Raw genomic sequence first — 72089 nt, forward strand, 5'->3', positions numbered from 1 at the left:
TTTTCAGCACGAAATAAACGCGTTTTTTCAGACCGCTGAATCCCTATGTAACTGCAAGGCTCAGAAGAGCCCACACACTCAGCTCTTAACCCCAGTGTGCAGAAAGTGTCAAAACGTGTTTTTCAGCAGAAATAAACATGTTTCTGAAATTTGGTCACCCCCATGCAACTTATGGGGCAGTAACAGCACCCTTTTCAAAACGTGTTTTTCAGCCCGAAATAAACGCGTTTTTTCAGACCGCTGAAGAGCCCACACACTCAGTTCTTAACCCCAGTGTGCAGAAAGTATCAAAACGTGTTTTTCAGCAGAAATAAACATGTTTCTGAAAGTTTGGTCACCCCCATGCAACTTATGGGGCAGTAACAGGACACTTTTCAAAACGTGTTTTTCAGCCTGAAATAAACGCGTTTTTTCAGACCGCTGTATCCCTATGTAACTGCAAGGCTCAGAAGAGCCCACACACTCAGCTCTTAACCCCAGTGTGCAGAATGTGTCAAAACGTGTTTTTCAGCAGAAAAAAACATGTTTCTGCAAGTTTGGTCACCCCCATGCAACTTATGGGGCAGTAACAGCACTCTTTTCAAAACGTGTTTTTCAGCTCGAAATAAACGCGTATTTTCAGACCGCTGAATCCCAATGTAGCTGCAAGGCTCAGAAGAGCCCACACACTCAGCTCTTAACCCCAGTGTGCAGAAAGTGTCAAAACGTGTTTTTCAGCAGAAATAAACATGTTTCTGCAAGTTTGATCACCCCCATGCAACTTAAGGGGCAGTAACAGCACCCTTTTCAAAACGTGTTTTTCAGCACAAAATAAACGCGTTTTTTCAAAACGCTGAATCCCTATGTAGCTGCAAGGCTCAGAGGAGCCCACACACTCAGCTCTTAACCATAGTGTGCAGAAAGTGTCAAAACGTGTTTTTCAGCAGAAATAAACATGTTTCTGCAAGTTTGGTCACCCCCATGCAACTTATGGGGCAGTAACAGCACCCTTTTCAAAACGTGTTTTTCAGCCCGAAATAAACGCGTTTTTTCAGACCGCTGAATCCCTATGTAACTGCAAGGCTCAGAAGAGCCCACACACTCAGCTCTTAACCCCAGTGTGCAGAAAGTGTCAAAACGTGTTTTTCAGCAGAAATAAACATGTTTCTGCAAGTTTGATCACCCCCATGCAACTTATGGGGCAGTAACAGCACCGTTTTCAAAACGTGTTTTTCAGCCCGAAATAAACGCGTTTTTTCAGACCGCTGAAGAGCCCACACACTCAGTTCTTAACCCCAGTGTGCAGAAAGTGTCAAAACGTGTTTTTCAGCAGAAATAAACATGTTTCTGCAAGTTTGGTCACCCCCATGCAACTTATGGGGCAGTAACAGCACCCTTTTCAAAACGTGTTTTTCAGCCCGAAATAAACGCGTTTTTTCAGACCGCTGAATCCCTATGTAACTGCAAGGCTCAGAAGAGCCCACACACTCAGCTCTTAACCCCAGTGTGCAGAATGTGTCAAAACGTGTTTTTCAGCAGAAAAAAACATGTTTCTGCAAGTTTGGTAACCCCCATGCAACTTATGGGGCAGTAACAGCACTCTTTTCAAAACGTGTTTTTCAGCTCGAAATAAACGCGTATTTTCAGACCGCTGAATCCCAATGTAGCTGCAAGGCTCAGAAGAGCCCACACACTCAGCTCTTAACCCCAGTGTGCAGAAAGTGTCAAAACGTGTTTTTCAGCAGAAATAAACATGTTTCTGCAAGTTTGATCACCCCCATGCAACTTAAGGGGCAGTAACAGCACCCTTTTCAAAACGTGTTTTTCAGCACGAAATAAACGCGTTTTTTCAAACCGCTGAATCCCTATATAGCTGCAAGGCTCAGAGGAGCCCACACACTCAGCTCTTAACCATAGTGTGCAGAAAGTGTCAAAACGTGTTTTTCAGCAGAAATAAACATGTTTCTGCAAGTTTGGTCACCCCCATGCAACTTATGGGGCAGTAACAGCAGCCTTTTCAAAACGTGTTTTTCAGCCCTAAATAAACGCATTTTTTCAGACCGCTGAATCCCTATGTAACTGCAAGGCTCAGAAGAGCCCACACACTCAGCTCTTAACCCCAGTGTGCAGAAAGTGTCAAAACATATATTTCAGCAGAAATAAACGTTTCTGAAAGTTTTGTCACCCCCATGCAACTTATGGGGCAGTAACAGCACACTTTTCAAAACGTGTTTTTCAGCCCGAAATAAACGCGTTTTTTCAGACCGCTGAATCCCTATGTAACTGCAAGGCTCAGAAGAGCCCACACACTCAGCTCTTAACCCCAGTGTGCAGAAAGTGTCAAAACGTGTTTTTCAGCAGAAATAAACATGTTTCTGCAAGTTTGGTCACCCCCATGCAACTTATGGGGCAGTAACAGCACCCTTTTCAAAACGTGTTTTTCAGCCCGAAATAAACGCGTTTTTTCAGACCGCTGAAGAGCCCACACACTCAGCTCTTAACCCCAGTGTGCAGAAAGTGTCAAAACGTGTTTTTCAGCAGAAAAAAAACATGTTTCTGCAAGTTTGGTCACCCCCATGCAACTTATGGGGCAGTAACAGCACACTTTGCAAAACGTGTTGTTCAGCACGAAATAAACGCGTTTTTTCAGACCGCTGAATCCCTATGTAGCTGCAAGGCTCAGAAAAGCCCACACACTCAGCTCTTAACCCCAGTGTGCAGAAAGTGTCAAAACGTGTTTTTCAGCAGAAAAAAACATGTTTCTGCAAGTTTGGTGACACCCATGCAACTTATGGGGCAGCAACGGCACACTTTTCAAAACGTGTTTTTCAGCCCGAAATAAACGCGTTTTTTCAGACCGCTGAATCCCTATGTAACTGCAAGGCTCAGAAGAGCCCACACACTCAGCTCTTAACCCCAGTGTGCAGAAAGTGTCAAAACGTGTTTTTCAGCAGAAATAAACATGTTTCTGCAAGTTTGGTCACACCCCATGCAACTTATGGGGCAGTAACAGCACCCTTTTCAAAACGTGTTTTTCAGCCCGAAATAAACGCGTTTTTTCAGACCGCTGAATCCCTATGTAACTGCAAGGCTCAGAAGAGCCCACACACTCAGCTCTTAACCCCAGTGTGCAGAAAGTGTCAAAACGTGTTTTTCAGCAGAAATAAACATGTTTCTGCAAGTTTGATCACCCCCATGCAACTTAAGGGGCAGTAACAGCACCCTTTTCAAAACGTGTTTTTCAGCACGAAATAAACACGTTTTTTCAAACCGCTGAATCCCTATGTAGCTGCAAGGCTCAGAGGAGCCCACACACTCAGCTCTTAACCATAGTGTGCAGAAAGTGTCAAAACGTGTTTTTCAGCAGAAATAAACATGTTTCTGCAAGTTTGGTCACCCCCATGCAACTTATGGGGCAGTAACAGCAGCCTTTTCAAAACGTGTTTTTCAGCCCGAAATAAACGCATTTTTTCAGACCGCTGAATCCCTATGTAACTGCAAGGCTCAGAAGAGCCCACACACTCAGCTCTTAACCCCAGTGTGCAGAAAGTGTCAAAACATATATTTCAGCAGAAATAAACGTTTCTGAAAGTTTTGTCACCCCCATGCAACTTATGGGGCAGTAACAGCACACTTTTCAAAACGTGTTGTTCAGCACGAAATAAACGCGTTTTTTCAGACCGCTGAATCCCTATGTAGCTGCAAGGCTCAGAAGAGCCCACACACTCAGCTCTTAACCCCAGTGTGCAGAAAGTGTCAAAACGTGTTTTTCAGCAGAAAAAAACATGTTTCTGCAAGTTTGGTCACCCCCATGCAACTTATGGGGCAGTAAAAGCACCCTTTTCAAAACGTGTTTTTCAGCCCGAAATAAACGCGTTTTTTCAGACCGCTGAATCCCTATGTAACTGCAAGGCTCAGAAGAGCCCACACACTCAGCTCTTAACCCCAGTGTGCAGAAAGTGTCAAAACGTGTTTTTCAGCAGAAAAAACATGTTTCTGCAAGTTTGGTGACACCCATGCAACTTATGGGGCAGCAACGGCACACTTTTCAAAACGTGTTTTTCAGCCCGAAATAAACGCGTTTTTTCAGACCGCTGAATCCCTATGTAACTGCAAGGCTCAGAAGAGCCCACACACTCAGCTCTTAACCCCAGTGTGCAGAAAGTGTCAAAACGTGTTTTTCAGCAGAAATAAACATGTTTCTGCAAGTTTGGTCACCCCCATGCAACTTATGGGGCAGTAACAGCACCCTTTTCAAAACGTGTTTTTCAGCCCGAAATAAACGCGTTTTTTCAGACCGCTGAAGAGCCCACACACTCAGCTCTTAACCCCAGTGTGCAGAAAGTGTCAAAACGTGTTTTTCAGCAGAAATAAACATGTTTCTGCAAGTTTGGTCACCCCCATGCAACTTATGGGGCAGTAACAGCACCCTTTTCAAAACGTGTTTTTCAGCCCGAAATAAACGCGTTTTTTCAGACCGCTGAATCCCTATGTAACTGCAAGGCTCAGAAGAGCCCACACACTCAGCTCTTAACCCCAGTGTGCAGAAAGTGTCAAAACGTGTTTTTCAGCAGAAATAAACGTTTCTGCAAGTTTGGTCACCCCCATGCAACTTATGGGGCAGTAACAGCACCCTTTTCAAAACGTGTTTTTCAGCTCGAAATAAACGCGTTTTTTCAGACCGCTGAATCCCTATGTAACTGCAAGGCTCAGAAGAGCCCACACACTCAGATCTTAACCCCAGTGTGCAGAAAGTGTCAAAACATATATTTCAGCAGAAATAAACGTTTCTGAAAGTTTTGTCACCCCCATGCAACTTATGGGGCAGTAACAGCACACTTTTCAAAACGTGTTGTTCAGCACGAAATAAACGCGTTTTTTCAGTCCGCTGAATCCCTATGTAGCTGCAAGGCTCAGAAGAGCCCACACACTCAGCTCTTAACCCCAGTGTGCAGAAAGTGTCAAAACGTGTTTTTCAGCAGAAATAAACATGTTTCTGCAAGTTTGGTCACCCCCATGCAACTTATGGGGCAGTAACAGCACCCTTTTCAAAACGTGTTTTTCAGCACGAAATAAACGCGTTTTTTCAGACCGCTGAAGAGCCCACACACTCAGCTCTTAACCCCAGTGTGCAGAAAGTGTCAATACGTGTTTTTCAGCAGAAAAAAACATGTTTCTGCAAGTTTGGTCACCCCCATGCAACTTATGGGGCAGTAACAGCACTCTTTTCAAAACGTGTTTTTCAGCTCGAAATAAACGCGTATTTTCAGCCGCTGAATCCCAATGTAGCTGCAAGGCTCAGAAGAGCCCACACACTCAGCTCTTAACCCCAGTGTGCAGAAAGTGTCAAAACGTGTTTTTCAGCAGAAATAAACATGTTTCTGCAAGTTTGGTCACCCCCATGCAACTTATGGGGCAGTAACAGCACCCTTTTCAAAACGTGTTTTTCAGCCCGAAATAAACGCGTTTTTTCAGACCGCTGAATCCCTATGTAACTGAAAAGGCTCAGAAGAGCCCACACACTCAGCTCTTAACCCCAGTGTGCTGAAAGTGTCAAAACATATATTTCAGCAGAAATAAACGTTTCTGAAAGTTTTGTCACCCCCATGCAACTTATGGGGCAGTAACAGCACACTTTTCAAAACGTGTTGTTCAGCACGAAATAAACACGTTTTTTCAGACCGCTGAATCCCTATGTAGCTGCAAGGCTCAGAAAAGCCCACACACTCAGCTCTTAACCCCAGTGTGCAGAAAGTGTCAAAACGTGTTTTTCAGCAGAAAAAAACATGTTTCTGCAAGTTTGGTCACCCCCATGCAACTTATGGGGCAGTAAAAGCACCCTTTTCAAAACGTGTTTTTCAGCACGAAATAAACGCGTTTTTTCAGACCGCTGAATCCCTATGTAACTGCAAGGCTCAGAAGAGCCCACACACTCAGCTCTTAACCCCAGTGTGCAGAAAGTGTCAAAACGTGTTTTTCAGCAGAAATAAACATGTTTCTGATATTTGGTCACCCCCATGCAACTTATGGGGCAGTAACAGCACCCTTTTCAAAACGTGTTTTTCAGCCCGAAATAAACGCGTTTTTTCAGACCGCTGAAGAGCCCACACACTCAGTTCTTAACCCCAGTGTGCAGAAAGTATCAAAACGTGTTTTTCAGCAGAAATAAACATGTTTCTGAAAGTTTGGTCACCCCCATGCAACTTATGGGGCAGTAACAGGACACTTTTCAAAACGTGTTTTTCAGCCCGAAATAAACGCGTTTTTTCAGACCGCTGAATCCCTATGTAACTGCAAGGCTCAGAAGAGCCCACACACTCAGCTCTTAACCCCAGTGTGCAGAAAGTGTCAAAACGTGTTTTTCAGCAGAAATAAACATGTTTCTGCAAGTTTGGTCACCCCCATGCAACTTATGGGGCAGTAACAGCACCCTTTTCAAAACGTGTTTTTCAGCCCGAAATAAACGCGTTTTTTCAGACCGCTGAATCCCTATGTAACTGAAAAGGCTCAGAAGAGCCCACACACTCAGCTCTAAACCCCAGTGTGCAGAAAGTGTCAAAACATATATTTCAGCAGAAATAAACGTTTCTGAAAGTTTTGTCACCCCCATGCAACTTATGGGGCAGTAACAGCACACTTTTCAAAACGTGTTGTTCAGCACGAAATAAACACGTTTTTTCAGACCGCTGAATCCCTATGTAGCTGCAAGGCTCAGAAAAGCCCACACACTCAGCTCTTAACCCCAGTGTGCAGAAAGTGTCAAAACGTGTTTTTCAGCAGAAAAAAACATGTTTCTGCAAGTTTGGTCACCCCCATGCAACTTATGGGGCAGTAAAAGCACCCTTTTCAAAACGTGTTTTTCAGCACGAAATAAACGCGTTTTTTCAGACCGCTGAATCCCTATGTAACTGCAAGGCTCAGAAGAGCCCACACACTCAGCTCTTAACCCCAGTGTGCAGAAAGTGTCAAAACGTGTTTTTCAGCAGAAAAAAACATATTTCTGCAAGTTTGGTGACACCCATGCAACTTATGGGGCAGCAACGGCACACTTTTCAAAACGTGTTTTTCAGCCCGAAATAAACGCGTTTTTTCAGACCGCTGTATCCCTATGTAACTGCAAGGCTCAGAAGAGCCCACACACTCAGCTCTTAACCCCAGTGTGCAGAATGTGTCAAAACGTGTTTTTCAGCAGAAAAAAACGTTTCTGCAAGTTTGGTCACCCCCATGCAACTTATGGGGCAGTAACAGCACCCATTTCAAAACGTGTTTTTCAGCCCGAAATAAACGCGTTTTTTCAGACCGCTGAAGAGCCCACACACTCAGCTCTTAACCCCAGTGTGCAGAAAGTGTCAAAACGTGTTTTTCAGCAGAAAAAAACATGTTTCTGCAAGTTTGGTCACCCCCATGCAACTTATGGGGCAGTAACAGCACTCCTTTCAAAACGTGTTTTTCAGCTCGAAATAAACGCGTATTTTCAGACCGCTGAATCCCAATGTAGCTGCAAGGCTCAGAAGAGCCCACACACTCAGCTCTTAACCCCAGTGTGCAGAAAGTGTCAAAACGTGTTTTTCAGCAGAAATAAACATGTTTCTGCAAGTTTGGTCACCCCCATGCAACTTATGGGGCAGTAACAGCACCCTTTTCAAAACGTGTTTTTCAGCCCGAAATAAACGCGTTTTTTCAGACCGCTGAATCCCTATGTAACTGAAAAGGCTCAGAAGAGCCCACACACTCAGCTCTTAACCCCAGTGTGCAGAAAGTGTCAAAACATATATTTCAGCAGAAATAAACGTTTCTGAAAGTTTTGTCACCCCCATGCAACTTATGGGGCAGTAACAGCACACTTTTCAAAACGTGTTGTTCAGCACGAAATAAACACGTTTTTTCAGACCGCTGAATCCCTATGTAGCTGCAAGGCTCAGAAAAGCCCACACACTCAGCTCTTAACCCCAGTGTGCAGAAAGTGTCAAAACGTGTTTTTCAGCAGAAAAAAACATGTTTCTGCAAGTTTGGTCACCCCCATGCAACTTATGGGGCAGTAAAAGCACCCTTTTCAAAACGTGTTTTTCAGCACGAAATAAACGCGTTTTTTCAGACCGCTGAATCCCTATGTAACTGCAAGGCTCAGAAGAGCCCACACACTCAGCTCTTAACCCCAGTGTGCAGAAAGTGTCAAAACGTGTTTTTCAGCAGAAATAAACATGTTTCTGAAATTTGGTCACCCCCATGCAACTTATGGGGCAGTAACAGCACCCTTTTCAAAACGTGTTTTTCAGCCCGAAATAAACGCGTTTTTTCAGACCGCTGAAGAGCCAACACACTCAGTTCTTAACCCCAGTGTGCAGAAAGTATCAAAACGTGTTTTTCAGCAGAAATAAACATGTTTCTGAAAGTTTGGTCACCCCCATGCAACTTATGGGGCAGTAACAGGACACTTTTCAAAACGTGTTTTTCAGCCCGAAATAAACGCGTTTTTTCAGACCGCTGTATCCCTATGTAACTGCAAGGCTCAGAAGAGCCCACACACTCAGCTCTTAACCCCAGTGTGCAGAATGTGTCAAAACGTGTTTTTCAGCAGAAAAAAACATGTTTCTGCAAGTTTGGTCACCCCCATGCAACTTATGGGGCAGTAACAGCACTCTTTTCAAAACGTGTTTTTCAGCTCGAAATAAACGCGTATTTTCAGACCGCTGAATCCCAATGTAGCTGCAAGGCTCAGAAGAGCCCACACACTCAGCTCTTAACCCCAGTGTGCAGAAAGTGTCAAAACGTGTTTTTCAGCAGAAATAAACATGTTTCTGCAAGTTTGATCACCCCCATGCAACTTAAGGGGCAGTAACAGCACCCTTTTCAAAACGTGTTTTTCAGCACGAAATAAACGCGTTTTTTCAAACCGCTGAATCCCTATGTAGCTGCAAGGCTCAGAGGAGCCCACACACTCAGCTCTTAACCATAGTGTGCAGAAAGTGTCAAAACGTGTTTTTCAGCAGAAATAAACATGTTTCTGCAAGTTTGGTCACCCCCATGCAACTTATGGGGCAGTAACAGCACCCTTTTCAAAACGTGTTTTTCAGCCCGAAATAAACGCGTTTTTTCAGACCGCTGAATCCCTATGTAACTGCAAGGCTCAGAAGAGCCCACACACTCAGCTCTTAACCCCAGTGTGCAGAAAGTGTCAAAACGTGTTTTTCAGCAGAAATAAACATGTTTCTGCAAGTTTGATCACCCCCATGCAACTTATGGGGCAGTAACAGCACCGTTTTCAAAACGTGTTTTTCAGCCCGAAATAAACGCGTTTTTTCAGACCGCTGAAGAGCCCACACACTCAGTTCTTAACCCCAGTGTGCAGAAAGTGTCAAAACGTGTTTTTCAGCAGAAATAAACATGTTTCTGCAAGTTTGATCACCCCCATGCAACTTATGGGGCAGTAACAGCACCGTTTTCAAAACGTGTTTTTCAGCCCGAAATAAACGCGTTTTTTCAGACCGCTGAAGAGCCCACACACTCAGTTCTTAACCCCAGTGTGCAGAAAGTGTCAAAACGTGTTTTTCAGCAGAAATAAACATGTTTCTGCAAGTTTGGTCACCCCCATGCAACTTATGGGTCAGTAACAGCACCCTTTTCAAAACGTGTTTTTCAGCCCGAAATAAACGCGTTTTTTCAGACCGCTGAATCCCTATGTAACTGCAAGGCTCAGAAGAGCCCACACACTCAGCTCTTAACCCCAGTGTGCAGAAAGTGTCAAAACGTGTTTTTCAGCAGAAATAAACATGTTTCTGCAAGTTTGGTCACCCCCATGCAACTTATGGGGCAGTAACAGCACCCTTTTCAAAACGTGTTTTTCAGCCCGAAATAAACGCGTTTTTTCAGACCGCTGAAGAGCCCACACACTCAGCTCTTAACCCCAGTGTGCAGAAAGTGTCAAAACGTGTTTTTCAGCAGAAAAAAACATGTTTCTGCAAGTTTGGTCACCCCCATGCAACTTATGGGGCAGTAACAGCACTCTTTTCAAAACGTGTTTTTCAGCTCGAAATAAACGCGTATTTTCAGACCGCTGAATCCCAATGTAGCTGCAAGGCTCAGAAGAGCCCACACACTCAGCTCTTAACCCCAGTGTGCAGAAAGTGTCAAAACGTGTTTTTCAGCAGAAATAAACATGTTTCTGCAAGTTTGGTCACCCACATGCAACTTATGGGGCAGTAACAGTACCCTTTTCAAAACGTGTTTTTCAGCTCGAAATAAACGCGTTTTTTCATACCGCTGAATCCCTATGTAACTGCAAGGCTCAGAAGAGCCCACACACTCAGCTCTTAACCCCAGTGTGCAGAAAGTGTCAAAACGTGTTTTTCAGCAGAAATAAACATGTTTCTGCAAGTTTGATCACCCCCATGCAACTTATGGGGCAGTAACAGCACCCTTTTCAAGACATGTTTTTCAGCCTGAAATAAACGCGTTTTTTCAGACCGCTGAAGAGCCCACACACTCAGTTCTTAACCCCAGTGTGCAGAAAGTGTCAAAACGTGTTTTTCAGCAGAAATAAACATGTTTCTGCAAGTTTGGTCACCCCCATGCAACTTATGGGGCAGTAACAGCACACTTTGCAAAACGTGTTGTTCAGCACGAAATAAACGCGTTTTTTCAGACCGCTGAATCCCTATGTAGCTACAAGGCTCAGAAAAGCCCACACACTCAGCTCTTAACCCCAGTGTGCAGAAAGTGTCAAAACGTGTTTTTCAGCAGAAAAAAACATGTTTCTGCAAGTTTGGTCACACCCATGCAACTTATGGGGCAGCAACAGCACACTTTTCAAAACGTGTTTTTCAGCCCGAAATAAACGCGTTTTTTCAGACCGCTGAATCCCTATGTAACTGCAAGGCTCAGAAGAGCCCACACACTCAGCTCTTAACCCCAGTGTGCAGAAAGTGTCAAAACGTGTTTTTCAGCAGAAATAAACATGTTTCTGCAAGTTTGGTCACACCCCATGCAACTTATGGGGCAGTAACAGCACCCTTTTCAAAACGTGTTTTTCAGCACGAAATAAACGCGTTTTTTCAGTCCGCTGAATCCCTATGTAACTGCAAGGCTCAGAAGAGCCCACACACTCAGCTCTTAACCCCAGTGTGCAGAAAGTGTCAAAACGTGTTTTTCAGCAGAAATAAACATGTTTCTGCAAGTTTGGTCACACCCATGCAACTTATGGGGCAGTAACAGCAGCCTTTTCAAAACGTGTTTTTCAGCCCGAAATAAATGCGTTTTTTCAGACCGCTGAATCCCTATGTAACTGCAAGGCTCAGAAGAGCCCACACACTCAGCTCTTAACCCCAGTGTGCAGAAAGTGTCAAAACATATATTTCAGCAGAAATAAACGTTTCTGAAAGTTTTGTCACCCCCATGCAACTTATGGGGCAGTAACAGCACACTTTTCAAAACGTGTTGTTCAGCACGAAATAAACGCGTTTTTTCAGACCGCTGAATCCCTATGTAGCTGCAAGGCTCAGAAGAGCCCACACACTCAGCTCTTAACCCCAGTGTGCAGAAAGTGTCAAAACGTGTTTTTCAGCAGAAAAAAACATGTTTCTGCAAGTTTGGTCACCCCCATGCAACTTATGGGGCAGTAAAAGCACCCTTTTCAAAACGTGTTTTTCAGCCCGAAATAAACGCGTTTTTTCAGACCGCTGAATCCCTATGTAACTGCAAGGCTCAGAAGAGCCCACACACTCAGCTCTTAACCCCAGTGTGCAGAAAGTGTCAAAACGTGTTTTTCAGCAGAAATAAACATGTTTCTGCAAGTTTGGTCACCCCCATGCAACTTATGGGGCAGTAACAGCACCCTTTTCAAAACGTGTTTTTCAGCCCGAAATAAACGCGTTTTTTCAGACCGCTGAAGAGCCCACACACTCAGCTCTTAACCCCAGTGTGCAGAAAGTGTCAAAACGTGTTTTTCAGCAGAAAAAAACATGTTTCTGCAAGTTTGGTCACCCCCATGCAACTTATGGGGCAGTAACAGCACTCTTTTCAAAACGTGTTTTTCAGCTCGAAATAAACGCGTATTTTCAGACCGCTGAATCCCAATGTAGCTGCAAGGCTCAGAAGAGCCCACACACTCAGCTCTTAACCCCAGTGTGCAGAAAGTGTCAAAACGTGTTTTTCAGCAGAAATAAACATGTTTCTGCAAGTTTGGTCACCCCCATGCAACTTATGGGGCAGTAACAGCACCCTTTTCAAAACGTGTTTTTCAGCCCGAAATAAACGCGTTTTTTCAGACCGCTGAATCCCTATGTAACTGAAAAGGCTCAGAAGAGCCCACACACTCAGCTCTTAACCCCAGTGTGCAGAAAGTGTCAAAACATATATTTCAGCAGAAATAAACGTTTCTGAAAGTTTTGTCACCCCCATGCAACTTATGGGGCAGTAACAGCACACTTTTCAAAACGTGTTGTTCAGCACGAAATAAACACGTTTTTTCAGACCGCTGAATCCCTATGTAGCTGCAAGGCTCAGAAAAGCCCACACACTCAGCTCTTAACCCCAGTGTGCAGAAAGTGTCAAAACGTGTTTTTCAGCAGAAAAAAACATGTTTCTGCAAGTTTGGTCACCCCCATGCAACTTATGGGGCAGTAAAAGCACCCTTTTCAAAACGTGTTTTTCAGCACGAAATAAACGCGTTTTTTCAGACCGCTGAATCCCTATGTAACTGCAAGGCTCAGAAGAGCCCACACACTCAGCTCTTAACCCCAGTGTGCAGAAAGTGTCAAAACGTGTTTTTCAGCAGAAATAAACATGTTTCTGAAATTTGGTCACCCCCATGCAACTTATGGGGCAGTAACAGCACCCTTTTCAAAACGTGTTTTTCAGCCCGAAATAAACGCGTTTTTTCAGACCGCTGAAGAGCCAACACACTCAGTTCTTAACCCCAGTGTGCAGAAAGTATCAAAACGTGTTTTTCAGCAGAAATAAACATGTTTCTGAAAGTTTGGTCACCCCCATGCAACTTATGGGGCAGTAACAGGACACTTTTCAAAACGTGTTTTTCAGCCCGAAATAAACGCGTTTTTTCAGACCGCTGTATCCCTATGTAACTGCAAGGCTCAGAAGAGCCCACACACTCAGCTCTTAACCCCAGTGTGCAGAATGTGTCAAAACGTGTTTTTCAGCAGAAAAAAACATGTTTCTGCAAGTTTGGTCACCCCCATGCAACTTATGGGGCAGTAACAGCACTCTTTTCAAAACGTGTTTTTCAGCTCGAAATAAACGCGTATTTTCAGACCGCTGAATCCCAATGTAGCTGCAAGGCTCAGAAGAGCCCACACACTCAGCTCTTAACCCCAGTGTGCAGAAAGTGTCAAAACGTGTTTTTCAGCAGAAATAAACATGTTTCTGCAAGTTTGATCACCCCCATGCAACTTAAGGGGCAGTAACAGCACCCTTTTCAAAACGTGTTTTTCAGCACGAAATAAACGCGTTTTTTCAAACCGCTGAATCCCTATGTAGCTGCAAGGCTCAGAGGAGCCCACACACTCAGCTCTTAACCATAGTGTGCAGAAAGTGTCAAAACGTGTTTTTCAGCAGAAATAAACATGTTTCTGCAAGTTTGGTCACCCCCATGCAACTTATGGGGCAGTAACAGCACCCTTTTCAAAACGTGTTTTTCAGCCCGAAATAAACGCGTTTTTTCAGACCGCTGAATCCCTATGTAACTGCAAGGCTCAGAAGAGCCCACACACTCAGCTCTTAACCCCAGTGTGCAGAAAGTGTCAAAACGTGTTTTTCAGCAGAAATAAACATGTTTCTGCAAGTTTGATCACCCCCATGCAACTTATGGGGCAGTAACAGCACCGTTTTCAAAACGTGTTTTTCAGCCCGAAATAAACGCGTTTTTTCAGACCGCTGAAGAGCCCACACACTCAGTTCTTAACCCCAGTGTGCAGAAAGTGTCAAAACGTGTTTTTCAGCAGAAATAAACATGTTTCTGCAAGTTTGATCACCCCCATGCAACTTATGGGGCAGTAACAGCACCGTTTTCAAAACGTGTTTTTCAGCCCGAAATAAACGCGTTTTTTCAGACCGCTGAAGAGCCCACACACTCAGTTCTTAACCCCAGTGTGCAAAAAGTGTCAAAACGTGTTTTTCAGCAGAAATAAACATGTTTCTGCAAGTTTGGTCACCCCCATGCAACTTATGGGTCAGTAACAGCACCCTTTTCAAAACGTGTTTTTCAGCCCGAAATAAACGCGTTTTTTCAGACCGCTGTATCCCTATGTAACTGCAAGGCTCAGAAGAGCCCACACACTCAGCTCTTAACCCCAGTGTGCAGAAAGTGTCAAAACGTGTTTTTCAGCAGAAATAAACATGTTTCTGCAAGTTTGGTCACCCCCATGCAACTTATGGGGCAGTAACAGCACCCTTTTCAAAACGTGTTTTTCAGCCCGAAATAAACGCGTTTTTTCAGACCGCTGAAGAGCCCACACACTCAGCTCTTAACCCCAGTGTGCAGAAAGTGTCAAAACGTGTTTTTCAGCAGAAAAAAACATGTTTCTGCAAGTTTGGTCACCCCCATGTAACTTATGGGGCAGTAACAGCACTCTTTTCAAAACGTGTTTTTCAGCTCGAAATAAACGCGTATTTTCAGTCCGCTGAATCCCAATGTAGCTGCAAGGCTCAGAAGAGCCCACACACTCAGCTCTTAACCCCAGTGTGCAGAAAGTGTCAAAACGTGTTTTTCAGCAGAAATAAACATGTTTCTGCAAGTTTGGTCACCCACATGCAACTTATGGGGCAGTAACAGTACCCTTTTCAAAACGTGTTTTTCAGCTCGAAATAAACGCGTTTTTTCATACCGCTGAATCCCTATGTAACTGCAAGGCTCAGAAGAGCCCACACACTCAGCTCTTAACCCCAGTGTGCAGAAAGTGTCAAAACGTGTTTTTCAGCAGAAATAAACATGTTTCTGCAAGTTTGATCACCCCCATGCAACTTATGGGGCAGTAACAGCACCCTTTTCAAAACATGTTTTTCAGCCTGAAATAAACGCGTTTTTTCAGACCGCTGAAGAGCCCACACACTCAGTTCTTAACCCCAGTGTGCAGAAAGTGTCAAAACGTGTTTTTCAGCAGAAATAAACATGTTTCTGCAAGTTTGGTCACCCCCATGCAACTTATGGGGCAGTAACAGCACACTTTGCAAAACGTGTTGTTCAGCACGAAATAAACGCGTTTTTTCAGACCGCTGAATCCCTATGTAGCTACAAGGCTCAGAAAAGCCCACACACTCAGCTCTTAACCCCAGTGTGCAGAAAGTGTCAAAACGTGTTTTTCAGCAGAAAAAAACATGTTTCTGCAAGTTTGGTCACACCCATGCAACTTATGGGGCAGCAACAGCACACTTTTCAAAACGTGTTTTTCAGCCCGAAATAAACGCGTTTTTTCAGACCGCTGAATCCCTATGTAACTGCAAGGCTCAGAAGAGCCCACACACTCAGCTCTTAACCCCAGTGTGCAGAAAGTGTCAAAACGTGTTTTTCAGCAGAAATAAACATGTTTCTGCAAGTTTGGTCACACCCCATGCAACTTATGGGGCAGTAACAGCACCCTTTTCAAAACGTGTTTTTCAGCACGAAATAAACGCGTTTTTTCAGTCCGCTGAATCCCTATGTAACTGCAAGGCTCAGAAGAGCCCACACACTCAGCTCTTAACCCCAGTGTGCAGAAAGTGTCAAAACGTGTTTTTCAGCAGAAATAAACATGTTTCTGCAAGTTTGGTCACCCCCATGCAACTTATGGGGCAGTAACAGCAGCCTTTTCAAAACGTGTTTTTCAGCCCGAAATAAATGCGTTTTTTCAGACCGCTGAATCCCTATGTAACTGCAAGGCTCAGAAGAGCCCACACACTCAGCTCTTAACCCCAGTGTGCAGAAAGTGTCAAAACATATATTTCAGCAGAAATAAACGTTTCTGAAAGTTTTGTCACCCCCATGCAACTTATGGGGCAGTAACAGCACACTTTTCAAAACGTGTTGTTCAGCACGAAATAAACGCGTTTTTTCAGACCGCTGAATCCCTATGTAGCTGCAAGGCTCAGAAGAGCCCACACACTCAGCTCTTAACCCCAGTGTGCAGAAAGTGTCAAAACGTGTTTTTCAGCAGAAAAAAACATGTTTCTGCAAGTTTGGTCACCCCCATGCAACTTATGGGGCAGTAAAAGCACCCTTTTCAAAACGTGTTTTTCAGCCCGAAATAAACGCGTTTTTTCAGACCGCTGAATCCCTATGTAACTGCAAGGCTCAGAAGAGCCCACACACTCAGCTCTTAACCCCAGTGTGCAGAAAGTGTCAAAACGTGTTTTTCAGCAGAAATAAACATGTTTCTGCAAGTTTGGTCACCCCCATGCAACTTATGGGGCAGTAACAGCACCCTTTTCAAAACGTGTTTTTCAGCCCGAAATAAACGCGTTTTTTCAGACCGCTGAAGAGCCCACACACTCAGCTCTTAACCCCAGTGTGCAGAAAGTGTCAAAACGTGTTTTTCAGCAGAAAAAAACATGTTTCTGCAAGTTTGGTCACCCCCATGCAACTTATGGGGCAGTAACAGCACTCTTTTCAAAACGTGTTTTTCAGCTCGAAATAAACGCGTATTTTCAGTCCGCTGAATCCCAATGTAGCTGCAAGGCTCAGAAGAGCCCACACACTCAGCTCTTAACCCCAGTGTGCAGAAAGTGTCAAAACGTGTTTTTCAGCAGAAATAAACATGTTTCTGCAAGTTTGGTCACCCCCATGCAACTTATGGGGCAGTAACAGCACCCTTTTCAAAACGTGTTTTTCAGCCCGAAATAAACGCGTTTTTTCAGACCGCTGAATCCCTATGTAACTGAAAAGGCTCAGAAGAGCCCACACACTCAGCTCTTAACCCCAGTGTGCAGAAAGTGTCAAAACATATATTTCAGCAGAAATAAACGTTTCTGAAAGTTTTGTCACCCCCATGCAACTTATGGGGCAGTAACAGCACACTTTTCAAAACGTGTTGTTCAGCACGAAATAAACACGTTTTTTCAGACCGCTGAATCCCTATGTAGCTGCAAGGCTCAGAAAAGCCCACACACTCAGCTCTTAACCCCAGTGTGCAGAAAGTGTCAAAACGTGTTTTTCAGCAGAAAAAAACATGTTTCTGCAAGTTTGGTCACCCCCATGCAACTTATGGGGCAGTAAAAGCACCCTTTTCAAAACGTGTTTTTCAGCACGAAATAAACGCGTTTTTTCAGACCGCTGAATCCCTATGTAACTGCAAGGCTCAGAAGAGCCCACACACTCAGCTCTTAACCCCAGTGTGCAGAAAGTGTCAAAACGTGTTTTTCAGCAGAAAAAAACATGTTTCTGCAAGTTTGGTCACCCCCATGCAACTTATGGGGCAGTAAAAGCACCCTTTTCAAAACGTGTTTTTCAGCCCGAAATAAACGCGTTTTTTCAGACCGCTGAATCCCTATGTAACTGCAAGGCTCAGAAGAGCCCACACACTCAGCTCTTAACCCCAGTGTGCAGAAAGTGTCAAAACGTGTTTTTCAGCAGAAAAAAACATATTTCTGCAAGTTTGGTGACACCCATGCAACTTATGGGGCAGCAACGGCACACTTTTCAAAACGTGTTTTTCAGCCCGAAATAAACGCGTTTTTTCAGACCGCTGAATCCCTATGTAACTGCAAGGCTCAGAAGAGCCCACACACTCAGCTCTTAACCCCAGTGTGCAGAAAGTGTCAAAACGTGTTTTTCAGCAGAAATAAACATGTTTCTGCAAGTTTGGTCACACCCCATGCAACTTATGGGGCAGTAACAGCACCCTTTTCAAAACGTGTTTTTCAGCACGAAATAAACGCGTTTTTTCAGACCGCTGAATCCCTATGTAACTGCAAGGCTCAGAAGAGCCCACACACTCAGCTCTTAACCCCAGTGTGCAGAAAGTGTCAAAACGTGTTTTTCAGCAGAAATAAACATGTTTCTGCAAGTTTGGTCACCCCCATGCAACTTATGGGGCAGTAACAGCACCCTTTTCAAAACGTGTTTTTCAGCCCGAAATAAACGCGTTTTTTCAGACCGCTGAAGAGCCCACACACTCAGCTCTTAACCCCAGTGTGCAGAAAGTGTCAAAACGTGTTTTTCAGCAGAAATAAACATGTTTCTGCAAGTTTGGTCACCCCCATGCAACTTATGGGGCAGTAACAGCACCCTTTTCAAAACGTGTTTTTCAGCCCGAAATAAACGCGTTTTTTCAGACCGCTGAATCCCTATGTAACTGCAAGGCTCAGAAGAGCCCACACACTCAGCTCTTAACCCCAGTGTGCAGAAAGTGTCAAAACGTGTTTTTCAGCAGAAATAAACGTTTCTGCAAGTTTGGTCACCCCCATGCAACTTATGGGGCAGTAACAGCACCCTTTTCAAAACGTGTTTTTCAGCCCGAAATAAACGCGTTTTTTCAGACCGCTGAATCCCTATGTAACTGCAAGGCTCAGAAGAGCCCACACACTCAGATCTTAACCCCAGTGTGCAGAAAGTGTCAAAACATATATTTCAGCAGAAATAAACGTTTCTGAAAGTTTTGTCACCCCCATGCAACTTATGGGGCAGTAACAGCACACTTTTCAAAACGTGTTGTTCAGCACGAAATAAACGCGTTTTTTCAGACCGCTGAATCCCTATGTAGCTGCAAGGCTCAGAAGAGCCCACACACTCAGCTCTTAACCCCAGTGTGCAGAAAGTGTCAAAACGTGTTTTTCAGCAGAAAAAAACATGTTTCTGCAAGTTTGGTCACCCCCATGCAACTTATGGGGCAGTAAAAGCACCCTTTTCAAAACGTGTTTTTCAGCACGAAATAAACGCGTTTTTTCAGTCCGCTGAATCCCTATGTAACTGCAAGGCTCAGAAGAGCCCACACACTCAGCTCTTAACCCCAGTGTGCAGAAAGTGTCAAAACGTGTTTTTCAGCAGAAATAAACATGTTTCTGCAAGTTTGGTCACCCCCATGCAACTTATGGGGCAGTAACAGCACACTTTGCAAAACGTGTTGTTCAGCACGAAATAAACGCGTTTTTTCAGACCGCTGAAGAGCCCACACACTCAGTTCTTAACCCCAGTGTGCAGAAAGTATCAAAACGTGTTTTTCAGCAGAAATAAACGTTTCTGCAAGTTTGGTCACCCCCATGCAACTTATGGGGCAGTAACAGCACCCTTTTCAAAACGTGTTTTTCAGCCCGAAATAAACGCGTTTTTTCAGACCGCTGAATCCCTATGTAACTGCAAGGCTCAGAAGAGCCCACACACTCAGATCTTAACCCCAGTGTGCAGAAAGTGTCAAAACATATATTTCAGCAGAAATAAATGTTTCTGAAAGTTTTGTCACCCCCATGCAACTTATGGGGCAGTAACAGCACACTTTTCAAAACGTGTTGTTCAGCACGAAATAAACGCGTTTTTTCAGACCGCTGAATCCCTATGTAGCTGCAAGGCTCAGAATAGCCCACACACTCAGCTCTTAACCCCAGTGTGCAGAAAGTGTCAAAACGTGTTTTTCAGCAGAAATAAACATGTTTCTGCAAGTTTGGTCACCCCCATGCAACTTATGGGGCAGTAACAGCACCCTTTTCAAAACGTGTTTTTCAGCCCGAAATAAACGCGTTTTTTCAGACCGCTGAAGAGCCCACACACTCAGCTCTTAACCCCAGTGTGCAGAAAGTGTCAAAACGTGTTTTTCAGCAGAAAAAAACATGTTTCTGCAAGTTTGGTCACCCCCATGCAACTTATGGGGCAGTAACAGCACTCTTTTCAAAACGTGTTTTTCAGCTCGAAATAAACGCGTATTTTCAGACCGCTGAATCCCAATGTAGCTGCAAGGCTCAGAAGAGCCCACACACTCAGCTCTTAACCCCAGTGTGCAGAAAGTGTCAAAACGTGTTTTTCAGCAGAAATAAACATGTTTCTGCAAGTTTGGTCACCCCCATGCAACTTATGGGGCAGTAACAGCACCCTTTTCAAAACGTGTTTTTCAGCCCGAAATAAACGCGTTTTTTCAGACCGCTGAATCCCTATGTAACTGCAAGGCTCAGAAGAGCCCACACACTCAGCTCTTAACCCCAGTGTGCAGAAAGTGTCAAAACGTGTTTTTCAGCAGAAATAAACGTTTCTGCAAGTTTGGTCACCCCCATGCAACTTATGGGGCAGTAACAGCACCCTTTTCAAAACGTGTTTTTCAGCCCGAAATAAACGCGTTTTTTCAGACCGCTGAATCCCTATGTAACTGCAAGGCTCAGAAGAGCCCACACACTCAGATCTTAACCCCAGTGTGCAGAAAGTGTCAAAACATATATTTCAGCAGAAATAAACGTTTCTGAAAGTTTTGTCACCCCCATGCAACTTATGGGGCAGTAACAGCACACTTTTCAAAACGTGTTGTTCAGCACGAAATAAACGCGTTTTTTCAGACCGCTGAATCCCTATGTAGCTGCAAGGCTCAGAAGAGCCCACACACTCAGCTCTTAACCCCAGTGTGCAGAAAGTGTCAAAACGTGTTTTTCAGCAGAAAAAAACATGTTTCTGCAAGTTTGGTCACCCCCATGCAACTTATGGGGCAGTAAAAGCACCCTTTTCAAAACGTGTTTTTCAGCCCGAAATAAACGCGTTTTTTCAGACCGCTGAATCCCTATGTAACTGCAAGGCTCAGAAGAGCCCACACACTCAGCTCTTAACCCCAGTGTGCAGAAAGTGTCAAAACGTGTTTTTCAGCAGAAATAAACATGTTTCTGCAAGTTTGGTCACCCCCATGCAACTTATGGGGCAGTAACAGCACCCTTTTCAAAACGTGTTTTTCAGCACGAAATAAACGCGTTTTTTCAGACCGCTGAAGAGCCCACACACTCAGCTCTTAACCCGAGTGTGCAGAAAGTGTCAAAACGTGTTTTTCAGCAGAAAAAAACATGTTTCTGCAAGTTTGGTCACCCCCATGCAACTTATGGGGCAGTAACAGCACTCTTTTCAAAACGTGTTTTTCAGCTCGAAATAAACGCGTATTTTCAGACCGCTGAATCCCAATGTAGCTGCAAGGCTCAGAAGAGCCCACACACTCAGCTCTTAACCCCAGTGTGCAGAAAGTGTCAAAACATATATTTCAGCAGAAATAAACGTTTCTGAAAGTTTTGTCACCCCCATGCAACTTATGGGGCAGTAACAGCACCCTTTTCAAAACGTGTTGTTCAGCACGAAATAAACGCGTTTTTTCAGACCGCTGAATCCCTATGTAACTGCAAGGCTCAGAAGAGCCCACACACTCAGCTCTTAACCCCAGTGTGCAGAAAGTGTCAAAACGTGTTTTTCAGCAGAAATAAACATGTTTCTGAAATTTGGTCACCCCCATGCAACTTATGGGGCAGTAACAGCACCCTTTTCAAAACGTGTTTTTCAGCCCGAAATAAACGCGTTTTTTCAGACCGCTGAAGAGCCCACACACTCAGTTCTTAACCCCAGTGTGCAGAAAGTATCAAAACGTGTTTTTCAGCAGAAATAAACATGTTTCTGAAAGTTTGGTCACCCCCATGCAACTTATGGGGCAGTAACAGGACACTTTTCAAAACGTGTTTTTCAGCCCGAAATAAACGCGTTTTTTCAGACCGCTGTATCCCTATGTAACTGCAAGGCTCAGAAGAGCCCACACACTCAGCTCTTAACCCCAGTGTGCAGAATGTGTCAAAACGTGTTTTTCAGCAGAAAAAAACATGTTTCTGCAAGTTTGGTCACCCCCATGCAACTTATGGGGCAGTAACAGCACTCTTTTCAAAACGTGTTTTTCAGCTCGAAATAAATGCGTATTTTCAGACCGCTGAATCCCAATGTAGCTGCAAGGCTCAGAAGAGCCCACACACTCAGCTCTTAACCCCAGTGTGCAGAAAGTGTCAAAACGTGTTTTTCAGCAGAAATAAACATGTTTCTGCAAGTTTGATCACCCCCATGCAACTTAAGGGGCAGTAACAGCACCCTTTTCAAAACGTGTTTTTCAGCACGAAATAAACGCGTTTTTTCAAACCGCTGAATCCCTATGTAGCTGCAAGGCTCAGAGGAGCCCACACACTCAGCTCTTAACCCCAGTGTGCAGAAAGTGTCAAAACGTGTTTTTCAGCAGAAATAAACATGTTTCTGCAAGTTTGATCACCCCCATGCAACTTATGGGGCAGTAACAGCACCCTTTTCAAAACATGTTTTTCAGCCTGAAATAAACGCGTTTTTTCAGACCGCTGAAGAGCCCACACACTCAGTTCTTAACCCCAGTGTGCAGAAAGTGTCAAAACGTGTTTTTCAGCAGAAAAAAACATGTTTCTGCAAGTTTGGTCACACCCATGCAACTTATGGGGCAGCAACAGCACCCTTTTCAAAACGTGTTTTTCAGCCCGAAATAAACGCGTTTTTTCAGACCGCTGAATCCCTATGTAACTGCAAGGCTCAGAAGAGCCCACACACTCAGCTCTTAACCCCAGTGTGCAGAAAGTGTCAAAACGTGTTTTTCAGCAGAAATAAACATGTTTCTGCAAGTTTGGTCACCCCCATGCAACTTATGGGGCAGTAACAGCACCCTTTTCAAAACGTGTTTTTCAGCCCGAAATAAACGCGTTTTTTCAGACCGCTGAAGAGCCCACACACTCAGCTCTTAACCCCAGTGTGCAGAAAGTGTCAAAACGTGTTTTTCAGCAGAAATAAACATGTTTCTGCAAGTTTGGTCACCCCCATGCAACTTATGGAGCAGTAACAGCACCCTTTTCAAAACGTGTTTTTCAGCCCGAAATAAACGCGTTTTTTCAGACCGCTGAATCCCTATGTAACTGCAAGGCTCAGAAGAGCCCACACACTCAGCTCTTAACCCCAGTGTGCAGAAAGTGTCAAAACGTGTTTTTCAGCAGAAATAAACGTTTCTGCAAGTTTGGTCACCCCCATGCAACTTATGGGGCAGTAACAGCACCCTTTTCAAAACGTGTTTTTCAGCCCGAAATAAACGCGTTTTTTCAGACCGCTGAATCCCTATGTAACTGCAAGGCTCAGAAGAGCCCACACACTCAGATCTTAACCCCAGTGTGCAGAAAGTGTCAAAACATATATTTCAGCAGAAATAAACGTTTCTGAAAGTTTTGTCACCCCCATGCAACTTATGGGGCAGTAACAGCACACTTTTCAAAACGTGTTGTTCAGCACGAAATAAACGCGTTTTTTCAGACCGCTGAATCCCTATGTAACTGCAAGGCTCAGAAGAGCCCACACACTCAGCTCTTAACCCCAGTGTGCAGAAAGTGTCAAAACGTGTTTTTCAGCAGAAATAAACATGTTTCTGCAAGTTTGGTCACCCCCATGCAACTTATGGGGCAGTAACAGCACCCTTTTCAAAACGTGTTTTTCAGCACGAAATAAATGCGTTTTTTCAGACCGCTGAAGAGCCCACACACTCAGCTCTTAACCCCAGTGTGCAGAAAGTGTCAAAACGTGTTTTTCAGCAGAAAAAAACATGTTTCTGCAAGTTTGGTCACCCCCATGCAACTTATGGGGCAGTAACAGCACTCTTTTCAAAACGTGTTTTTCAGCTCGAAATAAACGCGTATTTTCAGACCGCTGAATCCCAATGTAGCTGCAAGGCTCAGAAGAGCCCACACACTCAGCTCTTAACCCCAGTGTGCAGAAAGTGTCAAAACGTGTTTTTCAGCAGAAATAAACATGTTTCTGCAAGTTTGGTCACCCCCATGCAACTTATGGGGCAGTAACAGCACCCTTTTCAAAACGTGTTTTTCAGCCCGAAATAAACGCGTTTTTTCAGACCGCTGAATCCCTATGTAACTGAAAAGGCTCAGAAGAGCCCACACACTCAGCTCTTAACCCCAGTGTGCAGAAAGTGTCAAAACATATATTTCAGCAGAAATAAACGTTTCTGAAAGTTTTGTCACCCCCATGCAACTTATGGGGCAGTAACAGCACACTTTTCAAAACGTGTTGTTCAGCACGAAATAAACACGTTTTTTCAGACCGCTGAATCCCTATGTAGCTGCAAGGCTCAGAAAAGCCCACACACTCAGCTCTTAACCCCAGTGTGCAGAAAGTGTCAAAACGTGTTTTTCAGCAGAAAAAAACATGTTTCTGCAAGTTTGGTCACCCCCATGCAACTTATGGGGCAGTAAAAGCACCCTTTTCAAAACGTGTTTTTCAGCACGAAATAAACGCGTTTTTTCAGACCGCTGAATCCCTATGTAACTGCAAGGCTCAGAAGAGCCCACACACTCAGCTCTTAACCCCAGTGTGCAGAAAGTGTCAAAACGTGTTTTTCAGCAGAAATAAACATGTTTCTGAAATTTGGTCACCCCCATGCAACTTATGGGGCAGTAACAGCACCCTTTTCAAAACGTGTTTTTCAGCCCGAAATAAACGCGTTTTTTCAGACCGCTGAAGAGCCCACACACTCAGTTCTTAACCCCAGTGTGCAGAAAGTATCAAAACGTGTTTTTCAGCAGAAATAAACATGTTTCTGAAAGTTTGGTCACCCCCATGCAACTTATGGGGCAGTAACAGGACACTTTTCAAAACGTGTTTTTCAGCCTGAAATAAACGCGTTTTTTCAGACCGCTGTATCCCTATGTAACTGCAAGGCTCAGAAGAGCCCACACACTCAGCTCTTAACCCCAGTGTGCAGAATGTGTCAAAACGTGTTTTTCAGCAGAAAAAAACATGTTTCTGCAAGTTTGGTCACCCCCATGCAACTTATGGGGCAGTAACAGCACTCTTTTCAAAACGTGTTTTTCAGCTCGAAATAAACGCGTATTTTCAGACCGCTGAATCCCAATGTAGCTGCAAGGCTCAGAAGAGCCCACACACTCAGCTCTTAACCCCAGTGTGCAGAAAGTGTCAAAACGTGTTTTTCAGCAGAAATAAACATGTTTCTGCAAGTTTGATCACCCCCATGCAACTTAAGGGGCAGTAACAGCACCCTTTTCAAAACGTGTTTTTCAGCACGAAATAAACGCGTTTTTTCAAACCGCTGAATCCCTATGTAGCTGCAAGGCTCAGAGGAGCCCACACACTCAGCTCTTAACCATAGTGTGCAGAAAGTGTCAAAACGTGTTTTTCAGCAGAAATAAACATGTTTCTGCAAGTTTGGTCACCCCCATGCAATTTATGGGGCAGTAACAGCACCCTTTTCAAAACGTGTTTTTCAGCCCGAAATAAACGCGTTTTTTCAGACCGCTGAATCCCTATGTAACTGCAAGGCTCAGAAGAGCCCACACACTCAGCTCTTAACCCCAGTGTGCAGAAAGTGTCAAAACGTGTTTTTCAGCAGAAATAAACATGTTTCTGCAAGTTTGATCACCCCCATGCAACTTATGGGGCAGTAACAGCACCGTTTTCAAAACGTGTTTTTCAGCCCGAAATAAACGCGTTTTTTCAGACCGCTGAAGAGCCCACACACTCAGTTCTTAACCCCAGTGTGCAGAAAGTGTCAAAACGTGATTTTCAGCAGAAATAAACATGTTTCTGCAAGTTTGGTCACCCCCATGCAACTTATGGGGCAGTAACAGCACCCTTTTCAAAACGTGTTTTTCAGCCCGAAATAAACGCGTTTTTTCAGACCGCTGAATCCCTATGTAACTGCAAGGCTCAGAAGAGCCCACACACTCAGCTCTTAACCCCAGTGTGCAGAAAGTGTCAAAACGTGTTTTTCAGCAGAAATAAACATGTTTCTGCAAGTTTGATCACCCCCATGCAACTTATGGGGCAGTAACAGCACCCTTTTCAAAACATGTTTTTCAGCCTGAAATAAACGCGTTTTTTCAGACCGCTGAAGAGCCCACACACTCAGTTCTTAACCCCAGTGTGCAGAAAGTATCAAAACGTGTTTTTCAGCAGAAATAAACATGTTTCTGAAAGTTTGGTCACCCCCATGCAACTTATGGGGCAGTAACAGGACACTTTTCAAAACGTGTTTTTCAGCCTGAAATAAACGCGTTTTTTCAGACCGCTGTATCCCTATGTAACTGCAAGGCTCAGAAGAGCCCACACACTCAGCTCTTAACCCCAGTGTGCAGAATGTGTCAAAACGTGTTTTTCAGCAGAAAAAAACATGTTTCTGCAAGTTTGGTCACCCCCATGCAACTTATGGGGCAGTAACAGCACTCTTTTCAAAACGTGTTTTTCAGCTCGAAATAAACGCGTATTTTCAGACCGCTGAATCCCAATGTAGCTGCAAGGCTCAGAAGAGCCCACACACTCAGCTCTTAACCCCAGTGTGCAGAAAGTGTCAAAACGTGTTTTTCAGCAGAAATAAACATGTTTCTGCAAGTTTGATCACCCCCATGCAACTTAAGGGGCAGTAACAGCACCCTTTTCAAAACGTGTTTTTCAGCACGAAATAAACGCGTTTTTTCAAACCGCTGAATCCCTATGTAGCTGCAAGGCTCAGAGGAGCCCACACACTCAGCTCTTAACCATAGTGTGCAGAAAGTGTCAAAACGTGTTTTTCAGCAGAAATAAACATGTTTCTGCAAGTTTGGTCACCCCCATGCAACTTATGGGGCAGTAACAGCAGCCTTTTCAAAACGTGTTTTTCAGCCCTAAATAAACGCGTTTTTTCAGACCGCTGAAGAGCCCACACACTCAGTTCTTAACCCCAGTGTGCAGAAAGTGTCAAAACGTGATTTTCAGCAGAAATAAACATGTTTCTGCAAGTTTGGTCACCCCCATGCAACTTATGGGGCAGTAACAGCACCCTTTTCAAAACGTGTTTTTCAGCCCGAAATAAACGCGTTTTTTCAGACCGCTGAATCCCTATGTAACTGCAAGGCTCAGAAGAGCCCACACACTCAGCTCTTAACCCCAGTGTGCAGAAAGTGTCAAAACGTGTTTTTCAGCAGAAATAAACATGTTTCTGCAAGTTTGATCACCCCCATGCAACTTATGGGGCAGTAACAGCACCCTTTTCAAAACATGTTTTTCAGCCTGAAATAAACGCGTTTTTTCAGACCGCTGAAGAGCCCACACACTCAGTTCTTAACCCCAGTGTGCAGAAAGTATCAAAACGTGTTTTTCAGCAGAAATAAACATGTTTCTGAAAGTTTGGTCACCCCCATGCAACTTATGGGGCAGTAACAGGACACTTTTCAAAACGTGTTTTTCAGCCTGAAATAAACGCGTTTTTTCAGACCGCTGTATCCCTATGTAACTGCAAGGCTCAGAAGAGCCCACACACTCAGCTCTTAACGCCAGTGTGCAGAATGTGTCAAAACGTGTTTTTCAGCAGAAAAAAACATGTTTCTGCAAGTTTGGTCACCCCCATGCAACTTATGGGGCAGTAACAGCACTCTTTTCAAAACGTGTTTTTCAGCTCGAAATAAACGCGTATTTTCAGACCGCTGAATCCCAATGTAGCTGCAAGGCTCAGAAGAGCCCACACACTCAGCTCTTAACCCCAGTGTGCAGAAAGTGTCAAAACGTGTTTTTCAGCAGAAATAAACATGTTTCTGCAAGTTTGATCACCCCCATGCAACTTAAGGGGCAGTAACAGCACCCTTTTCAAAACGTGTTTTTCAGCACGAAATAAACGCGTTTTTTCAAACCGCTGAATCCCTATGTAGCTGCAAGGCTCAGAGGAGCCCACACACTCAGCTCTTAACCCCATTGTGCAGAAAGTGTCAAAACGTGTTTTTCAGCAAAAATAAACATGTTTCTGCAAGTTTGGTCACCCCCATGCAACTTATGGGGCAGTAACAGCAGCCTTTTCAAAACGTGTTTTTCAGCCCTAAATAAACGCATTTTTTCAGACCGCTGAATCCCAATGTAGCTGCAAGGCTCAGAAGAGCCCACACACTCAGCTCTTAACCCCAGTGTGCAGAAAGTGTCAAAACGTGTTTTTCAGCAGAAATAAACATGTTTCTGCAAGTTTGATCACCCCCATGCAACTTATGGGGCAGTAACAGCACCCTTTTCAAAACATGTTTTTCAGCCTGAAATAAACGCGTTTTTTCAGACCGCTGAAGAGCCCACACACTCAGTTCTTAACCCCAGTGTGCAGAAAGTATCAAAACGTGTTTTTCAGCAGAAATAAACATGTTTCTGAAAGTTTGGTCACCCCCATGCAACTTATGGGGCAGTAACAGGACACTTTTCAAAACGTGTTTTTCAGCCTGAAATAAACGCGTTTTTTCAGACCGCTGTATCCCTATGTAACTGCAAGGCTCAGAAGAGCCCACACACTCAGCTCTTAACCCCAGTGTGCAGAATGTGTCAAAACGTGTTTTTCAGCAGAAAAAAACATGTTTCTGCAAGTTTGGTCACCCCCATGCAACTTATGGGGCAGTAACAGCACTCTTTTCAAAACGTGTTTTTCAGCTCGAAATAAACGCGTATTTTCAGACCGCTGAATCCCAATGTAGCTGCAAGGCTCAGAAGAGCCCACACACTCAGCTCTTAACCCCAGTGTGCAGAAAGTGTCAAAACGTGTTTTTCAGCAGAAATAAACATGTTTCTGCAAGTTTGATCACCCCCATGCAACTTAAGGGGCAGTAACAGCACCCTTTTCAAAACGTGTTTTTCAGCACGAAATAAACGCGTTTTTTCAAACCGCTGAATCCCTATGTAGCTGCAAGGCTCAGAGGAGCCCACACACTCAGCTCTTAACCATAGTGTGCAGAAAGTGTCAAAACGTGTTTTTCAGCAGAAATAAACATGTTTCTGCAAGTTTGGTCACCCCCATGCAACTTATGGGGCAGTAACAGCAGCCTTTTCAAAACGTGTTTTTCAGCCCTAAATAAACGCGTTTTTTCAGACCGCTGAATCCCTATGTAGCTGCAAGGCTCAGAAGAGCCCACACACTCAGCTCTTAACCCCAGTGTGCAGAAAGTGTCAAAACATATATTTCAGCAGAAATAAACGTTTCTGAAAGTTTTGTCACCCCCATGCAACTTATGGGGCAGTAACAGCACACTTTTCAAAACGTGTTGTTCAGCACGAAATAAACGCGTTTTTTCAGACCGCTGAATCCCTATGTAGCTGCAAGGCTCAGAAGAGCCCACACACTCAGCTCTTAACCCCAGTGTGCAGAAAGTGTCAAAACGTGTTTTTCAGCAGAAAAAAACATGTTTCTGCAAGTTTGGTCACCCCCATGCAACTTATGGGGCAGTAAAAGCACCCTTTTCAAAACGTGTTTTTCAGCCCGAAATAAACGCGTTTTTTCAGACCGCTGAATCCCTATGTAACTGCAAGGCTCAGAAGAGCCCACACACTCAGCTCTTAACCCCAGTGTGCAGAAAGTGTCAAAACGTGTTTTTCAGCAGAAATAAACATGTTTCTGCAAGTTTGGTCACCCCCATGCAACTTATGGGGCAGTAACAGCACCCTTTTCAAAACGTGTTTTTCAGCCCGAAATAAACGCGTTTTTTCAGACCGCTGAATCCCTATGTAACTGCAAGGCTCAGAAGAGCCCACACACTCAGATCTTAACCCCAGTGTGCAGAAAGTGTCAAAACATATATTTCAGCAGAAATAAACGTTTCTGAAAGTTTGGTCACCCCCATGCAACTTATGGGGCAGTAACAGCACCCTTTTCAAAACGTGTTTTTCAGCACGAAATAAATGCGTTTTTTCAGACCGCTGAAGAGCCCACACACTCAGCTCTTAACCCCAGTGTGCAGAAAGTGTCAAAACGTGTTTTTCAGCAGAAAAAAACATGTTTCTGCAAGTTTGGTCACCCCCATGCAACTTATGGGGCAGTAACAGCACTCTTTTCAAAACGTGTTTTTCAGCTCGAAATAAACGCGTATTTTCAGACCGCTGAATCCCAATGTAGCTGCAAGGCTCAGAAGAGCCCACACACTCAGCTCTTAACCCCAGTGTGCAGAAAGTGTCAAAACGTGTTTTTCAGCAGAAATAAACATGTTTCTGCAAGTTTGGTCACCCCCATGCAACTTATGGGGCAGTAACAGCACCCTTTTCAAAACGTGTTTTTCAGCCCGAAATAAACGCGTTTTTTCAGTCCGCTGAATCCCTATGTAACTGAAAAGGCTCAGAAGAGCCCACACACTCAGCTCTTAACCCCAGTGTGCAGAAAGTGTCAAAACATATATTTCAGCAGAAATAAACGTTTCTGAAAGTTTTGTCACCCCCATGCAACTTATGGGGCAGTAACAGCACACTTTTCAAAACGTGTTGTTCAGCACGAAATAAACACGTTTTTTCAGACCGCTGAATCCCTATGTAGCTGCAAGGCTCAGAAAAGCCCACACACTCAGCTCTTAACCCCAGTGTGCAGAAAGTGTCAAAACGTGTTTTTCAGCAGAAATAAACATGTTTCTGAAATTTGGTCACCCCCATGCAACTTATGGGGCAGTAACAGCACCCTTTTCAAAACGTGTTTTTCAGCCCGAAATAAACGCGTTTTTTCAGACCGCTGAAGAGCCCACACACTCAGTTCTTAACCCCAGTGTGCAGAAAGTATCAAAACGTGTTTTTCAGCAGAAATAAACATGTTTCTGAAAGTTTGGTCACCCCCATGCAACTTATGGGGCAGTAACAGGACACTTTTCAAAACGTGTTTTTCAGCCTGAAATAAACGCGTTTTTTCAGACCGCTGTATCCCTATGTAACTGCAAGGCTCAGAAGAGCCCACACACTCAGCTCTTAACCCCAGTGTGCAGAATGTGTCAAAACGTGTTTTTCAGCAGAAAAAAACATGTTTCTGCAAGTTTGGTCACCCCCATGCAACTTATGGGGCAGTAACAGCACTCTTTTCAAAACGTGTTTTTCAGCACGAAATAAACGCGTTTTTTCAGACCGCTGAATCCCTATGTAACTGCAAGGCTCAGAAGAGCCCACACACTCAGCTCTTAACCCCAGTGTGCAGAAAGTGTCAAAACGTGTTTTTCAGCAGAAATAAACATGTTTCTGCAAGTTTGGTCACCCCCATGCAACTTATGGGGCAGTAACAGCAGCCTTTTCAAAACGTGTTTTTCAGCCCGAAATAAATGCGTTTTTTCAGACCGCTGAATCCCTATGTAACTGCAAGGCTCAGAAGAGCCCACACACTCAGCTCTTAACCCCAGTGTGCAGAAAGTGTCAAAACATATATTTCAGCAGAAATAAACGTTTCTGAAAGTTTTGTCACCCCCATGCAACTTATGGGGCAGTAACAGCACACTTTTCAAAACGTGTTGTTCAGCACGAAATAAACGCGTTTTTTCAGACCGCTGAATCCCTATGTAGCTGCAAGGCTCAGAAGAGCCCACACACTCAGCTCTTAACCCCAGTGTGCAGAAAGTGTCAAAACGTGTTTTTCAGCAGAAAAAAACATGTTTCTGCAAGTTTGGTCACCCCCATGCAACTTATGGGGCAGTAAAAGCACCCTTTTCAAAACGTGTTTTTCAGCCCGAAATAAACGCGTTTTTTCAGACCGCTGAATCCCTATGTAACTGCAAGGCTCAGAAGAGCCCACACACTCAGCTCTTAACCCCAGTGTACAGAAAGTGTCAAAACGTGTTTTTCAGCAGAAATAAACATGTTTCTGCAAGTTTGGTCTCCCCCATGCAACTTATGGGGCAGTAACAGCACCCTTTTCAAAACGTGTTTTTCAGCCCGAAATAAACGCGTTTTTTCAGACCGCTGAAGAGCCCACACACTCAGCTCTTAACCCCAGTGTGCAGAAAGTGTCAAAACGTGTTTTTCAGCAGAAAAAAACATGTTTCTGCAAGTTTGGTCACCCCCATGCAACTTATGGGGCAGTAACAGCACTCTTTTCAAAACGTGTTTTTCAGCTCGAAATAAACACGTATTTTTAGACCGCTGAATCCCAATGTAGCTGCAAGGCTCAGAAGAGCCCACACACTCAGCTCTTAACCCCAGTGTGCAGAAAGTGTCAAAACGTGTTTTTCAGCAGAAATAAACATGTTTCTGCAAGTTTGGTCACCCCCATGCAACTTATGGGGCAGTAACAGCACCCTTTTCAAAACGTGTTTTTCAGCCCGAAATAAACGCGTTTTTTCAGACCGCTGAATCCCTATGTAACTGAAAAGGCTCAGAAGAGCCCACACACTCAGCTCTTAACCCCAGTGTGCAGAAAGTGTCAAAACATATATTTCAGCAGAAATAAACGTTTCTGAAAGTTTTGTCACCCCCATGCAACTTATGGGGCAGTAACAGCACACTTTTCAAAACGTGTTGTTCAGCACGAAATAAACACGTTTTTTCAGACCGCTGAATCCCTATGTAGCTGCAAGGCTCAGAAAAGCCCACACACTCAGCTCTTAACCCCAGTGTGCAGAAAGTGTCAAAACGTGTTTTTCAGCAGAAAAAAACATGTTTCTGCAAGTTTGGTCACCCCCATGCAACTTATGGGGCAGTAAAAGCACCCTTTTCAAAACGTGTTTTTCAGCACGAAATAAACGCGTTTTTTCAGACCGCTGAATCCCTATGTAACTGCAAGGCTCAGAAGAGCCCACACACTCAGCTCTTAACCCCAGTGTGCAGAAAGTGTCAAAACGTGTTTTTCAGCAGAAATAAACATGTTTCTGAAATTTGGTCACCCCCATGCAACTTATGGAGCAGTAACAGCACCCTTTTCAAAACGTGTTTTTCAGCCCGAAATAAACGCGTTTTTTCAGACCGCTGAAGAGCCAACACACTCAGTTCTTAACCCCAGTGTGCAGAAAGTATCAAAACGTGTTTTTCAGCAGAAATAAACATGTTTCTGAAAGTTTGGTCACCCCCATGCAACTTATGGGGCAGTAACAGGACACTTTTCAAAACGTGTTTTTCAGCCCGAAATAAACGCGTTTTTTCAGACCGCTGTATCCCTATGTAACTGCAAGGCTCAGAAGAGCCCACACACTCAGCTCTTAACCCCAGTGTGCAGAATGTGTCAAAACGTGTTTTTCAGCAGAAAAAAACATGTTTCTGCAAGTTTGGTCACCCCCATGCAACTTATGGGGCAGTAACAGCACTCTTTTCAAAACGTGTTTTTCAGCTCGAAATAAACGCGTATTTTCAGACCGCTGAATCCCAATGTAGCTGCAAGGCTCAGAAGAGCCCACACACTCAGCTCTTAACCCCAGTGTGCAGAAAGTGTCAAAACGTGTTTTTCAGCAGAAATAAACATGTTTCTGCAAGTTTGATCACCCCCATGCAACTTAAGGGGCAGTAACAGCACCCTTTTCAAAACGTGTTTTTCAGCACGAAATAATCGCGTTTTTTCAAACCGCTGAATCCCTATGTAGCTGCAAGGCTCAGAGGAGCCCACACACTCAGCTCTTAACCATAGTGTGCAGAAAGTGTCAAAACGTGTTTTTCAGCAGAAATAAACATGTTTCTGCAAGTTTGGTCACCCCCATGCAACTTATGGGGCAGTAACAGCACCCTTTTCAAAACGTGTTTTTCAGCCCGAAATAAACGCGTTTTTTCAGACCGCTGAATCCCTATGTAACTGCAAGGCTCAGAAGAGCCCACACACTCAGCTCTTAACCCCAGTGTGCAGAAAGTGTCAAAACGTGTTTTTCAGCAGAAATAAACATGTTTCTGCAAGTTTGATCACCCCCATGCAACTTATGGGGCAGTAACAGCACCGTTTTCAAAACGTGTTTTTCAGCCCGAAATAAACGCGTTTTTTCAGACCGCTGAAGAGCCCACACACTCAGTTCTTAACCCCAGTGTGCAGAAAGTGTCAAAACGTGTTTTTCAGCAGAAATAAACATGTTTCTGCAAGTTTGATCACCCCCATGCAACTTATGGGGCAGTAACAGCACCCTTTTCAAAACATGTTTTTCAGCCTGAAATAAACGCGTTTTTTCAGACCGCTGAAGAGCCCACACACTCAGTTCTTAACCCCAGTGTGCAGAAAGTGTCAAAACGTGTTTTTCAGCAGAAATAAACATGTTTCTGCAAGTTTGGTCACCCCCATGCAACTTATGGGGCAGTAACAGCACACTTTGCAAAACGTGTTGTTCAGCACGAAATAAACGTGTTTTTTCAGACCGCTGAATCCCTATGTAGCTACAAGGCTCAGAAAAGCCCACACACTCAGCTCTTAACCCCAGTGTGCAGAAAGTGTCAAAACGTGTTTTTCAGCAGAAATAAACATGTTTCTGCAAGTTTGGTCACACCCATGCAACTTATGGGGCAGCAACAGCACACTTTTCAAAACGTGTTTTTCAGCCCGAAATAAACGCGTTTTTTCAGACCGCTGAATCCCTATGTAACTGCAAGGCTCAGAAGAGCCCACACACTCAGCTCTTAACCCCAGTGTGCAGAAAGTGTCAAAACGTGTTTTTCAGCAGAAATAAACATGTTTCTGCAAGTTTGGTCACACCCCATGCAACTTATGGGGCAGTAACAGCACCCTTTTCAAAACGTGTTTTTCAGCACGAAATAAACGCGTTTTTTCAGACCGCTGAATCCCTATGTAACTGCAAGGCTCAGAAGAGCCCACACACTCAGCTCTTAACCCCAGTGTGCAGAAAGTGTCAAAACGTGTTTTTCAGCAGAAATAAACATGTTTCTGCAAGTTTGGTCACCCCCATGCAACTTATGGGGCAGTAACAGCAGCCTTTTCAAAACGTGTTTTTCAGTCCGAAATAAATGCGTTTTTTCAGACCGCTGAATCCCTATGTAACTGCAAGGCTCAGAAGAGCCCACACACTCAGCTCTTAACCCCAGTGTGCAGAAAGTGTCAAAACATATATTTCAGCAGAAATAAACGTTTCTGAAAGTTTTGTCACCCCCATGCAACTTATGGGGCAGTAACAGCACACTTTTCAAAACGTGTTGTTCAGCACGAAATAAACGCGTTTTTTCAGACCGCTGAATCCCTATGTAGCTGCAAGGCTCAGAAGAGCCCACACACTCAGCTCTTAACCCCAGTGTGCAGAAAGTGTCAAAACGTGTTTTTCAGCAGAAAAAAACATGTTTCTGCAAGTTTGGTCACCCCCATGCAACTTATGGGGCAGTAAAAGCACCCTTTTCAAAACGTGTTTTTCAGCCCGAAATAAACGCGTTTTTTCAGACCGCTGAATCCCTATGTAACTGCAAGGCTCAGAAGAGCCCACACACTCAGCTCTTAACCCCAGTGTACAGAAAGTGTCAAAACGTGTTTTTCAGCAGAAATAAACATGTTTCTGCAAGTTTGGTCACCCCCATGCAACTTATGGGGCAGTAACAGCACCCTTTTCAAAACGTGTTTTTCAGCCCGAAATAAACGCGTTTTTTCAGACCGCTGAATCCCTATGTAACTGAAAAGGCTCAGAAGAGCCCACACACTCAGCTCTTAACCCCAGTGTGCAGAAAGTGTCAAAACATATATTTCAGCAGAAATAAACGTTTCTGAAAGTTTTGTCACCCCCATGCAACTTATGGGGCAGTAACAGCACACTTTTCAAAACGTGTTGTTCAGCACGAAATAAACACGTTTTTTCAGACCGCTGAATCCCTATGTAGCTGCAAGGCTCAGAAAAGCCCACACACTCAGCTCTTAACCCCAGTGTGCAGAAAGTGTCAAAACGTGTTTTTCAGCAGAAAAAAACATGTTTCTGCAAGTTTGGTCACCCCCATGCAACTTATGGGGCAGTAAAAGCACCCTTTTCAAAACGTGTTTTTCAGCACGAAATAAACGCGTTTTTTCAGACCGCTGAATCCCTATGTAACTGCAAGGCTCAGAAGAGCCCACACACTCAGCTCTTAACCCCAGTGTGCAGAAAGTGTCAAAACGTGTTTTTCAGCAGAAATAAACATGTTTCTGAAATTTGGTCACCCCCATGCAACTTATGGGGCAGTAACAGCACCCTTTTCAAAACGTGTTTTTCAGCCCGAAATAAACGCGTTTTTTCAGACCGCTGAAGAGCCAACACACTCAGTTCTTAACCCCAGTGTGCAGAAAGTATCAAAACGTGTTTTTCAGCAGAAATAAACATGTTTCTGAAAGTTTGGTCACCCCCATGCAACTTATGGGGCAGTAACAGGACACTTTTCAAAACGTGTTTTTCAGCCCGAAATAAACGCGTTTTTTCAGACCGCTGTATCCCTATGTAACTGCAAGGCTCAGAAGAGCCCACACACTCAGCTCTTAACCCCAGTGTGCAGAATGTGTCAAAACGTGTTTTTCAGCAGAAAAAAACATGTTTCTGCAAGTTTGGTCACCCCCATGCAACTTATGGGGCAGTAACAGCACTCTTTTCAAAACGTGTTTTTCAGCTCGAAATAAACGCGTATTTTCAGACCGCTGAATCCCAATGTAGCTGCAAGGCTCAGAAGAGCCCACACACTCAGCTCTTAACCCCAGTGTGCAGAAAGTGTCAAAACGTGTTTTTCAGCAGAAATAAACATGTTTCTGCAAGTTTGATCACCCCCATGCAACTTAAGGGGCAGTAACAGCACCCTTTTCAAAACGTGTTTTTCAGCACGAAATAAACGCGTTTTTTCAAACCGCTGAATCCCTATGTAGCTGCAAGGCTCAGAGGAGCCCACACACTCAGCTCTTAACCATAGTGTGCAGAAAGTGTCAAAACGTGTTTTTCAGCAGAAATAAACATGTTTCTGCAAGTTTGGTCACCCCCATGCAACTTATGGGGCAGTAACAGCACCCTTTTCAAAACGTGTTTTTCAGCCCGAAATAAACGCGTTTTTTCAGACCGCTGAATCCCTATGTAACTGCAAGGCTCAGAAGAGCCCACACACTCAGCTCTTAACCCCAGTGTGCAGAAAGTGTCAAAACGTGTTTTTCAGCAGAAATAAACATGTTTCTGCAAGTTTGATCACCCCCATGCAACTTATGGGGCAGTAACAGCACCGTTTTCAAAACGTGTTTTTCAGCCCGAAATAAACGCGTTTTTTCAGACCGCTGAAGAGCCCACACACTCAGTTCTTAACCCCAGTGTGCAGAAAGTGTCAAAACGTGTTTTTCAGCAGAAATAAACATGTTTCTGCAAGTTTGATCACCCCCATGCAACTTATGGGGCAGTAACAGCACCGTTTTCAAAACGTGTTTTTCAGCCCGAAATAAACGCGTTTTTTCAGACCGCTGAAGAGCCCACACACTCAGTTCTTAACCCCAGTGTGCAGAAAGTGTCAAAACGTGTTTTTCAGCAGAAATAAACATGTTTCTGCAAGTTTGGTCACCCCCATGCAACTTATGGGGCAGTAACAGCACCCTTTTCAAAACGTGTTTTTCAGCCCGAAATAAACGCGTTTTTTCAGACCGCTGAATCCCTATGTAACTGCAAGGCTCAGAAGAGCCCACACACTCAGCTCTTAACCCCAGTGTGCAGAAAGTGTCAAAACGTGTTTTTCAGCAGAAATAAACATGTTTCTGCAAGTTTGGTCACCCCCATGCAACTTATGGGGCAGTAACAGCACCCTTTTCAAAACGTGTTTTTCAGCCCGAAATAAACGCGTTTTTTCAGACCGCTGAAGAGCCCACACACTCAGTTCTTAACCCCAGTGTGCAGAAAGTGTCAAAACGTGTTTTTCAGCAGAAATAAACATGTTTCTGCAAGTTTGGTCACCCCCATGCAACTTATGGGGCAGTAACAGCACACTTTGCAAAACGTGTTGTTCAGCACGAAATAAACGCGTTTTTTCAGACCGCTGAATCCCTATGTAGCTACAAGGCTCAGAAAAGCCCACACACTCAGCTCTTAACCCCAGTGTGCAGAAAGTGTCAAAACGTGTTTTTCAGCAGAAAAAAACATGTTTCTGCAAGTTTGGTCACACCCATGCAACTTATGGGGCAGCAACAGCACACTTTTCAAAACGTGTTTTTCAGCCCGAAATAAACGCGTTTTTTCAGACCGCTGAATCCCTATGTAACTGCAAGGCTCAGAAGAGCCCACACACTCAGCTCTTAACCCGAGTGTGCAGAAAGTGTCAAAACGTGTTTTTCAGCAGAAATAAACATGTTTCTGCAAGTTTGGTCACACCCCATGCAACTTATGGGGCAGTAACAGCACCCTTTTCAAAACGTGTTTTTCAGCACGAAATAAACGCGTTTTTTCAGACCGCTGAATCCCTATGTAACTGCAAGGCTCAGAAGAGCCCACACACTCAGCTCTTAACCCCAGTGTGCAGAAAGTGTCAAAACGTGTTTTTCAGCAGAAATAAACATGTTTCTGCAAGTTTGGTCACCCCCATGCAACTTATGGGGCAGTAACAGCAGCCTTTTCAAAACGTGTTTTTCAGCCCGAAATAAATGCGTTTTTTCAGACCGCTGAATCCCTATGTAACTGCAAGGCTCAGAAGAGCCCACACACTCAGCTCTTAACCCCAGTGTGCAGAAAGTGTCAAAACATATATTTCAGCAGAAATAAACGTTTCTGAAAGTTTTGTCACCCCCATGCAACTTATGGGGCAGTAACAGCACACTTTTCAAAACGTGTTGTTCAGCACGAAATAAACGCGTTTTTTCAGACCGCTGAATCCCTATGTAGCTGCAAGGCTCAGAAGAGCCCACACACTCAGCTCTTAACCCCAGTGTGCAGAAAGTGTCAAAACGTGTTTTTCAGCAGAAAAAAACATGTTTCTGCAAGTTTGGTCACCCCCATGCAACTTATGGGGCAGTAAAAGCACCCTTTTCAAAACGTGTTTTTCAGCCCGAAATAAACGCGTTTTTTCAGACCGCTGAATCCCTATGTAACTGCAAGGCTCAGAAGAGCCCACACACTCAGCTCTTAACCCCAGTGTGCAGAAAGTGTCAAAACGTGTTTTTCAGCAGAAATAAACATGTTTCTGCAAGTTTGGTCACCCCCATGCAACTTATGGGGCAGTAACAGCACCCTTTTCAAAACGTGTTTTTCAGCCCGAAATAAACGCGTTTTTTCAGACCGCTGAAGAGCCCACACACTCAGCTCTTAACCCCAGTGTGCAGAAAGTGTCAAAACGTGTTTTTCAGCAGAAAAAAACATGTTTCTGCAAGTTTGGTCACCCCCATGCAACTTATGGGGCAGAAACAGCACTCTTTTCAAAACGTGTTTTTCAGCTCGAAATAAACGCGTATTTTCAGACCGCTGAATCCCAATGTAGCTGCAAGGCTCAGAAGAGCCCACACACTCAGCTCTTAACCCCAGTGTGCAGAAAGTGTCAAAACGTGTTTTTCAGCAGAAATAAACATGTTTCTGCAAGTTTGGTCACCCCCATGCAACTTATGGGGCAGTAACAGCACCCTTTTCAAAACGTGTTTTTCAGCACGAAATAAACGCGTTTTTTCAGACCGCTGAAGAGCCCACACACTCAGCTCTTTACCCGAGTGTGCAGAAAGTGTCAAAACGTGTTTTTCAGCAGAAAAAAACATGTTTCTGCAAGTTTGGTCACCCCCATGCAACTTATGGGGCAGTAACAGCACTCTTTTCAAAACGTGTTTTTCAGCTCGAAATAAACGCGTATTTTCAGACCGCTGAATCCCAATGTAGCTGCAAGGCTCAGAAGAGCCCACACATTCAGCTCTTAACCCCAGTGTGCAGAAAGTGTCAAAACGTGTTTTTCAGCAGAAATAAACATGTTTCTGCAAGTTTGGTCACCCCCATGCAACTTATGGGGCAGTAACAGCACCCTTTTCAAAACGTGTTTTTCAGCCCGAAATAAACGCGTTTCTTCAGACCGCTGAATCCCTATGTAACTGAAAAGGCTCAGAAGAGCCCACACACTCAGCTCTTAACCCCAGTGTGCAGAAAGTGTCAAAACATATATTTCAGCAGAAATAAACGTTTCTGAAAGTTTTGTCACCCCCATGCAACTTATGGGGCAGTAACAGCACACTTTTCAAAACGTGTTGTTCAGCACGAAATAAACACGTTTTTTCAGACCGCTGAATCCCTATGTAGCTGCAAGGCTCAGAAAAGCCCACACACTCAGCTCTTAACCCCAGTGTGCAGAAAGTGTCAAAACGTGTTTTTCAGCAGAAATAAACATGTTTCTGCAAGTTTGGTCACCCCCATGCAACTTATGGGGCAGTAACAGCACCCTTTTCAAAACGTGTTTTTCAGCACGAAATAAATGCGTTTTTTCAGACCGCTGAAGAGCCCACACACTCAGCTCTTAACCCCAGTGTGCAGAAAGTGTCAAAACGTGTTTTTCAGCAGAAAAAAACATGTTTCTGCAAGTTTGGTCACCCCCATGCAACTTATGGGGCAGTAACAGCACTCTTTTCGAAACGTGTTTTTCAGCTCGAAATAAACGCGTATTTTCAGACCGCTGAATCCCAATGTAGCTGCAAGGCTCAGAAGAGCCCACACACTCAGCTCTTAACCCCAGTGTGCAGAAAGTGTCAAAACGTGTTTTTCAGCAGAAATAAACATGTTTCTGCAAGTTTGGTCACCCCCATGCAACTTATGGGGCAGTAACAGCACCCTTTTCAAAACGTGTTTTTCAGCCCGAAATAAACGCGTTTTTTCAGACCGCTGAATCCCTATGTAACTGAAAAGGCTCAGAAGAGCCCACACACTCAGCTCTTAACCCCAGTGTGCAGAAAGTGTCAAAACATATATTTCAGCAGAAATAAACGTTTCTGAAAGTTTTGTCACCCCCATGCAACTTATGGGGCAGTAACAGCACACTTTTCAAAACGTGTTGTTCAGCACGAAATAAACACGTTTTTTCAGACCGCTGAATCCCTATGTAGCTGCAAGGCTCAGAAAAGCCCACACACTCAGCTCTTAACCCCAGTGTGCAGAAAGTGTCAAAACGTGTTTTTCAGCAGAAAAAAACATGTTTCTGCAAGTTTGGTCACCCCCATGCAACTTATGGGGCAGTAAAAGCACCCTTTTCAAAACGTGTTTTTCAGCACGAAATAAACGCGTTTTTTCAGACCGCTGAATCCCTATGTAACTGCAAGGCTCAGAAGAGCCCACACACTCAGCTCTTAACCCCAGTGTGCAGAAAGTGTCAAAACGTGTTTTTCAGCAGAAATAAACATGTTTCTGCAAGTTTGGTCACCCCCATGCAACTTATGGGGCAGTAACAGCACCCTTTTCAAAACGTGTTTTTCAGCCCGAAATAAACGCGTTTTTTCAGACCGCTGAAGAGCCCACACACTCAGCTCTTAACCCCAGTGTGCAGAAAGTGTCAAAACGTGTTTTTCAGCAGAAATAAACATGTTTCTGCAAGTTTGGTCACCCCCATGCAACTTATGGGGCAGTAACAGCACCCTTTTCAAAACGTGTTTTTCAGCCCGAAATAAACGCGTTTTTTCAGACCGCTGAATCCCTATGTAACTGCAAGGCTCAGAAGAGCCCACACACTCAGCTCTTAACCCCAGTGTGCAGAAAGTGTCAAAACGTGTTTTTCAGCAGAAATAAACGTTTCTGCAAGTTTGGTCACCCCCATGCAACTTATGGGGCAGTAACAGCACCCTTTTCAAAACGTGTTTTTCAGCCCGAAATAAACGCGTTTTTTCAGACCGCTGAATCCCTATGTAACTGCAAGGCTCAGAAGAGCCCACACACTCAGATCTTAACCCCAGTGTGCAGAAAGTGTCAAAACATATATTTCAGCAGAAATAAACGTTTCTGAAAGTTTTGTCACCCCCATGCAACTTATGGGGCAGTAACAGCACACTTTTCAAAACGTGTTGTTCAGCACGAAATAAACGCGTTTTTTCAGACCGCTGAATCCCTATGTAGCTGCAAGGCTCAGAAGAGCCCACACACTCAGCTCTTAACCCCAGTGTGCAGAAAGTGTCAAAACGTGTTTTTCAGCAGAAATAAACATGTTTCTGCAAGTTTGGTCACCCCCATGCAACTTATGGGGCAGTAACAGCACCCTTTTCAAAACGTGTTTTTCAGCCCGAAATAAACGCGTTTTTTCAGACCGCTGAAGAGCCCACACACTCAGCTCTTAACCCCAGTGTGCAGAAAGTGTCAAAACGTGTTTTTCAGCAGAAAAAAACATGTTTCTGCAAGTTTGGTCACCCCCATGCAACTTATGGGGCAGTAACAGCACTCTTTTCAAAACGTGTTTTTCAGCTCGAAATAAACGCGTATTTTCAGACCGCTGAATCCCAATGTAGCTGCAAGGCTCAGAAGAGCCCACACACTCAGCTCTTAACCCCAGTGTGCAGAAAGTGTCAAAACGTGTTTTTCAGCAGAAATAAACATGTTTCTGCAAGTTTGGTCACCCCCATGCAACTTATGGGGCAGTAACAGCACCATTTTCAAAACGTGTTTTTCAGCCCGAAATAAACGCGTTTTTTCAGACCGCTGAATCCCTATGTAACTGCAAGGCTCAGAAGAGCCCACACACTCAGCTCTTAACCCCAGTGTGCAGAAAGTGTCAAAACGTGTTTTTCAGCAGAAATAAACGTTTCTGCAAGTTTGGTCACCCCCATGCAACTTATGGGGCAGTAACAGCACCCTTTTCAAAACGTGTTTTTCAGCCCGAAATAAACGCGTTTTTTCAGACCGCTGAATCCCTATGTAACTGCAAGGCTCAGAAGAGCCCACACACTCAGATCTTAACCCCAGTGTGCAGAAAGTGTCAAAACATATATTTCAGCAGAAATAAACGTTTCTGAAAGTTTTGTCACCCCCATGCAACTTATGGGGCAGTAACAGCACACTTTTCAAAACGTGTTGTTCAGCACGAAATAAACGCGTTTTTTCAGACCGCTGAATCCCTATGTAGCTGCAAGGCTCAGAAGAGCCCACACACTCAGCTCTTAACCCCAGTGTGCAGAAAGTGTCAAAACGTGTTTTTCAGCAGAAAAAAACATGTTTCTGCAAGTTTGGTCACCCCCATGCAACTTATGGGGCAGTAAAAGCACCCTTTTCAAAACGTGTTTTTCAGCCCGAAATAAACGCGTTTTTTCAGACCGCTGAATCCCTATGTAACTGCAAGGCTCAGAAGAGCCCACACACTCAGCTCTTAACCCCAGTGTGCAGAAAGTGTCAAAACGTGTTTTTCAGCAGAAATAAACATGTTTCTGCAAGTTTGGTCACCCCCATGCAACTTATGGGGCAGTAACAGCACCCTTTTCAAAACGTGTTTTTCAGCACGAAATAAACGCGTTTTTTCAGACCGCTGAAGAGCCCACACACTCAGCTCTTAACCCGAGTGTGCAGAAAGTGTCAAAACGTGTTTTTCAGCAGAAAAAAACATGTTTCTGCAAGTTTGGTCACCCCCATGCAACTTATGGGGCAGTAACAGCACTCTTTTCAAAACGTGTTTTTCAGCTCGAAATAAACGCGTATTTTCAGACCGCTGAATCCCAATGTAGCTGCAAGGCTCAGAAGAGCCCACACACTCAGCTCTTAACCCCAGTGTGCAGAAAGTGTCAAAACGTGTTTTTCAGCAGAAATAAACATGTTTCTGCAAGTTTGGTCACCCCCATGCAACTTATGGGGCAGTAAGAGCACCCTTTTCAAAACGTGTTTTTCAGCCCGAAATAAACGCGTTTTTTCAGACCGCTGAATCCCTATGTAACTGAAAAGGCTCAGAAGAGCCCACACACTCAGCTCTTAACCCCAGTGTGCAGAAAGTGTCAAAACATATATTTCAGCAGAAATAAACGTTTCAGAAAGTTTTGTCACCCCCATGCAACTTATGGGGCAGTAACAGCACCCTTTTCAAAACGTGTTGTTCAGCACGAAATAAACGTGTTTTTTCAGACCGCTGAATCCCTATGTAACTGCAAGGCTCAGAAGAGCCCACACACTCAGCTCTTAACCCCAGTGTGCAGAAAGTGTCAAAACGTGTTTTTCAGCAGAAATAAACATGTTTCTGAAATTTGGTCACCCCCATGCAACTTATGGGGCAGTAACAGCACCCTTTTCAAAACGTGTTTTTCAGCCCGAAATAAACGCGTTTTTTCAGACCGCTGAAGAGCCCACACACTCAGTTCTTAACCCCAGTGTGCAGAAAGTATCAAAACGTGTTTTTCAGCAGAAATAAACATGTTTCTGAAAGTTTGGTCACCCCCATGCAACTTATGGGGCAGTAACAGGACACTTTTCAAAACGTGTTTTTCAGCCCGAAATAAACGCGTTTTTTCAGACCGCTGTATCCCTATGTAACTGCAAGGCTCAGAAGAGCCCACACACTCAGCTCTTAACCCCAGTGTGCAGAATGTGTCAAAACGTGTTTTTCAGCAGAAAAAAACATGTTTCTGCAAGTTTGGTCACCCCCATGCAACTTATGGGGCAGTAACAGCACTCTTTTCAAAACGTGTTTTTCAGCTCGAAATAAATGCGTATTTTCAGACCGCTGAATCCCAATGTAGCTGCAAGGCTCAGAAGAGCCCACACACTCAGCTCTTAACCCCAGTGTGCAGAAAGTGTCAAAACGTGTTTTTCAGCAGAAATAAACATGTTTCTGCAAGTTTGATCACCCCCATGCAACTTAAGGGGCAGTAACAGCACCCTTTTCAAAACGTGTTTTTCAGCACGAAATAAACGCGTTTTTTCAAACCGCTGAATCCCTATGTAGCTGCAAGGCTCAGAGGAGCCCACACACTCAGCTCTTAACCCCAGTGTGCAGAAAGTGTCAAAACGTGTTTTTCAGCAGAAATAAACATGTTTCTGCAAGTTTGGTCACCCCCATGCAACTTATGGGGCAGTAACAGCACCCTTTTCAAAACGTGTTTTTCAGCCCGAAATAAACGCGTTTTTTCAGACCGCTGAATCCCTATGTAACTGCAAGGCTCAGAAGAGCCCACACACTCAGCTCTTAACCCCAGTGTGCAGAAAGTGTCAAAACGTGTTTTTCAGCAGAAATAAACATGTTTCTGCAAGTTTGGTCACCCCCATGCAACTTATGGGGCAGTAACAGCACCCTTTTCAAAACGTGTTTTTCAGCCCGAAATAAACGCGTTTTTTCAGACCGCTGAATCCCTATGTAACTGCAAGGCTCAGAAGAGCCCACACACTCAGCTCTTAACCCCAGTGTGCAGAAAGTGTCAAAACGTGTTTTTCAGCAGAAATAAACATGTTTCTGCAAGTTTGGTCACCCCCATGCAACTTATGGGGCAGTAACAGCACCCTTTTCAAAACGTGTTTTTCAGCACGAAATAAATGCGTTTTTTCAGACCGCTGAAGAGCCCACACACTCAGCTCTTAACCCCAGTGTGCAGAAAGTGTCAAAACGTGTTTTTCAGCAGAAAAAAACATGTTTCTGCAAGTTTGGTCACCCCCATGCAACTTATGGGGCAGTAACAGCACTCTTTTCAAAACGTGTTTTTCAGCTCGAAATAAACGCGTATTTTCAGACCGCTGAATCCCAATGTAGCTGCAAGGCTCAGAAGAGCCCACACACTCAGCTCTTAACCCCAGTGTGCAGAAAGTGTCAAAACGTGTTTTTCAGCAGAAATAAACATGTTTCTGCAAGTTTGGTCACCCCCATGCAACTTATGGGGCAGTAACAGCACCCTTTTCAAAACGTGTTTTTCAGCCCGAAATAAACGCGTTTTTTCAGACCGCTGAATCCCTATGTAACTGCAAGGCTCAGAAGAGCCCACACACTCAGCTCTTAACCCCAGTGTGCAGAAAGTGTCAAAACGTGTTTTTCAGCAGAAATAAACATGTTTCTGCAAGTTTGGTCACCCCCATGCAACTTATGGGGCAGTAACAGCACCCTTTTCAAAACGTGTTTTTCAGCCCGAAATAAACGCGTTTTTTCAGACCGCTGAATCCCTATGTAACTGCAAGGCTCAGAAGAGCCCACACACTCAGCTCTTAACCCCAGTGTGCAGAAAGTGTCAAAACGTGTTTTTCAGCAGAAATAAACATGTTTCTGCAAGTTTGGTCACCCCCATGCAACTTATGGGGCAGTAACAGCACCCTTTTCAAAACGTGTTTTTCAGCACGAAATAAATGCGTTTTTTCAGACCGCTGAAGAGCCCACACACTCAGCTCTTAACCCCAGTGTGCAGAAAGTGTCAAAACGTGTTTTTCAGCAGAAAAAAACATGTTTCTGCAAGTTTGGTCACCCCCATGCAACTTATGGGGCAGTAACAGCACTCTTTTCAAAACGTGTTTTTCAGCTCGAAATAAACGCGTATTTTCAGACCGCTGAATCCCAATGTAGCTGCAAGGCTCAGAAGAGCCCACACACTCAGCTCTTAACCCCAGTGTGCAGAAAGTGTCAAAACGTGTTTTTCAGCAGAAATAAACATGTTTCTGCAAGTTTGGTCACCCCCATGCAACTTATGGGGCAGTAACAGCACCCTTTTCAAAACGTGTTTTTCAGCCCGAAATAAACGCGTTTTTTCAGACCGCTGAATCCCTATGTAACTGAAAAGGCTCAGAAGAGCCCACACACTCAGCTCTTAACCCCAGTGTGCAGAAAGTGTCAAAACATATATTTCAGCAGAAATAAACGTTTCTGAAAGTTTTGTCACCCCCATGCAACTTATGGGGCAGTAACAGCACACTTTTCAAAACGTGTTGTTCAGCACGAAATAAACACGTTTTTTCAGACCGCTGAATCCCTATGTAGCTGCAAGGCTCAGAAAAGCCCACACACTCAGCTTTAACCCCAGTGTGCAGAAAGTGTAAAAACGTGTTTTTCAGCAGAAAAAAACATGTTTCTGCAAGTTTGGTCACCCCCATGCAACTTATGGGGCAGTAAAAGCACCCTTTTCAAAACGTGTTTTTCAGCCCGAAATAAACGCGTTTTTTCAGACCGCTGAATCCCTATGTAACTGCAAGGCTCAGAAGAGCCCACACACTCAGCTCTTAACCCCAGTGTGCAGAAAGTGTCAAAACGTGTTTTTCAGCAGAAATAAACATGTTTCTGAAATTTGGTCACCCCCATGCAACTTATGGGGCAGTAACAGCACCCTTTTCAAAACGTGTTTTTCAGCCCGAAATAAACGCGTTTTTTCAGACCGCTGAAGAGCCCACACACTCAGTTCTTAACCCCAGTGTGCAGAAAGTATCAAAACGTGTTTTTCAGCAGAAATAAACATGTTTCTGAAAGTTTGGTCACCCCCATGCAACTTATGGGGCAGTAACAGGACACTTTTCAAAACGTGTTTTTCAGCCTGAAATAAACGCGTTTTTTCAGACCGCTGTATCCCTATGTAACTGCAAGGCTCAGAAGAGCCCACACACTCAGCTCTTAACCCCAGTGTGCAGAATGTGTCAAAACGTGTTTTTCAGCAGAAAAAAACATGTTTCTGCAAGTTTGGTCACCCCCATGCAACTTATGGGGCAGTAACAGCACTCTTTTCAAAACGTGTTTTTCAGCTCGAAATAAACGCGTATTTTCAGACCGCTGAATCCCAATGTAGCTGCAAGGCTCAGAAGAGCCCACACACTCAGCTCTTAACCCCAGTGTGCAGAAAGTGTCAAAACGTGTTTTTCAGCAGAAATAAACATGTTTCTGCAAGTTTGATCACCCCCATGCAACTTAAGGGGCAGTAACAGCACCCTTTTCAAAACGTGTTTTTCAGCACGAAATAAACGCGTTTTTTCAAACCGCTGAATCCCTATGTAGCTGCAAGGCTCAGAGGAGCCCACACACTCAGCTCTTAACCATAGTGTGCAGAAAGTGTCAAAACGTGTTTTTCAGCAGAAATAAACATGTTTCTGCAAGTTTGGTCACCCCCATGCAACTTATGGGGCAGTAACAGCACCCTTTTCAAAACGTGTTTTTCAGCCCGAAATAAACGCGTTTTTTCAGACCGCTGAATCCCTATGTAACTGCAAGGCTCAGAAGAGCCCACACACTCAGCTCTTAACCCCAGTGTGCAGAAAGTGTCAAAACGTGTTTTTCAGCAGAAATAAACATGTTTCTGCAAGTTTGATCACCCCCATGCAACTTATGGGGCAGTAACAGCTCCGTTTTCAAAACGTGTTTTTCAGCCCGAAATAAACGCGTTTTTTCAGACCGCTGAAGAGCCCACACACTCAGTTCTTAACCCCAGTGTGCAGAAAGTGTCAAAACGTGTTTTTCAGCAGAAATAAACATGTTTCTGCAAGTTTGGTCACCCCCATGCAACTTATGGGGCAGTAACAGCACCCTTTTCAAAACGTGTTTTTCAGCCCGAAATAAACGCGTTTTTTCAGACCGCTGAATCCCTATGTAACTGCAAGGCTCAGAAGAGCCCACACACTCAGCTCTTAACCCCAGTGTGCAGAAAGTGTCAAAACGTGTTTTTCAGCAGAAATAAACATGTTTCTGCAAGTTTGGTCACCCCCATGCAACTTATGGGGCAGTAACAGCACCCTTTTCAAAACGTGTTTTTCAGCCCGAAATAAACGCGTTTTTTCAGACCGCTGAAGAGCCCACACACTCAGCTCTTAACCCCAGTGTGCAGAAAGTGTCAAAACGTGTTTTTCAGCAGAAAAAAACATGTTTCTGCAAGTTTGGTCACCCCCATGCAACTTATGGGGCAGTAACAGCACTCTTTTCAAAACGTGTTTTTCAGCTCGAAATAAACGCGTATTTTCAGACTGCTGAATCCCAATGTAGCTGCAAGGCTCAGAAGAGCCCACACACTCAGCTCTTAACCCCAGTGTGCAGAAAGTGTCAAAACGTGTTTTTCAGCAGAAATAAACATGTTTCTGCAAGTTTGGTCACCCACATGCAACTTATGGGGCAGTAACAGTACCCTTTACAAAACGTGTTTTTCAGCTCGAAATAAACGCGTTTTTTCATACCGCTGAATCCCTATGTAACTGCAAGGCTCAGAAGAGCCCACACACTCAGCTCTTAACCCCAGTGTGCAGAAAGTGTCAAAACGTGTTTTTCAGCAGAAATAAACATGTTTCTGCAAGTTTGATCACCCCCATGCAACTTATGGGGCAGTAACAGCACCCTTTTCAAAACATGTTTTTCAGCCTGAAATAAACGCGTTTTTTCAGACCGCTGAAGAGCCCACACACTCAGTTCTTAACCCCAGTGTGCAGAAAGTATCAAAACGTGTTTTTCAGCAGAAATAAACATGTTTCTGAAAGTTTGGTCACCCCCATGCAACTTATGGGGCAGTAACAGGACACTTTTCAAAACGTGTTTTTCAGCCTGAAATAAACGCGTTTTTTCAGACCGCTGTATCCCTATGTAACTGCAAGGCTCAGAAGAGCCCACACACTCAGCTCTTAACCCCAGTGTGCAGAATGTGTCAAAACGTGTTTTTCAGCAGAAAAAAACATGTTTCTGCAAGTTTGGTCACCCCCATGCAACTTATGGGGCAGTAACAGCACTCTTTTCAAAACGTGTTTTTCAGCTCGAAATAAACGCGTATTTTCAGACCGCTGAATCCCAATGTAGCTGCAAGGCTCAGAAGAGCCCACACACTCAGCTCTTAACCCCAGTGTGCAGAAAGTGTCAAAACGTGTTTTTCAGCAGAAATAAACATGTTTCTGCAAGTTTGATCACCCCCATGCAACTTAAGGGGCAGTAACAGCACCCTTTTCAAAACGTGTTTTTCAGCACGAAATAAACGCGTTTTTTCAAACCGCTGAATCCCTATGTAGCTGCAAGGCTCAGAGGAGCCCACACACTCAGCTCTTAACCATAGTGTGCAGAAAGTGTCAAAACGTGTTTTTCAGCAGAAATAAACATGTTTCTGCAAGTTTGGTCATCCCCATGCAACTTATGGGGCAGTAACAGCAGCCTTTTCAAAACGTGTTTTTCAGCCCTAAATAAACGCATTTTTTCAGACCGCTGAATCCCTATGTAACTGCAAGGCTCAGAAGAGCCCACACACTCAGCTCTTAACCCCAGTGTGCAGAAAGTGTCAAAACATATATTTCAGCAGAAATAAACGTTTCTGAAAGTTTTGTCACCCCCATGCAACTTATGGGGCAGTAACAGCACACTTTTCAAAACGTGTTGTTCAGCACGAAATAAACGCGTTTTTTCAGACCGCTGAATCCCTATGTAGCTGCAAGGCTCAGAAGAGCCCACACACTCAGCTCTTAACCCCAGTGTGCAGAAAGTGTCAAAACGTGTTTTTCAGCAGAAAAAAACATGTTTCTGCAAGTTTGGTCACCCCCATGCAACTTATGGGGCAGTAAAAGCACCCTTTTCAAAACGTGTTTTTCAGCCCGAAATAAACGCGTTTTTTCAGACCGCTGAATCCCTATGTAACTGCAAGGCTCAGAAGAGCCCACACACTCAGCTCTTAACCCCAGTGTGCAGAAAGTGTCAAAACGTGTTTTTCAGCAGAAATAAACATGTTTCTGCAAGTTTGGTCACCCCCATGCAACTTATGGGGCAGTAACAGCACCCTTTTCAAAACGTGTTTTTCAGCCCGAAATAAACGCGTTTTTTCAGACCGCTGAAGAGCCCACACACTCAGCTCTTAACCCCAGTGTGCAGAAAGTGTCAAAACGTGTTTTTCAGCAGAAAAAAAACATGTTTCTGCAAGTTTGGTCACCCCCATGCAACTTATGGGGCAGTAACAGCACACTTTGCAAAACGTGTTGTTCAGCACGAAATAAACGCGTTTTTTCAGACCGCTGAATCCCTATGTAGCTGCAAGGCTCAGAAAAGCCCACACACTCAGCTCTTAACCCCAGTGTGCAGAAAGTGTCAAAACGTGTTTTTCAGCAGAAAAAAACATGTTTCTGCAAGTTTGGTGACACCCATGCAACTTATGGGGCAGCAACGGCACACTTTTCAAAACGTGTTTTTCAGCCCGAAATAAACGCGTTTTTTCAGACCGCTGAATCCCTATGTAACTGCAAGGCTCAGAAGAGCCCACACACTCAGCTCTTAACCCCAGTGTGCAGAAAGTGTCAAAACGTGTTTTTCAGCAGAAATAAACATGTTTCTGCAAGTTTGGTCACACCCCATGCAACTTATGGGGCAGTAACAGCACCCTTTTCAAAACGTGTTTTTCAGCACGAAATAAACGCGTTTTTTCAGACCGCTGAATCCCTATGTAACTGCAAGGCTCAGAAGAGCCCACACACTCAGCTCTTAACCCCAGTGTGCAGAAAGTGTCAAAACGTGTTTTTCAGCAGAAATAAACATGTTTCTGCAAGTTTGGTCACCCCCATGCAACTTATGGGGCAGTAACAGCAGCCTTTTCAAAACGTGTTTTTCAGCCCGAAATAAACGCATTTTTTCAGACCGCTGAATCCCTATGTAACTGCAAGGCTCAGAAGAGCCCACACACTCAGCTCTTAACCCCAGTGTGCAGAAAGTGTCAAAACATATATTTCAGCAGAAATAAACGTTTCTGAAAGTTTTGTCACCCCCATGCAACTTATGGGGCAGTAACAGCACACTTTTCAAAACGTGTTGTTCAGCACGAAATAAACGCGTTTTTTCAGACCGCTGAATCCCTATGTAGCTGCAAGGCTCAGAAGAGCCCACACACTCAGCTCTTAACCCCAGTGTGCAGAAAGTGTCAAAACGTGTTTTTCAGCAGAAAAAAACATGTTTCTGCAAGTTTGGTCACCCCCATGCAACTTATGGGGCAGTAAAAGCACCCTTTTCAAAACGTGTTTTTCAGCCCGAAATAAACGCGTTTTTTCAGACCGCTGAATCCCTATGTAACTGCAAGGCTCAGAAGAGCCCACACACTCAGCTCTTAACCCCAGTGTGCAGAAAGTGTCAAAACGTGTTTTTCAGCAGAAAAAAACATGTTTCTGCAAGTTTGGTGACACCCATGCAACTTATGGGGCAGCAACGGCACACTTTTCAAAACGTGTTTTTCAGCCCGAAATAAACGCGTTTTTTCAGACCGCTGAATCCCTATGTAACTGCAAGGTTCAGAAGAGCCCACACACTCAGCTCTTAACCCCAGTGTGCAGAAAGTGTCAAAACGTGTTTTTCAGCAGAAATAAACATGTTTCTGCAAGTTTGGTCACACCCCATGCAACTTATGGGGCAGTAACAGCACCCTTTTCAAAACGTGTTTTTCAGCCCGAAATAAACGCGTTTTTTCAGACCGCTGAAGAGCCCACACACTCAGCTCTTAACCCCAGTGTGCAGAAAGTGTCAAAACGTGTTTTTCAGCAGAAATAAACATGTTTCTGCAAGTTTGGTCACCCCCATGCAACTTATGGGGCAGTAACAGCACCCTTTTCAAAACGTGTTTTTCAGCCCGAAATAAACGCGTTTTTTCAGACCGCTGAATCCCTATGTAACTGCAAGGCTCAGAAGAGCCCACACACTCAGCTCTTAACCCCAGTGTGCAGAAAGTGTCAAAACGTGTTTTTCAGCAGAAATAAACGTTTCTGCAAGTTTGGTCACCCCCATGCAACTTATGGGGCAGTAACAGCACCCTTTTCAAAACGTGTTTTTCAGCCCGAAATAAACGCGTTTTTTCAGACCGCTGAATCCCTATGTAACTGCAAGGCTCAGAAGAGCCCACACACTCAGATCTTAACCCCAGTGTGCAGAAAGTGTCAAAACATATATTTCAGCAGAAATAAACGTTTCTGAAAGTTTTGTCACCCCCATGCAACTTATGGGGCAGTAACAGCACACTTTTCAAAACGTGTTGTTCAGCACGAAATAAACGCGTTTTTTCAGACCGCTGAATCCCTATGTAGCTGCAAGGCTCAGAAGAGCCCACACACTCAGCTCTTAACCCCAGTGTGCAGAAAGTGTCAAAACGTGTTTTTCAGCAGAAAAAAACATGTTTCTGCAAGTTTGGTCACCCCCATGCAACTTATGGGGCAGTAAAAGCACCCTTTTCAAAACGTGTTTTTCAGCCCGAAATAAACGCGTTTTTTCAGACCGCTGAATCCCTATGTAACTGCAAGGCTCAGAAGAGCCCACACACTCAGCTCTTAACCCCAGTGTGCAGAAAGTGTCAAAACGTGTTTTTCAGCAGAAATAAACATGTTTCTGCAAGTTTGGTCACCCCCATGCAACTTATGGGGCAGTAACAGCACCCTTTTCAAAACGTGTTTTTCAGCACGAAATAAACGCGTTTTTTCAGACCGCTGAAGAGCCCACACACTCAGCTCTTAACCCCAATGTGCAGAAAGTGTCAAAACGTGTTTTTCAGCAGAAAAAAACATGTTTCTGCAAGTTTGGTCACCCCCATGCAACTTATGGGGCAGTAACAGCACTCTTTTCAAAACGTGTTTTTCAGCTCGAAATAAACGCGTATTTTCAGCCGCTGAATCCCAATGTAGCTGCAAGGCTCAGAAGAGCCCACACACTCAGCTCTTAACCCCAGTGTGCAGAAAGTGTCAAAACGTGTTTTTCAGCAGAAATAAACATGTTTCTGCAAGTTTGGTAACCCCCATGCAACTTATGGGGCACTAACAGCACCCTTTTCAAAACGTGTTTTTCAGCCCGAAATAAACGCGTTTTTTCAGACCGCTGAATCCCTATGTAACTGAAAAGGCTCAGAAGAGCCCACACACTCAGCTCTTAACCCCAGTGTGCTGAAAGTGTCAAAACATATATTTCAGCAGAAATAAACGTTTCTGAAAGTTTTGTCACCCCCATGCAACTTATGGGGCAGTAACAGCACCCTTTTCAAAACGTGTTTTTCAGCCCGAAATAAACGCGTTTTTTCAGACCGCTGAATCCCTATGTAACTGCAAGGCTCAGAAGAGCCCACACACTCAGCTCTTAACCCCAGTGTGCAGAAAGTGTCAAAACGTGTTTTTCAGCAGAAATAAACATGTTTCTGCAAGTTTGGTCACCCCCATGCAACTTATGGGGCAGTAACAGCACCCTTTTCAAAACGTGTTTTTCAGCACGAAATAAACGCGTTTTTTCAGACCGCTGAAGAGCCCACACACTCAGCTCTTAACCCCAATGTGCAGAAAGTGTCAAAACGTGTTTTTCAGCAGAAAAAAACATGTTTCTGCAAGTTTGGTCACCCCCATGCAACTTATGGGGCAGTAACAGCACTCTTTTCAAAACGTGTTTTTCAGCTCGAAATAAACGCGTATTTTCAGCCGCTGAATCCCAATGTAGCTGCAAGGCTCAGAAGAGCCCACACACTCAGCTCTTAACCCCAGTGTGCAGAAAGTGTCAAAACGTGTTTTTCAGCAGAAATAAACATGTTTCTGCAAGTTTGGTAACCCCCATGCAACTTATGGGGCACTAACAGCACCCTTTTCAAAACGTGTTTTTCAGCCCGAAATAAACGCGTTTTTTCAGACCGCTGAATCCCTATGTAACTGAAAAGGCTCAGAAGAGCCCACACACTCAGCTCTTAACCCCAGTGTGCTGAAAGTGTCAAAACATATATTTCAGCAGAAATAAACGTTTCTGAAAGTTTTGTCACCCCCATGCAACTTATGGGGCAGTAACAGCACACTTTTCAAAACGTGTTGTTCAGCACGAAATAAACACGTTTTTTCAGACCGCTGAATCCCTATGTAGCTGCAAGGCTCAGAAAAGCCCACACACTCAGCTCTTAACCCCAGTGTGCAGAAAGTGTCAAAACGTGTTTTTCAGCAGAAAAAAACATGTTTCTGCAAGATTGGTCACCCCCATGCAACTTATGGGGCAGTAAAAGCACCCTTTTCAAAACGTGTTTTTCAGCACGAAATAAACGCGTTTTTTCAGACCGCTGAATCCCTATGTAACTGCAAGGCTCAGAAGAGCCCACACACTCAGCTCTTAACCCCAGTGTGCAGAAAGTGTCAAAACGTGTTTTTCAGCAGAAATAAACATGTTTCTGATATTTGGTCACCCCCATGCAACTTATGGGGCAGTAACAGCACCCTTTTCAAAACGTGTTTTTCAGCCCGAAATAAACGCGTTTTTTCAGACCGCTGAAGAGCCCACACACTCAGTTCTTAACCCCAGTGTGCAGAAAGTATCAAAACGTGTTTTTCAGCAGAAATAAACATGTTTCTGAAAGTTTGGTCACCCCCATGCAACTTATGGGGCAGTAACAGGACACTTTTCAAAACGTGTTTTTCAGCCCGAAATAAACGCGTTTTTTCAGACCGCTGAATCCCTATGTAACTGCAAGGCTCAGAAGAGCCCACACACTCAGCTCTTAACCCCAGTGTGCAGAAAGTGTCAAAACGTGTTTTTCAGCAGAAATAAACATGTTTCTGCAAGTTTGGTCACCCCCATGCAACTTATGGGGCAGTAACAGCACCCTTTTCAAAACGTGTTTTTCAGCCCGAAATAAACGCGTTTTTTCAGACCGCTGAATCCCTATGTAACTGAAAAGGCTCAGAAGAGCCCACACACTCAGCTCTAAACCCCAGTGTGCAGAAAGTGTCAAAACATATATTTCAGCAGAAATAAACGTTTCTGAAAGTTTTGTCACCCCCATGCAACTTATGGGGCAGTAACAGCACACTTTTCAAAACGTGTTGTTCAGCACGAAATAAACACGTTTTTTCAGACCGCTGAATCCCTATGTAGCTGCAAGGCTCAGAAAAGCCCACACACTCAGCTCTTAACCCCAGTGTGCAGAAAGTGTCAAAACGTGTTTTTCAGCAGAAAAAAACATGTTTCTGCAAGTTTGGTCACCCCCATGCAACTTATGGGGCAGTAAAAGCACCCTTTTCAAAACGTGTTTTTCAGCACGAAATAAACGCGTTTTTTCAGACCGCTGAATCCCTATGTAACTGCAAGGCTCAGAAGAGCCCACACACTCAGCTCTTAACCCCAGTGTGCAGAAAGTGTCAAAACGTGTTTTTCAGCAGAAATAAACATGTTTCTGAAATTTGGTCACCCCCATGCAACTTATGGGGCAGTAACAGCACCCTTTTCAAAACGTGTTTTTCAGCCCGAAATAAACGCGTTTTTTCAGACCGCTGAAGAGCCCACACACTCAGTTCTTAACCCCAGTGTGCAGAAAGTATCAAAACGTGTTTTTCAGCAGAAATAAACATGTTTCTGAAAGTTTGGTCACCCCCATGCAACTTATGGGGCAGTAACAGGACACTTTTCAAAACGTGTTTTTCAGCCCGAAATAAACGCGTTTTTTCAGACCGCTGTATCCCTATGTAACTGCAAGGCTCAGAAGAGCCCACACACTCAGCTCTTAACCCCAGTGTGCAGAATGTGTCAAAACGTGTTTTTCAGCAGAAAAAAACGTTTCTGCAAGTTTGGTCACCCCCATGCAACTTATGGGGCAGTAACAGCAGCCTTTTCAAAACGTGTTTTTCAGCCCGAAATAAATGCGTTTTTTCAGACCGCTGAATCCCTATGTAACTGCAAGGCTCAGAAGAGCCCACACACTCAGCTCTTAACCCCAGTGTGCAGAAAGTGTCAAAACATATATTTCAGCAGAAATAAACGTTTCTGAAAGTTTTGTCACCCCCATGCAACTTATGGGGCAGTAACAGCACACTTTTCAAAACGTGTTGTTCAGCACGAAATAAACGCGTTTTTTCAGACCGCTGAATCCCTATGTAGCTGCAAGGCTCAGAAGAGCCCACACACTCAGCTCTTAACCCCAGTGTGCAGAAAGTGTCAAAACGTGTTTTTCAGCAGAAAAAAACATGTTTCTGCAAGTTTGGTCACCCCCATGCAACTTATGGGGCAGTAAAAGCACCCTTTTCAAAACGTGTTTTTCAGCCCGAAATAAACGCGTTTTTTCAGACCGCTGAATCCCTATGTAACTGCAAGGCTCAGAAGAGCCCACACACTCAGCTCTTAACCCCAGTGTGCAGAAAGTGTCAAAACGTGTTTTTCAGCAGAAATAAACATGTTTCTGCAAGTTTGGTCACCCCCATGCAACTTATGGGGCAGTAACAGCACCCTTTTCAAAACGTGTTTTTCAGCCCGAAATAAACGCGTTTTTTCAGACCGCTGAAGAGCCCACACACTCAGCTCTTAACCCCAGTGTGCAGAAAGTGTCAAAACGTGTTTTTCAGCAGAAAAAAACATGTTTCTGCAAGTTTGGTCACCCCCATGCAACTTATGGGGCAGTAACAGCACTCCTTTCAAAACGTGTTTTTCAGCTCGAAATAAACGCATATTTTCAGTCCGCTGAATCCCAATGTAGCTGCAAGGCTCAGAAGAGCCCACACACTCAGCTCTTAACCCCAGTGTGCAGAAAGTGTCAAAACGTGTTTTTCAGCAGAAATAAACATGTTTCTGCAAGTTTGGTCACCCCCATGCAACTTATGGGGCAGTAACAGCACCCTTTTCAAAACGTGTTTTTCAGCCCGAAATAAACGCGTTTTTTCAGACCGCTGAATCCCTATGTAACTGAAAAGGCTCAGAAGAGCCCACACACTCAGCTCTTAACCCCAGTGTGCAGAAAGTGTCAAAACATATATTTCAGCAGAAATAAACGTTTCTGAAAGTTTTGTCACCCCCATGCAACTTATGGGGCAGTAACAGCACACTTTTCAAAACGTGTTGTTCAGCACGAAATAAACACGTTTTTTCAGACCGCTGAATCCCTATGTAGCTGCAAGGCTCAGAAAAGCCCACACACTCAGCTCTTAACCCCAGTGTGCAGAAAGTGTCAAAACGTGTTTTTCAGCAGAAAAAAACATGTTTCTGCAAGTTTGGTCACCCCCATGCAACTTATGGGGCAGTAAAAGCACCCTTTTCAAAACGTGTTTTTCAGCACGAAATAAACGCGTTTTTTCAGACCGCTGAATCCCTATGTAACTGCAAGGCTCAGAAGAGCCCACACACTCAGCTCTTAACCCCAGTGTGCAGAAAGTGTCAAAACGTGTTTTTCAGCAGAAATAAACATGTTTCTGAAATTTGGTCACCCCCATGCAACTTATGGGGCAGTAACAGCACCCTTTTCAAAACGTGTTTTTCAGCCCGAAATAAACGCGTTTTTTCAGACCGCTGAAGAGCCAACACACTCAGTTCTTAACCCCAGTGTGCAGAAAGTATCAAAACGTGTTTTTCAGCAGAAATAAACATGTTTCTGAAAGTTTGGTCACCCCCATGCAACTTATGGGGCAGTAACAGGACACTTTTCAAAACGTGTTTTTCAGCCCGAAATAAACGCGTTTTTTCAGACCGCTGTATCCCTATGTAACTGCAAGGCTCAGAAGAGCCCACACACTCAGCTCTTAACCCCAGTGTGCAGAATGTGTCAAAACGTGTTTTTCAGCAGAAAAAAACATGTTTCTGCAAGTTTGGTCACCCCCATGCAACTTATGGGGCAGTAACAGCACTCTTTTCAAAACGTGTTTTTCAGCTCGAAATAAACGCGTATTTTCAGACCGCTGAATCCCAATGTAGCTGCAAGGCTCAGAAGAGCCCACACACTCAGCTCTTAACCCCAGTGTGCAGAAAGTGTCAAAACGTGTTTTTCAGCAGAAATAAACATGTTTCTGCAAGTTTGATCACCCCCATGCAACTTAAGGGGCAGTAACAGCACCCTTTTCAAAACGTGTTTTTCAGCACGAAATAAACGCGTTTTTTCAAACCGCTGAATCCCTATGTAGCTGCAAGGCTCAGAGGAGCCCACACACTCAGCTCTTAACCATAGTGTGCAGAAAGTGTCAAAACGTGTTTTTCAGCAGAAATAAACATGTTTCTGCAAGTTTGGTCACCCCCATGCAACTTATGGGGCAGTAACAGCACCCTTTTCAAAACGTGTTTTTCAGCCCGAAATAAACGCGTTTTTTCAGACCGCTGAATCCCTATGTAACTGCAAGGCTCAGAAGAGCCCACACACTCAGCTCTTAACCCCAGTGTGCAGAAAGTGTCAAAACGTGTTTTTCAGCAGAAATAAACATGTTTCTGCAAGTTTGATCACCCCCATGCAACTTATGGGGCAGTAACAGCACCGTTTTCAAAACGTGTTTTTCAGCCCGAAATAAACGCGTTTTTTCAGACCGCTGAAGAGCCCACACACTCAGTTCTTAACCCCAGTGTGCAGAAAGTGTCAAAACGTGTTTTTCAGCAGAAATAAACATGTTTCTGCAAGTTTGATCACCCCCATGCAACTTATGGGGCAGTAACAGCACCGTTTTCAAAACGTGTTTTTCAGCCCGAAATAAACGCGTTTTTTCAGACCGCTGAAGAGCCCACACACTCAGTTCTTAACCCCAGTGTGCAGAAAGTGTCAAAACGTGTTTTTCAGCAGAAATAAACATGTTTCTGCAAGTTTGGTCACCCCCATGCAACTTATGGGGCAGTAACAGCACCCTTTTCAAAACGTGTTTTTCAGCCTGAAATAAACGCGTTTTTTCAGACCGCTGAATCCCTATGTAACTGCAAGGCTCAGAAGAGCCCACACACTCAGCTCTTAACCCCAGTGTGCAGAAAGTGTCAAAACGTGTTTTTCAGCAGAAATAAACATGTTTCTGAAATTTGGTCACCCCCATGCAACTTATGGGGCAGTAACAGCACCCTTTTCAAAACGTGTTTTTCAGCCCGAAATAAACGCGTTTTTTCAGACCGCTGAAGAGCCAACACACTCAGTTCTTAACCCCAGTGTGCAGAAAGTATCAAAACGTGTTTTTCAGCAGAAATAAACATGTTTCTGAAAGTTTGGTCACCCCCATGCAACTTATGGGGCAGTAACAGGACACTTTTCAAAACGTGTTTTTCAGCCCGAAATAAACGCGTTTTTTCAGACCGCTGTATCCCTATGTAACTGCAAGGCTCAGAAGAGCCCACACACTCAGCTCTTAACCCCAGTGTGCAGAATGTGTCAAAACGTGTTTTTCAGCAGAAAAAAACATGTTTCTGCAAGTTTGGTCACCCCCATGCAACTTATGGGGCAGTAACAGCACTCTTTTCAAAACGTGTTTTTCAGCTCGAAATAAACGCGTATTTTCAGACCGCTGAATCCCAATGTAGCTGCAAGGCTCAGAGGAGCCCACACACTCAGCTCTTAACCATAGTGTGCAGAAAGTGTCAAAACGTGTTTTTCAGCAGAAATAAACATGTTTCTGCAAGTTTGGTCACCCCCATGCAACTTATGGGGCAGTAACAGCACCCTTTTCAAAACGTGTTTTTCAGCCCGAAATAAACGCGTTTTTTCAGACCGCTGAATCCCTATGTAACTGCAAGGCTCAGAAGAGCCCACACACTCAGCTCTTAACCCCAGTGTGCAGAAAGTGTCAAAACGTGTTTTTCAGCAGAAATAAACATGTTTCTGCAAGTTTGATCACCCCCATGCAACTTATGGGGCAGTAACAGCACCGTTTTCAAAACGTGTTTTTCAGCCCGAAATAAACGCGTTTTTTCAGACCGCTGAAGAGCCCACACACTCAGTTCTTAACCCCAGTGTGCAGAAAGTGTCAAAACGTGTTTTTCAGCAGAAATAAACATGTTTCTGCAAGTTTGATCACCCCCATGCAACTTATGGGGCAGTAACAGCACCGTTTTCAAAACGTGTTTTTCAGCCCGAAATAAACGCGTTTTTTCAGACCGCTGAAGAGCCCACACACTCAGTTCTTAACCCCAGTGTGCAGAAAGTGTCAAAACGTGTTTTTCAGCAGAAATAAACATGTTTCTGCAAGTTTGGTCACCCCCATGCAACTTATGGGGCAGTAACAGCACCCTTTTCAAAACGTGTTTTTCAGCCCGAAATAAACGCGTTTTTTCAGACCGCTGAATCCCTATGTAACTGCAAGGCTCAGAAGAGCCCACACACTCAGCTCTTAACCCCAGTGTGCAGAAAGTGTCAAAACGTGTTTTTCAGCAGAAATAAACATGTTTCTGCAAGTTTGATCACCCCCATGCAACTTATGGGGCAGTAACAGCACCGTTTTCAAAACGTGTTTTTCAGCCCGAAATAAACGCGTTTTTTCAGACCGCTGAAGAGCCCACACACTCAGCTCTTAACCCCAGTGTGCAGAAAGTGTCAAAACGTGTTTTTCAGCAGAAATAAACATGTTTCTGCAAGTTTGGTCACCCCCATGCAACTTATGGGGCAGTAACAGCAGCCTTTTCAAAACGTGTTTTTCAGCCCGAAATAAATGCGTTTTTTCAGACCGCTGAATCCCTATGTAACTGCAAGGCTCAGAAGAGCCCACACACTCAGCTCTTAACCCCAGTGTGCAGAAAGTGTCAAAACATATATTTCAGCAGAAATAAACGTTTCTGAAAGTTTTGTCACCCCCATGCAACTTATGGGGCAGTAACAGCACACTTTTCAAAACGTGTTGTTCAGCACGAAATAAACGCGTTTTTTCAGACCGCTGAATCCCTATGTAGCTGCAAGGCTCAGAAGAGCCCACACACTCAGCTCTTAACCCCAGTGTGCAGAAAGTGTCAAAACGTGTTTTTCAGCAGAAAAAAACATGTTTCTGCAAGTTTGGTCACCCCCATGCAACTTATGGGGCAGTAAAAGCACCCTTTTCAAAACGTGTTTTTCAGCCCGAAATAAACGCGTTTTTTCAGACCGCTGAATCCCTATGTAACTGCAAGGCTCAGAAGAGCCCACACACTCAGCTCTTAACCCCAGTGTGCAGAAAGTGTCAAAACGTGTTTTTCAGCAGAAATAAACATGTTTCTGCAAGTTTGGTCACCCCCATGCAACTTATGGGGCAGTAACAGCACCCTTTTCAAAACGTGTTTTTCAGCCCGAAATAAACGCGTCTTTTTAGACCGCTGAAGAGCCCACACACTCAGCTCTTAACCCCAGTGTGCAGAAAGTGTCAAAACGTGTTTTTCAGCAGAAAAAAACATGTTTCTGCAAGTTTGGTCACCCCCATGCAACTTATGGGGCAGTAACAGCACTCTTTTCAAAACGTGTTTTTCAGCTCGAAATAAACGCGTATTTTCAGACCGCTGAATCCCAATGTAGCTGCAAGGCTCAGAAGAGCCCACACACTCAGCTCTTAACCCCAGTGTGCAGAAAGTGTCAAAACGTGTTTTTCAGCAGAAATAAACATGTTTCTGCAAGTTTGGTCACCCCCATGCAACTTATGGGGCAGTAACAGCACCCTTTTCAAAACGTGTTTTTCAGCCCGAAATAAACGCGTTTTTTCAGACCGCTGAATCCCTATGTAACTGAAAAGGCTCAGAAGAGCCCACACACTCAGCTCTTAACCCCAGTGTGCAGAAAGTGTCAAAACATATATTTCAGCAGAAATAAACGTTTCTGAAAGTTTTGTCACCCCCATGCAACTTATGGGGCAGTAACAGCACACTTTTCAAAACGTGTTGTTCAGCACGAAATAAACACGTTTTTTCAGACCGCTGAATCCCTATGTAGCTGCAAGGCTCAGAAAAGCCCACACACTCAGCTCTTAACCCCAGTGTGCAGAAAGTGTCAAAACGTGTTTTTCAGCAGAAAAAAACATGTTTCTGCAAGTTTGGTCACCCCCATGCAACTTATGGGGCAGTAAAAGCACCCTTTTCAAAACGTGTTTTTCAGCACGAAATAAACGCGTTTTTTCAGACCGCTGAATCCCTATGTAACTGCAAGGCTCAGAAGAGCCCACACACTCAGCTCTTAACCCCAGTGTGCAGAAAGTGTCAAAACGTGTTTTTCAGCAGAAATAAACATGTTTCTGAAATTTGGTCACCCCCATGCAACTTATGGGGCAGTAACAGCACCCTTTTCAAAACGTGTTTTTCAGCCCGAAATAAACGCGTTTTTTCAGACCGCTGAAGAGCCAACACACTCAGTTCTTAACCCCAGTGTGCAGAAAGTATCAAAACGTGTTTTTCAGCAGAAATAAACATGTTTCTGAAAGTTTGGTCACCCCCATGCAACTTATGGGGCAGTAACAGGACACTTTTCAAAACGTGTTTTTCAGCCCGAAATAAACGCGTTTTTTCAGACCGCTGTATCCCTATGTAACTGCAAGGCTCAGAAGAGCCCACACACTCAGCTCTTAACCCCAGTGTGCAGAATGTGTCAAAACGTGTTTTTCAGCAGAAAAAAACATGTTTCTGCAAGTTTGGTCACCCCCATGCAACTTATGGGGCAGTAACAGCACTCTTTTCAAAACGTGTTTTTCAGCTCGAAATAAACGCGTATTTTCAGACCGCTGAATCCCAATGTAGCTGCAAGGCTCAGAAGAGCCCACACACTCAGCTCTTAACCCCAGTGTGCAGAAAGTGTCAAAACGTGTTTTTCAGCAGAAATAAACATGTTTCTGCAAGTTTGATCACCCCCATGCAACTTAAGGGGCAGTAACAGCACCCTTTTCAAAACGTGTTTTTCAGCACGAAATAAACGCGTTTTTTCAAACCGCTGAATCCCTATGTAGCTGCAAGGCTCAGAGGAGCCCACACACTCAGCTCTTAACCATAGTGTGCAGAAAGTGTCAAAACGTGTTTTTCAGCAGAAATAAACATGTTTCTGCAAGTTTGGTCACCCCCATGCAACTTATGGGGCAGTAACAGCACCCTTTTCAAAACGTGTTTTTCAGCCCGAAATAAACGCGTTTTTTCAGACCGCTGAATCCCTATGTAACTGCAAGGCTCAGAAGAGCCCACACACTCAGCTCTTAACCCCAGTGTGCAGAAAGTGTCAAAACGTGTTTTTCAGCAGAAATAAACATGTTTCTGCAAGTTTGATCACCCCCATGCAACTTATGGGGCAGTAACAGCACCGTTTTCAAAACGTGTTTTTCAGCCCGAAATAAACGCGTTTTTTCAGACCGCTGAAGAGCCCACACACTCAGTTCTTAACCCCAGTGTGCAGAAAGTGTCAAAACGTGTTTTTCAGCAGAAATAAACATGTTTCTGCAAGTTTGATCACCCCCATGCAACTTATGGGGCAGTAACAGCACCGTTTTCAAAACGTGTTTTTCAGCCCGAAATAAACGCGTTTTTTCAGACCGCTGAAGAGCCCACACACTCAGTTCTTAACCCCAGTGTGCAGAAAGTGTCAAAACGTGTTTTTCAGCAGAAATAAACATGTTTCTGCAAGTTTGGTCACCCCCATGCAACTTATGGGGCAGTAACAGCACCCTTTTCAAAACGTGTTTTTCAGCCCGAAATAAACGCGTTTTTTCAGACCGCTGAATCCCTATGTAACTGCAAGGCTCAGAAGAGCCCACACACTCAGCTCTTAACCCCAGTGTGCAGAAAGTGTCAAAACGTGTTTTTCAGCAGAAATAAACATGTTTCTGCAAGTTTGGTCACCCCCATGCAACTTATGGGGCAGTAACAGCACCCTTTTCAAAACGTGTTTTTCAGCCCGAAATAAACGCGTTTTTTCAGACCGCTGAAGAGCCCACACACTCAGCTCTTAACCCCAGTGTGCAGAAAGTGTCAAAACGTGTTTTTCAGCAGAAAAAAACATGTTTCTGCAAGTTTGGTCACCCCCATGCAACTTATGGGGCAGTAACAGCACTCTTTTCAAAACGTGTTTTTCAGCTCGAAATAAACGCGTATTTTCAGACCGCTGAATCCCAATGTAGCTGCAAGGCTCAGAAGAGCCCACACACTCAGCTCTTAACCCCAGTGTGCAGAAAGTGTCAAAACGTGTTTTTCAGCAGAAATAAACATGTTTCTGCAAGTTTGGTCACCCACATGCAACTTATGGGGCAGTAACAGTACCCTTTTCAAAACGTGTTTTTCAGCTCGAAATAAACGCGTTTTTTCATACCGCTGAATCCCTATGTAACTGCAAGGCTCAGAAGAGCCCACACACTCAGCTCTTAACCCCAGTGTGCAGAAAGTGTCAAAACGTGTTTTTCAGCAGAAATAAACATGTTTCTGCAAGTTTGATCACCCCCATGCAACTTATGGGGCAGTAACAGCACCCTTTTCAAAACATGTTTTTCAGCCTGAAATAAACGCGTTTTTTCAGACCGCTGAAGAGCCCACACACTCAGTTCTTAACCCCAGTGTGCAGAAAGTGTCAAAACGTGTTTTTCAGCAGAAATAAACATGTTTCTGCAAGTTTGGTCACCCCCATGCAACTTATGGGGCAGTAACAGCACACTTTGCAAAACTTGTTGTTCAGCACGAAATAAACGCGTTTTTTCAGTCCGCTGAATCCCTATGTAGCTACAAGGCTCAGAAAAGCCCACACACTCAGCTCTTAACCCCAGTGTGCAGAAAGTGTCAAAACGTGTTTTTCAGCAGAAAAAAACATGTTTCTGCAAGTTTGGTCACACCCATGCAACTTATGGGGCAGCAACAGCACACTTTTCAAAACGTGTTTTTCAGCCCGAAATAAACGCGTTTTTTCAGACCGCTGAATCCCTATGTAACTGCAAGGCTCAGAAGAGCCCACACACTCAGCTCTTAACCCCAGTGTGCAGAAAGTGTCAAAACGTGTTTTTCAGCAGAAATAAACATGTTTCTGCAAGTTTGGTCACACCCCATGCAACTTATGGGGCAGTAACAGCACCCTTTTCAAAACGTGTTTTTCAGCACGAAATAAACGCGTTTTTTCAGACCGCTGAATCCCTATGTAACTGCAAGGCTCAGAAGAGCCCACACACTCAGCTCTTAACCCCAGTGTGCAGAAAGTGTCAAAACGTGTTTTTCAGCAGAAATAAACATGTTTCTGCAAGTTTGGTCACCCCCATGCAACTTATGGGGCAGTAACAGCAGCCTTTTCAAAACGTGTTTTTCAGCCCGAAATAAATGCGTTTTTTCAGACCGCTGAATCCCTATGTAACTGCAAGGCTCAGAAGAGCCCACACACTCAGCTCTTAACCCCAGTGTGCAGAAAGTGTCAAAACATATATTTCAGCAGAAATAAACGTTTCTGAAAGTTTTGTCACCCCCATGCAACTTATGGGGCAGTAACAGCACACTTTTCAAAACGTGTTGTTCAGCACGAAATAAACGCGTTTTTTCAGACCGCTGAATCCCTATGTAGCTGCAAGGCTCAGAAGAGCCCACACACTCAGCTCTTAACCCCAGTGTGCAGAAAGTGTCAAAACGTGTTTTTCAGCAGAAAAAAACATGTTTCTGCAAGTTTGGTCACCCCCATGCAACTTATGGGGCAGTAAAAGCACCCTTTTCAAAACGTGTTTTTCAGCCCGAAATAAACGCGTTTTTTCAGACCGCTGAATCCCTATGTAACTGCAAGGCTCAGAAGAGCCCACACACTCAGCTCTTAACCCCAGTGTGCAGAAAGTGTCAAAACGTGTTTTTCAGCAGAAATAAACATGTTTCTGCAAGTTTGGTCACCCCCATGCAACTTATGGGGCAGTAACAGCACCCTTTTCAAAACGTGTTTTTCAGCCCGAAATAAACGCGTTTTTTCAGACCGCTGAAGAGCCCACACACTCAGCTCTTAACCCCAGTGTGCAGAAAGTGTCAAAACGTGTTTTTCAGCAGAAAAAAACATGTTTCTGCAAGTTTGGTCACCCCCATGCAACTTATGGGGCAGTAACAGCACTCTTTTCAAAACGTGTTTTTCAGCTCGAAATAAACGCGTATTTTCAGACCGCTGAATCCCAATGTAGCTGCAAGGCTCAGAAGAGCCCACACACTCAGCTCTTAACCCCAGTGTGCAGAAAGTGTCAAAACGTGTTTTTCAGCAGAAATAAACATGTTTCTGCAAGTTTGGTCACCCCCATGCAACTTATGGGGCAGTAACAGCACCCTTTTCAAAACGTGTTTTTCAGCCCGAAATAAACGCGTTTTTTCAGACCGCTGAATCCCTATGTAACTGAAAAGGCTCAGAAGAGCCCACACACTCAGCTCTTAACCCCAGTGTGCAGAAAGTGTCAAAACATATATTTCAGCAGAAATAAACGTTTCTGAAAGTTTTGTCACCCCCATGCAACTTATGGGGCAGTAACAGCACACTTTTCAAAACGTGTTGTTCAGCACGAAATAAACACGTTTTTTCAGACCGCTGAATCCCTATGTAGCTGCAAGGCTCAGAAAAGCCCACACACTCAGCTCTTAACCCCAGTGTGCAGAAAGTGTCAAAACGTGTTTTTCAGCAGAAAAAAACATGTTTCTGAAATTTGGTCACCCCCATGCAACTTATGGGGCAGTAACAGCACCCTTTTCAAAACGTGTTTTTCAGCCCGAAATAAACGCGTTTTTTCAGACCGCTGAAGAGCCAACACACTCAGTTCTTAACCCCAGTGTGCAGAAAGTATCAAAACGTGTTTTTCAGCAGAAATAAACATGTTTCTGAAAGTTTGGTCACCCCCATGCAACTTATGGGGCAGTAACAGGACACTTTTCAAAACGTGTTTTTCAGCCCGAAATAAACGCGTATTTTCAGACCGCTGAATCCCAATGTAGCTGCAAGGCTCAGAAGAGCCCACACACTCAGCTCTTAACCCCAGTGTGCAGAAAGTGTCAAAACGTGTTTTTCAGCAGAAATAAACATGTTTCTGCAAGTTTGATCACCCCCATGCAACTTAAGGGGCAGTAACAGCACCCTTTTCAAAACGTGTTTTTCAGCACGAAATAAACGCGTTTTTTCAAACCGCTGAATCCCTATGTAGCTGCAAGGCTCAGAGGAGCCCACACACTCAGCTCTTAACCCCAGTGTGCAGAAAGTGTCAAAACGTGTTTTTCAGCAGAAATAAACATGTTTCTGCAAGTTTGGTCACCCCCATGCAACTTATGGGGCAGTAACAGCACCCTTTTCAAAACGTGTTTTTCAGCCCGAAATAAACGCGTTTTTTCAGACCGCTGAATCCCTATGTAACTGCAAGGCTCAGAAGAGCCCACACACTCAGCTCTTAACCCCAGTGTGCAGAAAGTGTCAAAACGTGTTTTTCAGCAGAAATAAACATGTTTCTGCAAGTTTGGTCACCCCCATGCAACTTATGGGGCAGTAACAGCACCCTTTTCAAAACGTGTTTTTCAGCCCGAAATAAACGCGTTTTTTCAATCCGCTGAATCCCTATGTAACTGCAAGGCTCAGAAGAGCCCACACACTCAGCTCTTAACCCCAGTGTGCAGAAAGTGTCAAAACATATATTTCAGCAGAAATAAACGTTTCTGAAAGTTTTGTCACCCCCATGCAACTTATGGGGCAGTAACAGCACACTTTTCAAAACGTGTTGTTCAGCACGAAATAAACGCATTTTTTCAGACCGCTGAATCCCTATGTAGCTGCAAGGCTCAGAAGAGCCCACACACTCAGCTCTTAACCCCAGTGTGCAGAAAGTGTCAAAACGTGTTTTTCAGCAGAAAAAAACATGTTTCTGCAAGTTTGGTCACCCCCATGCAACTTATGGGGCAGTAAAAGCACCCTTTTCAAAACGTGTTTTTCAGCCCGAAATAAATGCGTTTTTTCAGACCGCTGAATCCCTATGTAACTGCAAGGCTCAGAAGAGCCCACACACTCAGCTCTTAACCCCAGTGTGCAGAAAGTGTCAAAACGTGTTTTTCAGCAGAAATAAACATGTTTCTGCAAGTTTGGTCACCCCCATGCAACTTATGGGGCAGTAACAGCACCCTTTTCAAAACGTGTTTTTCAGCACGAAATAAACGCGTTTTTTCAGACCGCTGAAGAGCCCACACACTCAGCTCTTAACCCCAGTGTGCAGAAAGTGTCAAAACGTGTTTTTCAGCAGAAAAAAACATGTTTCTGCAAGTTTGGTCACCCCCATGCAACTTATGGGGCAGTAACAGCACTCTTTTCAAAACGTGTTTTTCAGCTCGAAATAAACGCGTATTTTCAGCCGCTGAATCCCAATGTAGCTGCAAGGCTCAGAAGAGCCCACACACTCAGCTCTTAACCCCAGTGTGCAGAAAGTGTCAAAACGTGTTTTTCAGCAGAAATAAACATGTTTCTGCAAGTTTGGTCACCCCCATGCAACTTATGGGGCAGTAACAGCACCCTTTTCAAAACGTGTTTTTCAGCCCGAAATAAACGCGTTTTTTCAGACCGCTGAAGAGCCCACACACTCAGCTCTTAACCCCAGTGTTCAGAAAGTGTCAAAACGTGTTTTTCAGCAGAAATAAACATGTTTCTGCAAGTTTGGTCACCCCCATGCAACTTATGGGGCAGTAACAGCACCCTTTTCAAAACGTGTTTTTCAGCCCGAAATAAACGCGTTTTTTCAGACCGCTGAATCCCTATGTAACTGCAAGGCTCAGAAGAGCCCACACACTCAGCTCTTAACCCCAGTGTGCAGAAAGTGTCAAAACGTGTTTTTCAGCAGAAATAAACGTTTCTGCAAGTTTGGTCACCCCCATGCAACTTATGGGGCAGTAACAGCACCCTTTTCAAAACATGTTTTTCAGCCTGAAATAAACGCGTTTTTTCAGACCGCTGAAGAGCCCACACACTCAGTTCTTAACCCCAGTGTGCAGAAAGTGTCAAAACGTGTTTTTCAGCAGAAATAAACATGTTTCTGCAAGTTTGGTCACCCCCATGCAACTTATGGGGCAGTAACAGCACACTTTGCAAAACGTGTTGTTCAGCACGAAATAAACGCGTTTTTTCAGACCGCTGAATCCCTATGTAGCTACAAGGCTCAGAAAAGCCCACACACTCAGCTCTTAACCCCAGTGTGCAGAAAGTGTCAAAACGTGTTTTTCAGCAGAAAAAAACATGTTTCTGCAAGTTTGGTCACACCCATGCAACTTATGGGGCAGCAACAGCACACTTTTCAAAACGTGTTTTTCAGCCCGAAATAAACGCGTTTTTTCAGACCGCTGAATCCCTATGTAACTGCAAGGCTCAGAAGAGCCCACACACTCAGCTCTTAACCCCAGTGTGCAGAAAGTGTCAAAACGTGTTTTTCAGCAGAAATAAACATGTTTCTGCAAGTTTGGTCACACCCCATGCAACTTATGGGGCAGTAACAGCACCCTTTTCAAAACGTGTTTTTCAGCACGAAATAAACGCGTTTTTTCAGACCGCTGAATCCCTATGTAACTGCAAGGCTCAGAAGAGCCCACACACTCAGCTCTTAACCCCAGTGTGCAGAAAGTGTCAAAACGTGTTTTTCAGCAGAAATAAACATGTTTCTGCAAGTTTGGTCACCCCCATGCAACTTATGGGGCAGTAACAGCAGCCTTTTCAAAACGTGTTTTTCAGCCGGAAATAAATGCGTTTTTTCAGACCGCTGAATCCCTATGTAACTGCAAGGCTCAGAAGAGCCCACACACTCAGCTCTTAACCCCAGTGTGCAGAAAGTGTCAAAACATATATTTCAGCAGAAATAAACGTTTCTGAAAGTTTTGTCACCCCCATGCAACTTATGGGGCAGTAACAGCACACTTTTCAAAACGTGTTGTTCAGCACGAAATAAACGCGTTTTTTCAGACCGCTGAATCCCTATGTAGCTGCAAGGCTCAGAAGAGCCCACACACTCAGCTCTTAACCCCAGTGTGCAGAAAGTGTCAAAACGTGTTTTTCAGCAGAAAAAAACATGTTTCTGCAAGTTTGGTCACCCCCATGCAACTTATGGGGCAGTAACAGCACTCTTTTCAAAACGTGTTTTTCAGCTCGAAATAAACGCGTATTTTCAGACCGCTGAATCCCAATGTAGCTGCAAGGCTCAGAAGAGCCCACACACTCAGCTCTTAACCCCAGTGTGCAGAAAGTGTCAAAACGTGTTTTTCAGCAGAAATAAACATGTTTCTGCAAGTTTGGTCACCCCCATGCAACTTATGGGGCAGTAACAGCACCCTTTTCAAAACGTGTTTTTCAGCCCGAAATAAACGCGTTTTTTCAGACCGCTGAATCCCTATGTAACTGAAAAGGCTCAGAAGAGCCCACACACTCAGCTCTTAACCCCAGTGTGCAGAAAGTGTCAAAACATATATTTCAGCAGAAATAAACGTTTCTGAAAGTTTTGTCACCCCCATGCAACTTATGGGGCAGTAACAGCACACTTTTCAAAACGTGTTGTTCAGCACGAAATAAACACGTTTTTTCAGACCGCTGAATCCCTATGTAGCTGCAAGGCTCAGAAAAGCCCACACACTCAGCTCTTAACCCCAGTGTGCAGAAAGTGTCAAAACGTGTTTTTCAGCAGAAAAAAACATGTTTCTGCAAGTTTGGTCACCCCCATGCAACTTATGGGGCAGTAAAAGCACCCTTTTCAAAACGTGTTTTTCAGCACGAAATAAACGCGTTTTTTCAGACCGCTGAATCCCTATGTAACTGCAAGGCTCAGAAGAGCCCACACACTCAGCTCTTAACCCCAGTGTGCAGAAAGTGTCAAAACGTGTTTTTCAGCAGAAATAAACATGTTTCTGAAATTTGGTCACCCCCATGCAACTTATGGGGCAGTAACAGCACCCTTTTCAAAACGTGTTTTTCAGCCCGAAATAAACGCGTTTTTTCAGACCGCTGAAGAGCCAACACACTCAGTTCTTAACCCCAGTGTGCAGAAAGTATCAAAACGTGTTTTTCAGCAGAAATAAACATGTTTCTGAAAGTTTGGTCACCCCCATGCAACTTATGGGGCAGTAACAGGACACTTTTCAAAACGTGTTTTTCAGCCCGAAATAAACGCGTATTTTCAGACCGCTGAATCCCAATGTAGCTGCAAGGCTCAGAAGAGCCCACACACTCAGCTCTTAACCCCAGTGTGCAGAAAGTGTCAAAACGTGTTTTTCAGCAGAAATAAACATGTTTCTGCAAGTTTGGTCACCCCCATGCAACTTATGGGGCAGTAACAGCACCCTTTTCAAAACGTGTTTTTCATCCCGAAATAAACGCGTTTTTTCAGACCGCTGAATCCCTATGTAACTGAAAAGGCTCAGAAGAGCCCACACACTCAGCTCTTAACCCCAGTGTGCAGAAAGTGTCAAAACATATATTTCAGCAGAAATAAACGTTTCTGAAAGTTTTGTCACCCCCATGCAACTTATGGGGCAGTAACAGCACACTTTTCAAAACGTGTTGTTCAGCACGAAATAAACACGTTTTTTCAGACCGCTGAATCCCTATGTAGCTGCAAGGCTCAGAAAAGCCCACACACTCAGCTCTTAACCCCAGTGTGCAGAAAGTGTCAAAACGTGTTTTTCAGCAGAAAAAAACATGTTTCTGCAAGTTTGGTCACCCCCATGCAACTTATGGGGCAGTAAAAGCACCCTTTTCAAAACGTGTTTTTCAGCACGAAATAAACGCGTTTTTTCAGACCGCTGAATCCCTATGTAACTGCAAGGCTCAGAAGAGCCCACACACTCAGCTCTTAACCCCAGTGTGCAGAAAGTGTCAAAACGTGTTTTTCAGCAGAAATAAACATGTTTCTGAAATTTGGTCACCCCCATGCAACTTATGGGGCAGTAACAGCACCCTTTTCAAAACGTGTTTTTCAGCCCGAAATAAACGCGTTTTTTCAGACCGCTGAAGAGCCAACACACTCAGTTCTTAACCCCAGTGTGCAGAAAGTATCAAAACGTGTTTTTCAGCAGAAATAAACATGTTTCTGAAAGTTTGGTCACCCCCATGCAACTTATGGGGCAGTAACAGGACACT

The sequence above is a fragment of the Lepisosteus platostomus genome, chromosome 2, assembly GCF_059453375.1.
Source record: "Lepisosteus platostomus isolate fLepPlt1 chromosome 2, fLepPlt1.hap1, whole genome shotgun sequence".
In the NCBI taxonomy this organism is placed as follows: domain Eukaryota; kingdom Metazoa; phylum Chordata; class Actinopteri; order Semionotiformes; family Lepisosteidae; genus Lepisosteus; species Lepisosteus platostomus.